The sequence below is a fragment of the Oncorhynchus gorbuscha genome, linkage group LG07, assembly GCF_021184085.1.
Source record: "Oncorhynchus gorbuscha isolate QuinsamMale2020 ecotype Even-year linkage group LG07, OgorEven_v1.0, whole genome shotgun sequence".
In the NCBI taxonomy this organism is placed as follows: domain Eukaryota; kingdom Metazoa; phylum Chordata; class Actinopteri; order Salmoniformes; family Salmonidae; genus Oncorhynchus; species Oncorhynchus gorbuscha.
Window position 1 is genome coordinate 10,731,480 of NC_060179.1, and position 62,326 is coordinate 10,793,805.

Here is a 62,326-nt window from a genome sequence, read left to right on the forward strand (position 1 = left end):
TAGGAGTGCTGATCTAGGTTCAGGTCCCTCCCGGTACATATGATTGTATTCATTGTGATCTGAAAGCCACAACTGATCCTAGATCAACACTCCTACACAGACTCCTTGTGAATACAGGCCCTGTTGGTGGTTGAGCCCTGCACCTGATGAGAGGTATATCTACCATCATTAGAGTGCGTGGCGTCTACATTTAATTGCTGCTCATCAACAGGCTTTAAGATAACATCCTATATGATATACAGGGTAAATATCTTTGAGCGTTTTTGTTGTAATGGGAATGATGGTTTGTGTTTCTTTTTTGGTTATCCTGGAAGGATTTTCGTGAAATGCTTATGAATGCATTATAAACAGATCATCGTTATGCAACTTTTGTGAATTACTTTTTATATATGGTTAGCGGCGATGGAAATGAATAATTCTACCTACATGTACATATTACCTCAATTACCTCGACACCGGTGCCCCCACACATTGACTCTGTACCATTACCCCCTGTATATAGTCTCCACATTGACTCTGTACCATTACCCCCTGTATATAGTCTCCACATTGACTCTGTACCGGTACCCCCTGTAGTATATAGTCTCCACATTGACTCTGTACCATTACCCCCTGTATATAGTCTCCACATTGACTCTGTACCGGTACCCCCTGTATACAGTCTCACTATTGACTCTGTACCATTACCCCCTGTATATAGTCTCCACATTGACTCTGTACCGGTACCCCCTGTATACAGTCTCACTATTGACTCTGTACTGGTACCCCCTGTATATAGCCTCCACATTGACTCTGTACCGGTACCCCCTGTATACAGTCTCACTATTGACTCTGTACCATTACCCCCTGTATATAGCCTCAACATTGACTCTGTACCGGTACCCCCTGTATATAGCCTCAACATTGACTCTGTACCGGTACCCCCTGTATACAGTCTCACTATTGACTCTGTACCATTACCCCCTGTATATAGCCTCCACATTGACTCTGTACCATTACCCCCTGTATATAGCCTCCACATTGACTCTGTACCGGTAACCCCCTGTATATAGCCTCCACATTGACTCTGTACCATTACCCCCTGTATATAGCCTCCACATTGACTCTGTACCATTACCCCCTGTATATAGCCTCCACATTGACTCTGTACCGGTAACCCCCTGTATATAGCCTCCACATTGACTCTGTACCATTACCCCCTGTATATAGCCTCCACATTGACTCTGTACCATTACCCCCTGTATACAGTCTCACTACTGTTATTTACTGCTGCTCTTTAATTATCTGTGATTCTTATCTCTTAATTTTGTTAGGTATTTTCTTAAAACTACATTGTTGGTTAAAGGCTTGTAAGTAAGCATTGTTACATGTTGTATTCGGCATTTCACTGTAAGGTCTACTACACCTGTTGTATTCAGCATTTCACTGTAAGGTCTACTACACCTGCTGTATTCAGCATTTCACTGTAAAGTCTACTACACCTGTTGTATTCAGCATTTCACTGTAAGGTCTACTACACCTGCTGTATTCAGCATTTCACTGTAAGGTCTACTACACCTGCTGTATTCAGCATTTCACTGTAAGGTCTACTACACCTGTTGTATTCGGCATTTCACTGTAAGGTCTACTACACCTGTTGTATTCAGCATTTCACTGTAAGGTCTACTACACCTGCTGTATTCAGCATTTCACTGTAAGGTCTACTACACCTGCTGTATTCAGCATTTCACTGTAAAGTCTACTACACCTGCTGTATTCAGCATTTCACTGTAAGGTCTACTACACCTGTTGTATTCAGCATTTCACTGTAAGGTCTACTACACCTGTTGTATTCAGCATTTCACTGTAAGGTCTACTACACCTGTTGTATTCAGCATTTCACTGTAAGGTCTACTACACCTGTTGTATTCAGCATTTCACTGTAAGGTCTACTACACCTGTTGTATTCAGCATTTCACTGTAAGGTCTACTACACCTGTTGTATTCAGCATTTCACTGTAAGGTCTACTACACCTGTTGTATTCAGCATTTCACTGTAAGGTCTACTACACCTGTTGTATTCAGCATTTCACTGTAAGGTCTACTACACCTGTTGTATTCAGCATTTCACTGTAAGGTCTACTACACCTGTTGTATTCAGCATTTCACTGTAAGGTCTACTACACCTGTTGTATTCAGCATTTCACTGTAAGGTCTACTACACCTGTTGTATTCAGCATTTCACTGTAAGGTCTACTACACCTGTTGTATTCAGCATTTCACTGTAAGGTCTACTACACCTGTTGTATTCAGCATTTCACTGTAAGGTCTACTACACCTGTTGTATTCAGCATTTCACTGTAAGGTCTACTACACCTGTTGTATTCAGCATTTCACTGTAAGGTCTACTACGCCTGTTGTATTCAGCATTTCACTGTAAGGTCTACTACACCTGTTGTATTCAGCATTTCACTGTAAGGTCTACTACACCTGTTGTATTCAGCATTTCACTGTAAGGTCTACTACACCTGTTGTATTCAGCATTTCACTGTAAGGTCTACTACACCTGTTGTATTCAGCATTTCACTGTAAGGTCTACTACACCTGTTGTATTCAGCATTTCACTGTAAGGTCTACTACACCTGTTGTATTCAGCATTTCACCTGTTGTATTCAGTATTTCACTGTTGTATTCAGCATTTCACTGTAAGGTCTACTACACCTGCTGTATTCAGCATTTCACTGTAAGGTCTACTACACCTGTTGTATTCAGCATTTCACTGTAAGGTCTACTACACCTGTTGTATTCAGCATTTCACTGTAAGGTCTACTACACCTGCTGTATTCAGCATTTCACTGTAAGGTCTACTACACCTGCTGTATTCAGCATTTCACTAGGTCTACTACACCTGTTGTATTCAGCATTTCACTGTAAGGTCTACTACACCTGTTGTATTCAGCATTTCACTGTAAGGTCTACTACACCTGCTGTATTCAGCATTTCACTGTAAGGTCTACTACACCTGCTGTATTCAGCATTTCACTGTAAGGTCTACTACACCTGTTGTATTCAGCATTTCACTGTAAGGTCTACTACACCTGTTGTATTCAGCATTTCACTGTAAGGTCTACTACACCTGTTGTATTCAGCATTTCACTGTAAGGTCTACTACACCTGTTGTATTCAGCATTTCACTGTAATTTCACTGTATCTACTACACCTGTTGTATTCAGCATTTCACTGTAAGGTCTACTACACCTGTTGTATTCAGCATTTCACTGTAAGGTCTACTACACCTGTTGTATTCAGCATTTCACTGTAAGGTCTACTACACCTGTTGTATTCAGCATTTCACTGTAAGGTCTACTACACCTGTTGTATTCAGCATTTCACTGTAAGGTCTACTACACCTGTTGTATTCAGCATTTCACTGTAAGGTCTACTACACCTGTTGTATTCAGCATTTCACTGTAAGGTCTACTACACCTGTTGTATTCAGCATTTCACTGTAAGGTCTACTACGCCTGTTGTATTCAGCATTTCACTGTAAGGTCTACTACGCCTGTTGTATTCAGCATTTCACTGTAAGGTCTACTACGCCTGTTGTATTCAGCATTTCACTGTAAGGTCTACTACGCCTGTTGTATTCAGCATTTCACTGTAAGGTCTACTACACCTGTTGTATTCAGCATTTCACTGTAAGGTCTACTACACCTGCTGTATTCAGCATTTCACTGTAATGTCTACTACACCTGTTGTATTCAGCATTTCACTGTGAGGTCTACTACACCTGCTGTATTCAGCATTTCACTGTAAGGTCTACTACACCTGCTGTATTCAGCATTTCACTGTAATGTCTACTACACCTGTTGTATTCAGCATTTCACTGTGAGGTCTACTACACCTGTTGTATTCAGCATTTCACTGTAAGGTCTACTACACCTGTTGTATTCAGCATTTCACTGTAAGGTCTACTAGACCTGTTGTATTCAGCATTTCACTGTAAGGTCTACTACACCTGCTGTATTTGGCGCATGTGACAAATAACATTTGATTTGATTTTGATGTATTTGATACCATTCCACTGATTCCGGTCCAGTTAGTACCAGGAGGCCGTTCTCCACTATTAAGGTGCCACCAACCTGTAGTACAATTCAATTATTTTGAACATTCCCAGAATATTGCCAAGAAAGTTCTGAGAATCTCGCTTAAAGTCACCATTTTTGCGAACTTAACCAGAATATAGTAAAACTGACATTAAATAGAACCACATGGGAACTTGTGTTTCTGTTCCTTAACGTTATTGGAGCCATTTGAGAACATGACTTCAGATAGAACCATGAGGGAACTAGTAGGGAACATTATGCTGAACTACTGACTATTCCCACAGAAGAAAGTAGTTTCTTAACTAAGTAAAAAATACTTTAAAGTACTTAAAGTCGTTGTTTGGGGTATCTGTACTTTACTTCACTACTTACATTTTCAATTACTTTTACTTTTACTTCACTACATTCCTAGAGAAAATAATGTACTTTTTACTCACGTACATTTCCCCAGACTCATAAAAGTACTTGTTACATTTTCAATGCTCAGGCAGGACAGCAATATAACACGTTGCCATTGCTACTGCCTCTGATCTGGTGGACTCACTGAACACCAATACTGTGCTTGTAAAATAAGTGTTGGAGTGTTCCCCTGGCTTGCTTAATATAAGGAATTTGATGTATATAATTTACTTGTACTTTTTACATTTACTCAGGTATGACAATGCACTACTTTTTCCACAACTGTACATCAAGTTGTATTTTACTGGGTGACTTTAACTTTTACTTGAGTAATTTTCTATACATAGTCATTTACTCAGTCTTTTCTTAGTCTTTACTCAGTCTCTACTCAGTCATTTACTCAGTCTTTACTGAGTCATTTACTCAGTCTTTACTGAGTCATTTACTCAATCTTTGTTCAGTCTTTACTCAGTCTGTCACTGAGTCATTTACTCAGTCTTTACTGAGTCATTTACTCAGTCTTTGTTCAGTCATTTACTCAGTCTTTACTCAGTCTTTACTCAGTCATTTACTCAGTCTTTACTCAGTCTTTACTGAGTCATTTACTCAGTCTTTGTTCAGTCTTTACTCAGTCTTTACTGAGTCATTTACTCAGTCTTTGTTCAGTCTTTACTCAGTCTGTCACGTACTTAGTCTTTACTCAGAAATTTACTTAGTCTTTACTCAGAAATTTACTCAGTCATTTACTCAGTCTTTATTCAGTCTTTATTCAGTCATTTACTCAGTCTTTACTCAGTCTTTACTCAGTCATTTACTCAGTCTTTACTCAGTCTTTACTCAGTCATTTACTCAATCTTTACTCAGTCTTTACTCAGTCTTTTTTTCAGTCATTTACTCAGTCTTTACTCAGTCATTTACTCAGTCTTTACTCAGTCTTTACGCAGTCATTTACTCAGTCTTTATTCAGTCATTTACTCAGTCTTTATTCAGTCATTTACTCAGTCTTTATTCAGTCATTTACTCAGTCTTTATTCAGTCATTTACTCAGTCTTTATTCAGTCATTTACTCAGTCTTTATTCAGTCATTTACTCAGTCTTTATTCAGTCATTTACTCTGTCTTTACTCCGTATGCATCTTTACTTTTACTCAAGTATGACAATTGATTACTGATTCCATCACTGATGGTTAGTTAAGGTATTATGTGGATTAACAATAAACCATTTTTAATTGAGTATCTATCTGCCCAATACATGATAGTTTTATCAAACTATTTTGTCCAGTAAGGTTTTCATATCAAACTATTATGTCCAACAAGATACTATATCAAACTATTATGTCCAACAAGATACTATATCAAACTATTATGTCCAACAAGATACTATATCAAACTATTATGTCCAACAAGATACTATATCAAACTATTATGTCCAACAGGATACTATATCAAACTATTATGTCCAACAATATATTTATATCAAACTATTATGTCCAAAAATATATTTATATCAAACTATTATCTATGTCCAACAAGAATGTGTGCTGTGACAGTAGTAGTTTGCTATGATTTCCCCTTGCATACCACAAGAGCAGGTGTACCAAACCACATTCCAGCTATGAGAATGGACCTAGACTAACAATATCCAACACAAAGCCTCTCCACATACTTGTTGCTTTCAATAGTGCCTTTAATGAGTGTAGGTGTGTCTATTTAACTGTATTGTACTAAAGAGGGTGTTTTTCCTATGTATTCCAGTTACATCAATGCAGTGTTATGCTGTGATGCAGCTGTTTGTCTGTGTGGTTAGGTTAGACAGATGGTAGCTGTTTGTCTGTGTGGTTAGGTTAGACAGATGGCAGCTGTTTGTCTGTGTGGTTAGGTTAGACAGATGGCAGCTGTTTGTCTGTGTGGTTAGGTTAGACAGATGGTAGAATGCAGCTGTTTGTCTGTGTGGTTAGGTTAGACAGATGGCAGCTGTTTGTCTGTGTGGTTAGGTTAGACAGATGGCAGCTGTTTGTCTGTGTGGTTAGGTTAGACAGATGGCAGCTGTTTGTCTGTGTGGTTAGGTTAGACAGATGGCAGCTGTTTGTCTGTGTGGTTAGGTTAGACAGATGGCAGCTGTTTGTCTGTGTGGTTAGGTTAGACAGATGGCAGCTGTTTGTCTGTGTGGTTAGGTTAGACAGATGGCAGCTGTTTGTCTGTGTGGTTAGGTTAGACAGATGGTAGAATGCAGCTGTTTGTCTGTGTGGTTAGGTTAGACAGATGGCAGCTGTTTGTCTGTGTGGTTAGGTTAGACAGATGGTAGAATGCAGCTGTTTGTCTGTGTGGTTAGGTTAGACAGATGGCAGCTGTTTGTCTGTGTGGTTAGGTTAGACAGATGGCAGCTGTTTGTCTGTGTGGTTAGGTTAGACAGATGGCAGCTGTTTGTCTGTGTGGTTAGGTTAGACAGATGGCAGCTGTTTGTCTGTGTGGTTAGGTTAGACAGATGGTAGAATGCAGCTGTTTGTCTGTGTGGTTAGGTTAGACAGATGGCAGCTGTTTGTCTGTGTGGTTAGGTTAGACAGATGGCAGCTGTTTGTCTGTGTGGTTAGGTTAGACAGATGGTAGAATGCAGCTGTTTGTCTGTGTGGTTAGGTTAGACAGATGGCAGCTGTTTGTCTGTGTGGTTAGGTTAGACAGATGGCAGCTGTTTGTCTGTGTGGTTAGGTTAGACAGATGGTAGAATGCAGCTGTTTGTCTGTGTGGTTAGGTTAGACAGATGGTAGAATGCAGCTGGTCACAGTTCCCTTTGGCCATTTTCTATTATGTCACTTGGGAAAGGACACACATGGCTGCACAGCCAGAGACATGTGGACAAGCTGTAATGGTTTTGTCTTGCATTAGTCATCTTGACTGCAGAACAGACGAGTCAAGACAAACCCTCAAGGTCCATATTGAAAAGGGCTTTGTGTTAAGTGTGTCTGTTCAAAGCCTGTCTGTTTGTGTCTCTTTCTATACTGTTCTGTATTGTAATAATTAATAAGTCATGCAGTGTTGTGAAAAGTATAGCTCTCAGGCGTCGTTACATAAATATTCAGTGGGTGTAGGTGCTATCAACAGTACTCATGTCCTTTCATACATGTGTCCTTTCATACATGTGCCAACTTTCGAATGGGTGTATTCTAATAGTTTTTGCATAATGACGGGTTATTAAAATGCCAATACAAATGGTAATTTATCAAATCTGATCTTGTCAGTAATAGGCTGAACATTTCGGCAGATTTTTGGACTTGAGTGCTGCCATGGTGAGGCCTTCCCTTCTCCCTTCTCCCTTCTCCCTTCTTCCTTCTCCATTCTCCATTCCGTTCTCCCTTCCCTTCTCCCTTCTCCCTTCTCCCTTCTTCCTTCTTCCTTCTCCATTCCCTTCTCCCTTCCCTTCTCCCTTCTTCCTTCTCCATTCTCCATTCCCTTCTCACTTCCCTTCTCCCTTCTTCCTTATTCCTTCTCCCTTCTCCCTTCTCCCTTCCCTTCTCCCTTCTCCCTTCCCTTCTCCCTTCCCTTCTCCCTTCTCCCTTCTCCATTCCCTTCTCCTTCCCTTCTCCCTTCCCTTCTCCCTTCTTCCTTCTTCCTTCTCCCTTCCCTTCTCCCTTCCCTTCTCCCTTCTCCATTCCCTTCTCCATTCCCTTCTCCCTTCCCTTCTCCCTTCCCTTCTCTCTTCTCCCTTCTCCCTTCCCTTCTCCCTTCCCTTCTCCATTCCCTTCTCCCTTCCCTTCTCCCTTCTCCCTTCCCTTCTCCATTCCATTCTCCCTTCCCTTCTCCCTTCTTCCTTCTCCCTTCTCCATTCCCTTCTCCCTTCTTCCTTCTCCATTCCCTTCTCCATTCCCTTCTCCCTTCCCTTCTCCCTTCTCTCTTCTCCATTCCCTATTCCCTTCTCCATTGTTTGTCCTTCTTGGTTCCCTTTCCTTCTCTTCTCCCTTCCCTTCTCCTTTCCATTGTGTGGTTCCATTCCCTTCAGATGGCCTGTTTGTCTCCTTCTCCTTCTCCCTTCTCCCTTCTCCCTTCCCTTCTCCCTTCCCTTAGAATCCATTCCCTTTTCCCTTCCTTCTCCCTTCTCCCTTCTCCTTCTCCTTGGCCTTCTCCTTCCCTTCTCCCTTCTCCATTCCCTTCTCCTTCCCTTCTCCCTTCTCCCTTCTCCATTCCCATTCTCTCCTTCCTTCTCCTTCTTCCTTCTCCCTTCTCCATTCCCTTCTCCATTCCCTTCTCCCTTTTCTCCCTTCCTTCTCCCTTCTCCCTTCCCTTCTCCTTCCCAGCTGTTTCTCCCTTCTCCTTGGTTAGGTTCCCTTCAGATTCCTTCTCCTTTGTCTCCCTTCTCCTTCCTTCTCCATTAGACAGATCCTTCTCCCTTCTCCCTGTTTCTCTGTGTGGTTAGGTTCCCTTCTCCATTGGCAGCTGTTTGTCTGTGTGGTTAGGTTAGACAGATCTCCAGCTCCTTTCCTTCTCTCCTGGTTAGGTTAGACAGATCCTTCTCCCTTCTCCTTGTCCATTCCCTTCTGTTGGTTAGGTTAGACAGATGGCAGCTCCTTCTCCTTCCCTTCTCCTTGGTTAGGTTAGACATTGGCAGCTGTTCCCTTCTGTGGTTAGGTTAGACAGATGGCAGCTGTTTGTCCTTCCTTCTGGTTAGGTTCTCCATTCCTTCTCCCTTCCTGTTTGTCTTCTCCTTCTAGGTTCCCTTCTCCATTCCCTTCTCCTTCCCTGTTTCTTCTGTGTGGTTCCATTTCCTTCTCCATTCCCAGCTGTTTGTCTTCTCCATTAGGTTCTCCATTCCCTTCTCCATTGCAGCTCCCTTCCCTTCTCCTTCTTCTTTCCATTCCCTATTCCCTTCTGTTTGTCTGTGGTTAGGTTAGACAGATCCCAGCTGTTTGTCTCCCTGGTTCCATTCCCTTCTCCATTTAGACAGATGGTAGAATTCCCTCTTTCTCCCTGTCCTGGTTCCCTTCCCTTCTCCTTCTCCAGCTTCTCCCTTCCCTTCTCCTTCTCCTTCTCCCTTCTCCTTCTCCCTTCCCTTCAGCTTTTGTCCTTCTCCTTCTCCATTCCTTAGACATTCCCTTCTCCCTTCCTTCTCCTTCTTTGTCTCCTTCTCCTTCCCTTCTCCCTTCTGTTCTGTCCTTCTCCCTTCTCCCTTCCCTTAGACTTCTCCATTGTTTCCTTCCCTTCTCCCTTCTCCTTCCCTTCTCCCTTCCTTCTCCTTCTCCATTCCCTCTTTCCCTTCTCCCTTCTCCTTCCCTTCTCCATTCCCTTCTCCCTTCCCTTTGTCTCCCTCCTTCTCCCTTTCCTTCTCCTTCCCTTTCCATTCCCTTCTCCATTCCCTTCTCCATTCCCAGATCCTTCCTTCTCCTTCTTTATTCCCTCTCCCTTCCTTCTAGACTCCTTCTCCTACTTTCCCTTCTCCTTCCCTTCTCCCTTCCCTTCTCCCTTCTCCTTCTCCTCCCTTCTCTCCCTTCCTTCTAGGTTCTCCCTTCTCCCTTCTCCCTTCCCTTCTTGTCTCTCCTTCTTCCTTCCTTCTCCTTCTCCCTTCTCCTTCTGTTTGTCCTTCTCCTTCTCCTTTCCATTTCCTTCTCTCTTCCCTTCTCTCCTTCCTTCTCATTCCCTTCTCCTTCTCCTTCTCCCTTCCTTCTACCTTCCTTCTCCTTCTCCCTTCTCCCTTCCCTTCTCCATTCTCCCTTCTCCCTTCTCCTTCTCCTTCTCCCTTCCCTTCTCCTTCTCCCTTCCCTTCTCCTTCTCACTTCCTCTTCTCCTTCCCCCTTCCCTTCTCCCTTCCCTTCTCAGACAGATCTCCCTTTCCTGTCCTTCTCCTTCTCCTTCTCCTTCTCCTTCCTTCTCCTTCCCTTCTCCCTTCCCTTCCTTTCTCCCTTCCTTCTCCCTTCCCCCTTCCCTTCTCCTTCCTTCTCCTTCCTTCTCCCTTCCCCCTTCCCTTCCCCCTTCCCTTCTGTTTCCTTCTCCCTTCTCCTTCCCTTCTCCCTTCCCTTCTCCCTTACCTTCTCCATTCCTTCTCCCTTCCTTTCCCTTCTCCATTCCCTTCTCCCTTCCTTCTCCTTCCCTTCTCCTTCTCCTTCTCCTTCTCCATTCTCCTTCTCCCTTCCTTCTCCCTTCCCTTCTCCTTATTCCTTTCTCCTTCAGCTCTTTTCCTTGTCCTTCCCTTTCCCTTCTCCATTCCCTTCTCCATTGTTTGTCTGTGTGGTTCCTTCCCTTCTCTCTTCTCCCTTCTCCTTCCTTCTCCCTTCCTTCTCCATTCCCTTCTCCTTCCCTTCTCCTTCTCTGTTTGTCTTCTCCCTTCCCTTCTCCTTCTCCTTCCCTTCTCCATTTGTCTGGTTCCCTTCCCTTAGACCTTCTCCCTTCCCTTTCTCCTTCCTTCTCCTTCCCCTTCTCCATTCCATTCTCTATTCCTTCTCCCTTCCTCTTCCTTTCCTTCCTTCTTTTCCCTTCTCCATTCCCTTTCCCTTCTCCTTCCCTTCTCCTTCTCTCTTCTCCATTCCCAGCCCTTCTCCATTCCCTTCTCCCTTCTTCTCCTTCTCCTTCCCTTCTCCCTTCCCTTCTCCCTTCTCTCTTCTCCATTCTCCTTTCCCTTCTCCATTCCCTTCTCCCTTCTTCCTTCTCCCTTCTCCCTTCTCCTTCTCTTCTCCTTCCTTCTCCTTCTCCATTCCCTTCTCCATTCCCTTCTCCTTCCTTCTCCCTTCTCCTTCTCCTTCTCCTTCTCCTTCTCCTTCCCTTCTCCTTCCCTTCTCCCTTCTCCATTTCCTTCTCCCTTCCCTTCTCCTTCTCCCTTCTCCATTCCCATTCCCTTCTCCTTCCCTTCTCCCTTCTTCCTTCTCCTTCTCCCTTCCCTTCTCCCTTCTCCATTCCCTTCTCCATTCCCTTCTCCCTTCCCTTCTCCCTTCCCTTCTCCCTTCTTCCCTTCTCCTTCTTCCTTCTCCTTCTCCTTCCCTTCTCCTTCTCCATTCCTTCTCCTTCCCTTCTCCATTCTCCTTCTCCTTCCTTCTCCCTTCTCCATTCCCTTCTCCTTCCCTTCTCCCTTCTCCTTCTCCATCCCTTCTCCTTCTTCCTTCCTTCTCCCTTCCCTTCTCCATTCCCTTCTCCTTCTCCATTCCTTCTCCCTTCTCCTTCTCCCTTTCCTTCTCCCTTCTCCCTCTCCATTCCTTCTCCATTCCTTCTTCCTTTCCTTCTCCCTTCTCCTTCTCCCTTCTCCCTTCCTTCTCCTTCCCTTCTCTCTTCTCCTTCCCTTCTCCTTCCCTTCTCCTTCCCCTTTCCCTTCTCCCTTCTCCTTCCCCTTCTCCATTCCCTTCTCCCTTCCCTTCTCCCTTCCCTTCTCCCTTCCTTCTCTCTCTCCATTCCCTTCTCCTTCCTTCTCCCTTCCCTTCTCCTTCCCTTCTCTCCCTTCTCCCTTCTCCCTTCTCCATTCCCTTCTCCATTCCTTCTCCCTTCCCTTCTCCTTCCCTTCTCCATTCCTTCTCCATTCCCTTCTCCTTCCCTTCTCCCTTCCTCTTTCCTTCTCCTTCTCCTTCTCCCTTCTCCTTCTCCCTCTCCTTTCCTTCTCCTTCCCTTCTCCCTTCTCTTCTCCTTCTCCCTTCCATTCTCCCTTCCTTCTCCCTTCTCCCTTCTCCCTTCCCTTCTCCCTTCCCTTCTCCCTTCTCCTTCCCTTCTCCCTACTCCTTCTCCCTTCCTTCTCCTTCTCCTTCTCCTTTCCCTTCTCTCTTCCCTTCTCTCTTCCCTTCTCCCTTCCCTTCTCCCTTCTCCCTTCCCTTCTACCTTCCCTTCTCCCTTCTCCATTCCCTTCTCCCTTCCCTCTCCATTCTCCTTTCCCTTCTCCTTCTCCCTTCTCCCTTCCCTTCTCCCTTCTCCCTTCCCTTCTCCCTTCTCCTCTCCTTCTTCCCTTCTCCTTCCTTCTCCTTCCCTTCTCCTTCCCCCTCCCCCCTTCCCTTCTCCCTTCTCCCTTCCCTCTCCTTCTCCTTCCCTTCTCCTTCCCTTCTCCTTCCCTTCCTTTCTACCTTCCCTTCTCCCTTCCCTTCTTCCCTTCTCCCCTTCCTTCTCCCTTCTCCTTCTCCATTCCCATTCCTTCTCCTTCCCTTCTCCCTTCTTCCTTCTCCCTTCTCCATTCCCTTCTCCATTCCCTTCTCCCTTCCCTTCTCCCTTCTCCTTCTCCCTTCTCCCTTCTCCCTTCTTCCTTCTCCCTTCTCCCTTCCCTTCTCCCTTCTCCATTCCCTTCTCCCTTCCCTTCTCCATTCCCTTCTCCCTTCCCTTCTCCCTTCTCCCTTCTCCATCCCCTTCTCCCTTCTTCCTTCTCCCTTCTCCCTTCCCTTCTCCCTTCCCTTCTCCCTTCTCCATTCCCTTCTCCCTTCTCCCTTCTCCTTCTCCCTTCCCTTCTCCCTTCTCCCTTCTCCATTCCCTTCTCCATTCCCTTCTCCCTTCCCTTCTCCCTTCTTCCTTCTCCCTTCTCCCTTCCCTTCTCCCTTCTCCCTTCTTCCTTCTCCCTTCTCCCTTCCCTTCTCTCTTCTCCATTCCCTTCTCCCTTCCCTTCTCCCTTCTCCCTTCCCTTCTCCCTTCCCTTCTCCCTTCTCCATTCCCTTCTCCCTTCCCTTCTCCCTTCTCCCTTCCCTTCTCCATTCCCTTCTCCCTTCCCTTCTCCCTTCTTCCTTCTCCTTCTCCTTCCCTTCTCCTTCCCTTCTCCATTCCCTTCTCCATTCCTTCTCCATTCCCTTCTCCCTTCCCTTCTCCTTCTCTATTCCCTTCTCCTTCCCTTCTCCCTTCTCCCTTCTCCTACCCCTTCCCTTCTCCTTCCCTTCTCCCTTCTCCTTCTCCTTCTCCTTCCATTCTCTTCCCTTCTCCCTTCTCCCTTCTCCTTCTCCCTTCCTTCTCCCTTCCCTTCTCCCTTCTCCCTTCCCTTCTCCCCTCCCTTCTCCCTTCCCTTCTCCTTCTCCTTCTCCTTTCCTTTCTCTTCCTTCTCTTCTTCCCTTCTCCTTCCTTCTCCTTCTCCCTTCCCTTCTACCTTCCTTCTCCTTCTCCATTTCCTTCTCCTTCCCTTCTCCATTCTCCTTCTCCTTCTCCTTCTCCCTTCTCCTTCCCTTCTCCTTCTCCTTCCCTTCTCCTTCTCACTTCCTTCTCCCTTCTTCCTCTCCCTTCCTTCTCCTTCCCTTCCCCTTCCCTTCTCCCTTCTCCTTCCCTTCTTCCTCCCTTCTCCTTCCCTTCCTTCCTTCTCCCTTCCCCCTTCCTTTCTCCCTTCCCTTCTCCCTTCCTTCTCCCTTCTCCCTTCCTTCTCCCTTCCTTCTCCCTTCCCCCTTCCCTTCCCCCTTCCCTTCTCTTCCTTCCCTTCTCCTTCTCCTTCCCTTCTCCCTTCCCTTCTCCCTTACCTTCTCCATTCCCTTCTCCCTTCCCTTCTCCCTTCTCCATTCCCTTCTCCCTTCCCTTCTCCCTTCCCTTCTCCCTTCTCCTTCTCCCTTCTCCATTCCCCTTCTCCTTCCCTTCTCCTTCCCTTCTCCCTTCTTCCTTCTTCCTTCTCCCTTCCCTTCTCCCTTCCCTTCTCCCTTCTCCATTCCCTTCTCCATTCCCTTCTCCCTTCCCTTCTCCCTTCCCTTCTCTCTTCTCCCTTCTCCCTTCCCTTCTCCCTTCCCTTCTCCATTCCCTTCTCCCTTCCCTTCTCCCTTCTCCATTCCCTTCTCCCTTCCCTTCTCCCTTCTCCCTTCCCTTCTCCATTCCCTTCTCCCTTCCCTTCTCCCTTCCCTTCTCCCTTCCCTTCTCCCTTCCCTTCTCCCTTCTCCCTTCTCCATTCCCTTCTCCATTCCCTTCTCCCTTCCCTTCTCCCTTCTTCCTTCTCCATTCCCTTCTCCATTCCCTTCTCCATTCCCTTCTCCCTTCCCTTCTCCCTTCTCTCTTCTCCATTCCCTATTCCCTTCTCCATTCCCTTCTCCCTTCTTCCTTCTCCCTTCTCCCTTCTCCCTTCCCTTCTCCCTTCTCTCTTCTCCATTCCCTATTCCCTTCTCCATTCCCTTCTCCCTTCTTCCTTCTCCTTCTCCTTCTCCCTTCTCTTCTCCCTTCCCTTCTCCCTTCTCCATTCCCTTCTCCATTCCCTTCTCCTCCCTTCTCCCTTCTCCCTTCTCCCTTCTCCCTTCTCCCTTCTCCCTTCTCCCTTCCCTTCTCCCTTCCCTTCTCCCTTCTCCATTCCCTTCTCCCTTCCCTTCTCCCTTCTCCCTTCTCCATTCCCATTCCCTTCTCCCTTCCCTTCTCCCTTCTTCCTTCTCCCTTCTCCCTTCCCTTCTCCCTTCTCCATTCCCTTCTCCATTCCCTTCTCCCTTCCCTTCTCCTTCCCTTCTCCTTCTCCTTCTCCTTCTTCCTTCTCCTTCTCCTTCCTTCTCCCTTCTCCATTCCCTTCTCCCTTCCCTTCTCCATTCCTTCTCCTTCCCTTCTCCCTTCTCCATTCCCTTCTCCCTTCCCTTCTCCCTTCTCCCTTCTCCATCCCCTTCTCCCTTCTTCCTTCTCCCTTCTCCCTTCCCTTCTCCCTTCCCTTCTCCCTTCTCCATTCCCTTCTCCCTTCTCCCTTCTCCCTTCCCTTCTCCCTTCTCCCTTCTCCATTCCCTTCTCCATTCCCTTCTCCCTTCCCTTCTCCCTTCTTCCTTCTCCCTTCTCCCTTCCCTTCTCCCTTCCCTTCTCTCTTCTCCATTCCCTTCTCCCTTCCCTTCTCCCTTCTCCCTTCCCTTCTCCCTTCCCTTCTCCCTTCTCCATTCCCTTCTCCATTCCCTTCTCCCTTCCCTTCTCCCTTCCCTTCTCCCTTCCCTTCTCTCTTCTCCATTCCCTTTTCCCCTCCCTTCTCCCTTCTCCCTTCCCTTCTCCCTTCCCTTCTCCCTTCCCTTCTCCTTCTCCATTCCCTTCTCCATTCCCTTCTCCCTTCCCTTCTCCATTCCCTTCTCCATTCCCTTCTCCATTCCCTTCTCCCTTCCCTTCTCCCTTCTCTATTCCCTTCTCCCTTCCCTTCTCCTTCTCCCTTCTCCCTACTCCCTTCCCTTCTCCCTTCCCTTCTCCCTTCCCTTCTCCCTTCTCCCTTCCATTCTCCTTCCCTTCTCCCTTCTCCCTTCTCCCTTCCCTTCTCCCTTCCCTTCTCCCTTCTCCCTTCCCTTCTCCCTACTCCCTTCTCCCTTCCCTTCTCCCTTCTCCCTTCTCCTTTCCCTTCTCTCTTCCCTTCTCTCTTCCCTTCTCCCTTCCCTTCTCCCTTCTCCCTTCCCTTCTACCTTCCCTTCTCCCTTCTCCATTCCCTTCTCCCTTCCCTTCTCCATTCTCCCTTCTCCCTTCTCCCTTCTCCCTTCTCCTTCCTTCTCCTTCTCCCTTCCCTTCTCCCTTCTCACTTCCCTTCTCCCTTCCCCCTTCCCTTTCTCCCTTCCCTTCTCCCTTCCCCTTCCCCCTTCCCTTCTCCTTCTCCTTCCTTCTCCCTTCTCCCTTCCCTTCTCCCTTCCCTTCTCCCTTCCCCTTCCTTTCTCCTTCCCTTCTCCCTTCCCCCTTCCCTTCTCCCTTCCCTTCTCCCTTCCCCCTTCCCTTCCCCCTTCCCTTCTCCCTTCCCTTCTCCCTTCTCCCTTCTCCCTTCCCTTCTACCTTCCCTTCTCCCTTCTCCATTCCCTTCTCCCTTCTCCCTTCCCTTCTCCCTTCCTTTCTCCCTTCTCCCTTCTCCCTTCTCCCTTCTCCCTTCTCCCTTCTCCCTTCTCCCTTCCCTTCTCCCTTCTCCCTTCTCCCTTCCCTTCCCTTCTCTCTTCTCCCTTCTCCCTTCCCCTTCCCTTCTCCCTTCCCTTCTCCCTTCTCCCTTTCCTTCTCTTCTCCCTTCTCCCTTCCCATCATCCCCTCTTCTATCCATCTACCTCACACCCAGGCAAGGTTTTTCTCTCTTTCTCTCTCTCCCTCTCTCTCTGGGTGTATGTCCAGACAGGCTGCAAATACATTTTGTACATATATGCTCAAATTGAATGTGAGGCTGAGCTGGCCCAGAAGTAGGTGGGCGTATGCATGGCCACCCCTATACCTGCACCACTGGATGAGATTGAAGCTGTCCTCAACTGGTTTGTTGCCTTTTATGCACTGCTCTGTGTAAACTAGAGTATACTGACGTACAGTATTTCCCTCTTTTTCTAGAGGGACAGTGTGTAATGTGTGATTAACTAAATTGATTTTGTAGTTGTATAGAATCTTCATTCTCCATAGAGACGCTGGATGCAGAGTTTCAGTCCCTTGCAATTCCTCACATCCTAAACGTTGCAGCAGATAGAAAAGAACATCCATAGACACAGAGCTGTTGCAGCAGATAGACCACTTCCTTCAGGTAACATCCATAGACACAGAGCTGTTGCAGCAGATAGACCACTTCCTTCAGGTAACATCCATAGACACAGAGCTGTTGCAGCAGATATATCACTTCCTACAGGTAACATCCATAGACACAGAGCTGTTGCAGCAGATAGACCACTTCCTACAGGTAACATCCATAGACACAGAGCTGTTGCAGCAGATAGACCACTTCCTACAGGTAACATCCATAGACACAGAGCTGTTGCAGCAGATATCACTTCCTTCAGGTAACATCCATAGACACAGAGGTGTTGCAGCAGATAGATCACTTCCTACAGGTAACATCCATAGACACAGAGCTGTTGCAGCAGATAGATCACTTCCTACAGGTAACATCCATAGACACAGAGCTGTTGCAGCAGATAGACCACTTCCCACAGGTAACATCCATAGACACAGAGGTGTTGCAGCAGATAGACCACTTCCCACAGGTAACATCCATAGACACAGAGCTGTTGCAGCAGATAGACCACTTCCCACAGGTAACATCCATAGACACAGAGCTGTTGCAGCAGATAGACCACTTCCTTCAGGTAACATCCATAGACACAGAGCTGCTGCAGCAGATAGACCACTTCCTATAGGTAACATACATAGACATGGAGCTGTTGCAGCAGATAGACCACTTCCCACAGGTAACATCCATAGACACAGAGCTGCTGCAGCAGATAGACCACTTCCCACAGGTAACATACATAGACACAGAGGTGTTGCAGCAGATAGACCACTTCCTATAGGTAACATCCATAGACATGGAGCAGAGATCTCATGTGTGTGTGTGTGGGGGGGGTGACAGTGCAAGGTGATGAGCTTGATGCTCATTTCCAATAAATATTAAGGGGTCTTATTCTTATTTGTTTGACAAACAAAATCAATATTGCTCTTTTGTCCATAATAATCTCATCGTGTAGGCTATACCCGCGCTATATCGACTGGCTGTTGTGTAGAGCGCACGTCGGCAAACTCCCTATAAAACACAACAACAAAAATGTTAGAAAACGAGTTGATTTTTTTTCTCTCCTTTATTTAACCAGGTAGGCAAGTTGAGAACAAGTTCTAATATACAACTGCGACCTGGCCAAAATAAAGCAAAGCAGTTCGACACATACAACAACACAGTTACACGTGGAGTAAAACAAACATACAGTCAATAATACAGTAGAAAAATGAGTATATATACAATGTGAACAAATGACGTGAGATAAGTAAGGTAAATGCAATAAAAAGGCCCCGGTAAATGGGATGGAAACTCGTGTAACTGCAAAAATGTGTATGTGCACTACATCATCACGCATATACTTTTATTCCAAACAAAATATACTTGATGGAAACACAATTGTGGTAGGAATATAGCATTTTGTTTGTATGCGCATTTTGGCATATTCGCGTGACAAGACGTCACCAATTGGATGGAAATGTAGCTCGTGACACGCGCTGCATGTTGCTTGGTAACCAAATGGCGTTTGCTCAAACAGCTGAAATCCCGAACATACAAACCCTGCGTTTAGGGCATGTTTTGCAAATATATGTAACGAAAACACATGATGACATGGATTAACTAACTTGTTATCTATATCTTTCAAAGGTTCAAGCTTTATGTTTTGAACAGACACATTTAGGGTAAGTTCTGTGCGCAATTGGGAATAGGTGGTTGGATCATCATAGTGCGACGAATGTAGACGGTTCCGTTTTCTGACGCAGATGCTGGGCGAGTCACTTGTCTGTCTGTCTTTTGCCAGTGTGTATTCGACGCGTTCCTGTGTCCTGTTTTGCTGCATTGGTTCTCTGTCCATTGTGGCCGTTGCATAACAGCAGTTCTTTAAAATGCACTTTGTAATTACCCATTTCGGTCACAGGCACAGGTCCAGTTCATAAGCATGGAGAAGAACAATTACGCAATAGAAAGGTTAGTAGAAGTTATTCCTACTCAACATTAAATGGATACGCCTCCACCACCTAACACCTAAAGTTACCATGCCTCAGTATTTTAGAGCAGGTATAAGATGATGTGCCACAACTCAAGCAGTAAAAGTGAAGGTTCTTAGTACCAGTCACACCACCCCACTTCAAACACAGATCTCAGCCCACCATAGTTACCCCTTTAATCCCCTCCCAGTGCCCCTTCGTCCCCCCCAGTGGAGGAGATGATGGAGCAGGACGGCAGGCAGCAGAGAGTCTACCACAGGGCTGCCAGGATGATACAGAGGACATGGAGGAGACATGTGGTGGGTGGAACCACAATACAACACACACTAACACGCACAGACCGTGTAACCTCTCTATATCCTATGTGTAGGATACACGCGTGTTCCAGTACTTCAAGAACCTTGTGAGGTTCCGTAACCAGGGAGACCCTCGACTCCTGCTAAAAAATGTCAACCCCAGAGAGGTACAGACACCAGATAGATATACACACACATGCAGACAGACACACACAGACAGACAGACACACACAGACAGACAGACACACACAGACAGACAGACACAGACAGACAGACAACACACAGACAGACAGACACACACAGACAGACAGACACACACAGACAGACAGACAGACACACACAGACAGACAGACAGACACACACAGACAGACAGACACACACATGCAGACAGACACACACAGACAGACAGACACACACAGACAGACACACACACACACAGACAGACAGACACACACAGACAGACACATTATGAATGTTACTATGGTTGTTGCAGGCAAATATTCTGGATGCTGCTGCAGGAGTCCACATCAGATTCAGACTGGGAGGGGTAAGTTCATTTTGTCAGTGCTAAAATGCACATTATAATCTGGGTGGTTCAAGCCCCGAATGCTGATTGGCTGACAGCTGTGTTAGATCATATGAGAAAGAAAAGGAGAGCCTCACACTCTAGGAGCTCAGATGCAATAATTTAATAACCAACGTTTGGACAGACAAGCTGTCTTCTTCAGACCCCGGTGTGACAAAACATGTATTACTGCTGTAATTATGTTGGTAACCAGTTTTCAATAGCAATAAGGCACCTCCGGGTTTGTGAAGTATATGGCCAATATACCACGGCTAAGGGCTGTATCCAGGCACTCGCGTTGCATCGGGCATAAGAATAGCCCTTAGCCGTGGTATATTGGCCATATACCACACATCTCTGTATTCAACAGCCTTATTGCTTAGATAAACACCCATCACTATTCAATACTAATACCTGAATTTATTTCAAAATCTATCTGCGATGATTTAAGCAATACAAATAGATGTGTGCATGCTAATGTGAGATGAGTTTTCTCTCTCCTCACAGACCTCCTTTCCACCGAGCATCTACTATAAGATCTACACCCATCGACCCATCGTGGACATGTGTGCTAACAGCCCCAAGGACTACACCCACCCGAGACAGAAGAGGTCCGTCCCCAGGCAGATACACAACGGGAGGACCCAGGTGCAGGACGACCATGCTGGCTGGTACCACCGCGTGGAGAACAACGGCTGGAGACTGCTCTCTGGGAAGGTGGTGCAGCAGTTCTGATTCAATGATATCACACTGTATCAGATGTGGGTTCAGTATGATATGGTTGGAACCGCCAACAGAGATACTTTGTTTGCCTTCATTGTTTTAGTGCAGTACTCAGCTACTCTGTGAAAGAAGAATCATTTGAGAAGTGCTGTGTACTCTCTCTGTATTGGTTCAGGCTGCTCTGTTAGGTGACATCATCACGTTGGAGACCAATGGCAAGAAGGTGGAGTTTCACCATTCCAAACTGCAGCGTCGTCAGGACGTGGACAGGAGGAAGAAGAGGAGGAAGATTGAATGGTTGAAGCAGATGTGAGTTAAGTGTGCATCCTTACCTGCATCAGCACTACTCACCTGTTCACTCACCTGTATTCAACAGCACTACTCACCTGTTCACTCACCTGTATTCAACAGCACTACTCACCTATTCACTCACCTGTATTCAACAGCACTACTCACCTATTCACTCACCTGTATTCAACAGCACTACTCACCTGTTCACTCACCTGTCTTCAACAGCACTACTCACCTGTTCACTCAACTGTATTCAACAGCACTACTCACCTATTCACTCACCTGTCTTCAACAGCACTACTCACCTATTCACTCACCTGTCTTCAACAGCACTACTCACCTATTCACTCACCTGTATTCAACAGCACTACTCACCTATTCACTCACCTGTATTCAACAGCACTACTCACCTATTCACTCACCTGTATTCAACAGCACTACTCACCTGTTCACTCAACTGTATTCAACAGCACTACTCACCTGTTCACTCACCTGTCTTCAACAGCACTACTCACCTATTCACTCAGCTGTATTCAACAGCACTACTCACCTATTCACTCACCTGTATTCAACAGCACTACTCACCTATTCACTCACCTGTATTCAACAGCACTACTCACCTGTTCACTCACCTGTATTCAACAGCACTACTCACCTATTCACTCACCTGTATTCAACAGCACTACTCACCTGTTCACTCACCTGTATTCAACAGCACTACTCACCTGTTCACTCACCTGTATTCAACAGCACTACTCACCTGTTCACTCACCTTTATTCAACAGCACTACTCACCTGTATTCAACAGCACTACTCACCTGTATTCACTCACCTGTCATTCAACAGCACTACTCACCTGTTCACTCACCTGTCTTCAACAGCACTACTCACCTATTCACTCACCTGTATTCAACAGCACTACTCACCTATTCACTCACCTGTATTCAACAGCACTACTCACCTGTATTCAACAGCACTACTCACCTGTATTCAACAGCACTACTCACCTGTTCACTCACCTGTATTCAACAGCACTACTCACCTGTTCACTCACCTGTATTCAACAGCACTACTCACCTATTCACTCACCTGTATTCAACAGCACTACTCACCTATTCACTCACCTGTATTCAACAGCACTACTCACCTATTCACTCACCTGTATTCAACAGCACTACTCACCTATTCACTCACCTGTATTCAACAGCACTACTCACCTATTCACTCACCTGTATTCAACAGCACTACTCACCTGTATTCAACAGCACTACTCACCTGTTCACTCACCTGTATTCAACAGCACTACTCACCTATTCACTCACCTGTATTCAACAGCACTACTCACCTGTATTCAACAGCACTACTCACCTGTATTCAACAGCAGCACTACTCACCTGTTCACTCACCTGTATTCAACAGCACTACTCACCTGTTCACACCTGTATTCAACAGCACTACTCACCTGTATTCAACAGCACTACTCACCTGTATTCAACAGCACTACTCACCTGTTCACTCACCTGTATTCAACAGCACTACTCACCTATTCACTCACCTGTATGCAACAGCACTACTCACCTGTATATTCAACAGCACTACTCACCTGTATTCAACAGCACTACTCACCTGTTCACTCACCTGTATGCAACAGCACTACTCACCTGTATTCAACAGCACTACTCACCTGTATTCAACAGCACTACTCACCTGTATTCAACAGCACTACTCATCTGTATTCAACAGCACTACTCACCTGTATTCAACAGCACTACTCACCTGTTCACTCACCTGTATTCAACAGCACTACTCACCTGTTCACTCACCTGTATTCAACAGCACTACTCACCTATTCACTCACCTGTATGCAACAGCACTACTCACCTGTATTCAACAGCACTACTCACCTGTATTCAACAGCACTACTCACCTGTTCACTCACCTGTATGCAACAGCACTACTCACCTGTATTCAACAGCACTACTCACCTGTATTCAACAGCACTACTCACCTGTATTCAACAGCACTACTCACCTGTTCACTCACCTGTATTCAACAGCACTACTCACCTGTTCACTCACCTGTATTCAACAGCACTACTCACCTGTTCACTCACCTTTATTCAACAGCACTACTCACCTGTATTCAACAGCACTACTCACCTGTTCACTCACCTGTATTCAACAGCACTACTCACCTGTTCACTCACCTGTCTTCAACAGCACTACTCACCTATTCACTCACCTGTATTCAACAGCACTACTCACCTATTCACTCACCTGTATTCAACAGCACTACTCACCTGTATTCAACAGCACTACTCACCTGTATTCAACAGCACTACTCACCTGTTCACTCACCTGTATTCAACAGCACTACTCACCTGTTCACTCACCTGTATTCAACAGCACTACTCACCTATTCACTCACCTGTATTCAACAGCACTACTCACCTATTCACTCACCTGTATTCAACAGCACTACTCACCTATTCACTCACCTGTATTCAACAGCACTACTCACCTATTCACTCACCTGTATTCAACAGCACTACTCACCTATTCACTCACCTGTATTCAACAGCACTACTCACCTGTATTCAACAGCACTACTCACCTGTTCACTCACCTGTATTCAACAGCACTACTCACCTATTCACTCACTTGTATGTATTCAACAGCACTACTCACCTGTATTCAACAGCACTACTCACCTGTATTCAACAGCACTACTCACCTGTTCACTCACCTGTATGCAACAGCACTACTCACCTGTATTCAACAGCACTACTCACCTGTATTCAACAGCACTACTCACCTGTATTCAACAGCACTACTCACCTGTTCACTCACCTGTATTCAACAGCACTACTCACCTATTCACTCACCTGTATGCAACAGCACTACTCACCTGTATTCAACAGCACTACTCACCTGTATTCAACAGCACTACTCACCTGTTCACTCACCTGTATGCAACAGCACTACTCACCTGTATTCAACAGCACTACTCACCTGTATTCAACAGCACTACTCACCTGTATTCAACAGCACTACTCATCTGTATTCAACAGCACTACTCACCTGTATTCAACAGCACTACTCACCTGTTCACTCACCTGTATTCAACAGCACTACTCACCTGTTCACTCACCTGTATTCAACAGCACTACTTACCTATTCACTCACCTGTATGCAACAGCACTACTCACCTGTATTCAACAGCACTACTCACCTGTATTCAACAGCACTACTCACCTGTTCACTCACCTGTATGCAACAGCACTACTCACCTGTATTCAACAGCACTACTCACCTGTATTCAACAGCACTACTCACCTGTATTCAACAGCACTACTCACCTGTTCACTCACCTGTATTCAACAGCACTACTCACCTATTCACTCACCTGTATGCAACAGCACTACTCACCTGTATTCAACAGCACTACTCACCTGTATTCAACAGCACTACTCACCTGTTCACTCACCTGTATGCAACAGCACTACTCACCTGTATTCAACAGCACTACTCACCTGTATTCAACAGCACTACTCACCTGTATTCAACAGCACTACTCACCTGTATTCAACAGCACTACTCACCTGTATTCAACAGCACTACTCACCTGTATTCAACAGCACTACTCACCTGTATTCAACAGCACTACTCACCTGTCTTCAACAGCACTACACACCTATTCACTCACCTGTATGCAACAGCACTACTCACCTGTATTCAACAGCACTACTCACCTGTATTCAACAGCACTACTCACCTGTATTCAACAGCACTACTCACCTGTATTCAACAGCACTACTCACCTGTCTTCAACAGCACTACTCACCTATTCACTCACCTGTATGCAACAGCACTACTCACCTGTATTCAACAGCACTACTCACCTATTCACTCACCTGTATTCAACAGCACTACTCACCTGTTCACTCACCTGTATTCAACAGCACTACTCACCTATTCACTCACCTGTATTCAACAGCAATACTCACCTATTCACTCACCTGTATTCAACAGCACTACTCACCTGTTCACTCACCTGTATTCAACAGCACTACTCACCTGTTCACTCACCTGTATTCAACAGCACTACTCACCTATTCACTCACCTGTATTCAACAGCACTACTCACCTGTTCACTCACCTGTATTCAACAGCACTACTCACCTATTCACTCACCTGTATTCAACAGCACTACTCACCTGTTCACTCACCTGTATTCAACAGCACTACTCACCTGTTCACTCACCTGTATTCAACAGCACTACTCACCTGTTCACTCACCTGTATTCAACAGCACTACTCACCTGTATTCAACAGCACTACTCACCTGTATTCAACAGCACTACTCACCTGTTCACTCACCTGTATTCAACAGCACTACTCACCTATTCACTCACCTGTATGCAACAGCACTACTCACCTGTATGCAACAGCACTACTCACCTGTATTCAACAGCACTACTCACCTGTATTCAACAGCACTACTCACCTGTATTCAACAGCACTACTCACCTGTATTCAACAGCACTACTCACCTGTATTCAACAGCACTACTCACCTGTATCAACAGCACTACTCACCTGTATTCAACAGCACTACTCACCTGTATTCAACAGCACTACTCACCTGTATGCTCAAACTGCATAATTATTGCTTATTTGTAACAGCAATGCTAACCTGTAATAGCCTCAGCTGTCCCTCTACCTGTCCCCATCAAACCTACCTGTCCCTCTCAACCCTACCTGTCTCCCTCAGCCTACCTGTCACTCTACCTGTCCCCCTCACCCACACCTGTCCCTCTACCTGTTCCCCTCACCCACACCTGTCCCTCTACCTGTTCCCCTCAGCCTCACCTGTCCCTCTACCTGTCCCCCTCAGCCTCACCTGTCCTTCTACCTGTTACCCTCAGCTGTCCCTCTACCTGTTCCCCTCACCTGTCCCTCTACCTGTTCCCCTTACCTGTCCCTCTACCTGTTCCCCCACCTGTCCCTCTACCTGTCTCCCTCAACCCTACCTGTCTTTCTCACCTGTCCCTGTTCCCCTCACCTGTCCCTCTACCTGTCTCCCTCAACCCTACCTGTCTTTCTACCTGTCCCCCTCAACCCTACCTGTCCCTTTACCTGTTCCCCTCAGCCTCACCTGTCCCTCTACCTGTCCCCCTCAACCCTACCTGTCCCCCTCAACCCTACCTGTCCCTCTACCTGTTCCCCTCAGCCACACCTGTCCCTCTACCTGTTCCCTCAGCCTCACCTGTCCCTCTACCTGTCCCCCTCAACCCTACCTGTCCCCCTCAACCCTACCTGTCCCTCTACCTGTTCCCCTCAGCCACACCTGTCCCTCTACCTGTTCCCCTCAGCCTCACCTGTCCCTCTACCTGTCCCCCTCAATCCTACCTGTCACTTTACCTGTTCCCCTCAGCCTCACCTGTCCCTCTACCTGTCCCCCTCAACCCTACCTGTCCCCCTCAACCCTACCTGTCCCTCTACCTGTTCCCCTCAGCCACACCTGTCCCTCTACCTGTTCCCCTCAGCCTCACCTGTCCCTCTACCTGTCCCCCTCAACCCTACCTGTCACTTTACCTGTTCCCCTCAGCCTCACCTGTCCCTCTACCTGTCTCCCTCAGCCTCACTTGTCCCTCTACCTGTCTCCCTCAGCCTCACTTGTCCCTCTACCTGTTCCCCTCACCCTACCTGTCCTTCTACCTGTTTCCCTCAACCCTACCTGTCCCTCTACCTGTCTCCCTCAGCCTTACCTGTCCCTCTACCTGTCTCCCTCAGCCTCACCTGTCCCTCTACCTGTCTCCCTCAACCCTACCTGTCTTTCTACCTGTTCCCCTCACCTGTCCCTCTACCTGTCTCCCTCAACCCTACCTGTCTTTCTACCTGTCTCCCTCAACCCTACCTGTCTTTCTACCTGTCCCCCTCAACCCTACCTGTCCCTCTACCTGTCTCCCTCAGCCTCACTTGTCCCTCTACCTGTTCCCTCACCTGTCCCTCTACCTGTCCAGCCTCACTTGTTCTACCTGTTCCCCTCACCCTACCTGTCCTTCTACCAGTTTCCCTCAACCCTACCTGTCCTTCTACCTGTTACCTTCACCTGTCCTTCTACCTGTCTCTATACCTGTCTCCCTCAGCCTCACCTGTCCTTCTACCTGCTCCCCTCACCATACCTTTCCCTCTACCTGTTACCCTCACCTGTCCCTCTACCTGTTCCCCTCACCCCACCTGTCTTTTTACCTGTTCCCTCCACCTGTCCTTCTACCTGTTACCCTCACGTGTCCTTCTACCTGTCCCCCTCAGCCTCACCTGTCTCTCTACTTGTCACCCTCACCTGTCCTTCTACCTGTTACCGCACATGTCCCTCTACCTGTTTCCCTCTACCTGTTCCACTCACCTGTCCCTCTACCTGTTCCCCTCACCTGTCCCTCTACCTGTTACCCTCACCTGTCCTTCTACCTGATCCCCTCACCTGTCCCTCTACCTGTTACCCTCACCTGCCATTTTACCTGTTCCCCTCACATGTCCCTCTACCTGTTCCACTCACCTGTCCCTCTACCTGTTACCCTCACCTGTCCCTCTACCTGTTACCCTCACCTGCCATTTTACCTGTTACCCTCACCTGTCCCTCTACCTGTTACCCCCACCTGCCATTTTACCTGTTCCCCTCACATGTCCCTCTACCTGTTACCCTCACCTGCCATTTTACCTGTTCCCCTCCATGTCCCTCTACCTGTTCCCTCACCTGTCCCTCTACCTGTTACCCTCACCTGCCATTTTACCTGTTCCCCCACCTGTCCCTCTACCTGTCCCTCTACCTCTCACCTGTCCCTCTACCTGTCCCTCACCTGTTCCTCTACCTGTTCTACCTGTCCCTCTACCTGTTACCCTCACCTGTCCCTCTACCTGTCCCATTTTACCTGTTCCCCTCACCTGTCCCTCTACCTGTTACCCTCACCTGTCCCTCTACCTGTTACCCTCACCTGCCATTTTACCTGTTCCCCTCACATGTCCCTCTACCTGTTCCACTCACCTGTCCCTCTACCTGTTACCCTCACCTGTCCCTCTACCTGTTACCCTCACCTGCCATTTTACCTGTTCCCCTCACATGTCCCTCTACCTGTTCCACTCACCTGTCCCTCTACCTGTTACCCTCACCTGCCATTTTACCTGTTCCACTCACCTGTCCCTCTACCTGTTACCCTCACCTGTCCCTCTACCTGTTCCTCTACCTGTTCCCCTCACATGTCCCTCTACCTGTTACCCTCACCTGTCCCTCTACCTGTTCCTCTACCTGTTCCCCTCACATGTCCCTCTACCTGTTACACTCACCTGTCCCTCTACCTGTTCCTCTACCTGTTCCCCTCTACCTGTTCCACTCACCTGTCCCTCTACCTGTTCACCTCTACCTGTTCCCCTTACATGTCCCTCTACCTGTCCCCCTCAACCCTACCTGTCCCTCTACCTGTCTCCCTCAGCCTCACTTGTCCCTCTACCTGTTCCCCTCACCCTACCTGTCCTTCTACCGGTTTCCCTCAACCCTACCTGTCCTTCTACATTTACATTTACATTTAAGTCATTTAGCAGACGCTCTTATCCAGAGCGACTTACAAATTGTTACCTTCACCTGTCCTTCTACCTGTCTCTATACCTGTCTCCCTCAGCCCTCACCTGTCCTTCTACCTGCTCCCCTCACCATACCCGTCCCTCTACCTGTTACCCTCACCTGTCCCTCTACCTGTTCCCCTCACCCCACCTGTCTTTTTACCTGTTCCCTCCACCTGTCCTTCTACCTGTTACCCTCAGCCTCACCTGTCTCTCTACTTGTCACCCTAACCTGTCCTTCTACATGTTACCCTCACATGTCCCTCTACCTGTTACCCTCACCTGTCCCTCTACCTGTTCCTCTACCTGTTCCACTCACCTGTCCCTCTACCTGTTCACCTCTACCTGTTCCCCTTACATGTCCCTCTACCTGTTACCCCCACCTGTCCCTTTACCTGTTCCTCTACCTGTTCCCCTCTACCTGTCCCCTACTCACCTGTTCCTCTACCTGTTCCCATCACCTGTCCTTCTACCTGTTACCCTCACATGTCCCCTACCTGTTACCCTCAGCTGTCCTTCTACCCTCGCCTGTCCCTTTACCTGTTCCCCTCTACCTGTTCCACCTGTTCCTAATGTCCCTCTTCCTCTTTTTCCCATTACCTGTTCCTTCTACCTGTTTCACCTATCCCCTCACCTGTCCCTCTACCTGTTCCCCTCACATGTCCCTCTACCTGTTACCCTCACCTGTCCTTCTACCTGATCCCCTCGCCTGTCCCTTTACCTGTTCCTCTACCTGTTCCCCTCTACCTGTTCCCCTAACCTGTCCCTCTACCTGTTCCACTCACCTGTCCCTCTACCTGTTCCCCTCACCTGTCCCTCTACCTGTTCCCCTCACCTGTCCCTCTACCTGTTCCCCTCACCTATCCCACTCACCTGTCCCTCTACCTGTTCCCCTAACCTGTCCCTCTACCTGTTCCCCTCACATGTCCCTCTACCTGTTCCCCTCAGCCTCACCTGTCCCCCTCAATCTCACCTGTCCGCAGGTATGACCGTGGCTGTCTGCATGCACGTACAGAGCATAGTGAGACAGCCATGCTGGTGGAGCGGTCAGCCCAGGGCATGATGGACGCCGTGGAGCAGCTGGGACCCAACCACATCGTAGAGTGGGAAGTTGATGAACTACTGGAGTGGACCAACGCTCTCAACTTTGACGAGTAAATAACCTCCATATGTACCTTTTTTTATCATCCTTCATTATAACAGGTGATCCCATTGAGACAGTTGCAATACAGTGTTACCCAAAGCAACATATTTTTCACATTTCTACAGGTATATTAATGACTGGGGGGTTGTGGGTACCAGTAATTCCTCTGAGTCCTGGAAAGGTACACATTTTTTATTCCTTGACCTGAGGCACATAATAACGACACCAACAATTTACATGGGATTATAGCACCCCCCTCTGGTCAAAGGGAGTAAAAATGTTATTTTGCTCTCTTTCTGTTTCTCTTTCTCCCAAGACAAGAGGCTGGTTCCTTCCAACCTGGAGCCTTGTGTTGAGTTCTCAGGGCTGGGGCAGGAGGACAGCCAGGTGGATACCTACAGCAGTGTCCTCCACCCCCTGGTCTCCAGCCTCATCAAATCAGAACACTCCAAGGCCAATCTCTTTGACTGACTGACTGGCTGGCTGGCATTGTATTGCTGACCAGACCAGTAAATTGCAATTATCAACCATCAGACACTACTACTATGACACTATACAGTGAGATTAAATTAAATGTGATGAGATGTAAAGCAAAGTGTTGAATGTAACTATGATAATACATTATAGGTTGTTGTTGCTAAGGGTAACCGTGTTTGTTTTTCTACTCCACTGTTCTTGAACCTGTAATGGACATACTTACACCAGATGTAGGCTGGTACAATGTGCTTCTAAAGATTATACTTACTGAGGTTCAAGTATGAGCAAAAGTATCAAACAAAATGAGGGGGCACCCGGATTTGAACCGGGGACCTCTTGATCTGCAGTCAAATGCTCTACCACTGAGCTATACCCCCGTACTCATAACAAGTGGAAAACAATTTTGATATAAATCTTAATCCATTTGTGGATGTTGTACATATAACATATAATATCAGTATGATAAACCATATATAGATACACATAAACAACACGGTAGTTCCAAAAGCAGCATTCATCCTACTTTCCTTTTTATTTACGTCTATCTGCCCGCTTGTATTTCTATCATCTGATTGGGAAGTGTGGTCAAACGGTGGATGAGGGTCAGAGGTCGGTGGGTAGGGCGGACGTAATGGAGAAGTTGGTGAAGAAACCGCTGTGCTGGAATGCGAACAATATTGGTGTCCGTTCTGATTGTATGCAGCGGGAGGATGAGGGTCAAAGGTCGGCAGTGGGAAGAGATAGGAACAAAATAAATGACGATGCAGAAAGCAGTGGGGCGTCTAGTAAATAAAGCCACCCGATTGGGTGCACTGCACCCCGGAAGCATAAATATGGCCAAAGTAGCAAGAAAGAGTGGTGATGTGTTGTAGTGGAAAGTGGTAATAGTGTTCGATGACAACACAGGGCCTCACTTACGACTAACTAATGCCGTAGAGAAAGAGGTAGGTGAAGTGAAATTACTTTGTTTCATTGGACGTGGTAGATTGTTAATATTGGGTGGTAGCCAGGCTCAGCAAGAGAATATTCTGAAAATGGAAACCGCCTAATGCGAAGAAGATTAAAACCATGTCCCTGGTGCATATGATAGATTGAGGGGAGTCATAGGGTCCCAAATATATATCCACAGATTATAATAAAGACAATGTGACGGGAGGCCAATAGGTTGTTCAGTAGGAAAGAGGGTCAAAGTGAAAGTCTATCAGTGATGCTGAGGTTTTGAGAAAGTCATGCTGGGAAAAGTACAGATAGGATTCCTCAGTTACAATGTTAGAGAATTTTCCCCATATGCACTGCAGTGTAGCAAATGCCAAAGAATGGGACATGGAGCCAAGGTGGCTCTGGACACCCCTGACATCTGATTGGCCGCCCCAGGTGCCACCCCAAAATGTTATTCGCTACTGTCAGTTTGATGCTGATTGGCATCTCATTTCACCTCTTGTTGAAAGAATAATTTATTTTCAACAGCAGTGCATTTTTCAAATCAGACTTCTGTTCCTTAAGGACCCAATGGTAGGCCAGGCCTATACTTTAAACGAATATTGTGGATCCCTGAATTATACATTTTCATAGAGATATGACACATTATTTAACGTGCATTTCAGACATTTCAAGATCAGAGAAGAGGGTCCTGTACAGCCGCGTTTCCCAGAACTCAGCATGGTACCAGGAACAAGGCTTTCAACAGCTCCTGGTATAAGGACAATTCATGGCTTGAATATTCTGTAAGTCAAGATTCAACTTATTGTTTCACCTGTATTCATGTTTCTCTGCCTAATACACCTGAATCTGCCTTCACATCACAGTCATGTTTCTCTGCCCAGTACACCTGAATCTGCCTTCACATCACAGTCATGTTTCTCTGCCTAATACACCTGAATCTGCCTTCACATCACAGTCATGTTTCTCTGCCTAATACACCTTAATCTGCCTTCACATCACAGTCATGTTTCTCTGCCTAATACACCTGAATCTGCCTTCACATCACAGTCATGTTTCTCTGCCCAGTACACCTGAATCTGCCTTCACATCACAGTCATGTTTCTCTGCCCAGTACACCTGAATCTGCCTTCACATCACAGTCATGTTTCTCTGCCTAATACACCTGAATCTGCCTTCACATCACAGTCATGTTTCTCTGCCCAGTACACCTGAATCTGCCTTCACATCACAGTCATGTTTCTCTGCCCAATACACCTTAATCTGCCTTCACATCACAGTCATGTTTCTCTGCCCAGTACACCTGAATCTGCCTTCACATCACAGTCAGGGTTTTGGAACTGGAAAAGGGCACGGTTTAAAGATTCTGGGTTTAAGCTCCATTCAAAGGCAGAGCATCATATCAATGCTATGTATGCTTGGAATCAGCATTAAAGGGCTGTTGACAGCAACTCATCAATGTTAGATGTCAGAAATGGCGAGCGGAAAAAGAAAGTGGAGAAAAACTGTACTTACATTATAACAGTTGCAGATGTTCTCCTATTAACTGCCACTCAAAATATAGTGCAGAGAGGTCATCGGGAGTCTGATGAGCAGAGAGGTCATCGGGAGTCTGATGAGCAGAGAGGTCATCGGGAGTCTGATGAGCAGAGAGGTCATCGGGAGTCTGATGAGCAGAGAGGTCATCGGGAGTCTGATGAGCAGAGAGAGGTCATCGGGAGTCTGATTAGCAGAGAGGTCATCGGGAGTCTGATGAGCAGAGAGGTCATCGGGAGTCTGATGAGCAGAGAGGTCATCGGGAGTCTGATGAGCAGAGAGGTCATCGGGAGTCTGATGAGCAGAGAGGTCATCGAGAGTCTGATGAGCAGAGAGAGGTCATCGGGAGTCTGATGAGCAGAGAGGTCATCGGGAGTCTGATGAGCAGAGAGGTCATCGGGAGTCTGATGAGCAGAGAGGTCATCGGGAGTCTGATGAGCAGAGAGGTCATCGGGAGTCTGATGAGCAGAGAGGTCATCGGGAGTCTGATGAGCAGAGAGGTCATCGGGAGTCTGATGAGCAGAGAGGTCAGAAAGTAAAAGAAAGGGAAGTTTTTAGTCTAATTGAGATGAAACCAAAGATTTAAAGAAAAAATAACAAATGTCTTTTAGTTGAGGTACTATTACAACGAGGCCATCCACTAAATGTTTTTTACACTTTCAGTCAGCTGAAAGCTTAGATGCAGAAATAATCTTGTGCGGCAAGGCTATGACACTGCATCCGTCATGAGCAGAAAACATTCTGGTGTGTCTGCACGGATTAAAAACAGTGCAAGATGTGCATTTTATGTGCACTGTAATGCACATTGTTTGAATTTTGTTTTTGTCGATGCTGTAAAATCAGTGCCTGAGGCAGTTCACTTTTTCTGCTCTCCTGCAGAAGCTTTATAACTCTGTATCTGACTCGTACGTTCATCTCAAGTGACTTGCAGTTCAGAAAGAGCTGAATCCACAGCAGCAGCCCAGGGAAGTACGGAGACTTACGGTGGGCAGGCAGATACATGGCATGCCGTAATCTGAGGGACAGGCTACCAGCAGTTCTGAGAGTGCTACTACAGGATATCACACTTGAAAATAGTGGTGATAGATCAGTGGAGGCAAGGGACCTTCTTTCTCAGATTTACATTTCATAGGGCTTTTGGTTACCTTTTGTAAAGTGCTTGGTGATGCCAAATGTCTCTCTGACATGCTCCAATCAAGCTCTCTTGACCTAGCAAGGGCTGTGGCTCTAGTAGGTGCCCTTACAGACACATTACAGGACTACAGAAGTGAGGGTTACTATGGAAAGAGGTTGAAGAGATGGCAGAGCTCTGTGAAATAAGTGTACAAACAGTGTGTAAAAGACAGCCTAAAACAAGCTTTATTTAAAACAAGATTTCACAACACATTGATGATGAGCACTGGAGGACAGAAAAATAGTGACCAACGGGATGGTGAGAGCTTCCAAAGAGCTATCTTTTATCGGGTGCTTGACGGTCTCACAGCTGAGCTGCTGAGGCCTTTTTCAAAGAATAAATGCGAGATAAGGGGTCCAGTCTCTCAACCCAAACAGTACAACATTCCTTAATGAGGAGCCTCTGTTTGCCTTCGCTCAGACCTTTGAGTCAGATTTAGAGGACCTCAAACATGAGGTTCATCAAACCAGGCGGCTTCTTGATAGGAGAGAGAAAAGTGGAAGGGACAGACCGTCTATTCTCCTTGACTTTGTTGTGTTTCTAGAACCTTCTAAAGAGGTCTTCCATGAGCTATTTCCACTTTGTAAGATTTCTGTTGTTACACCAATCAGCAGTGCTTCTTGTGGGAGGAGCTTATCAGCCTTAAAACGGATTAAAACCCACCTGAGGACAACCATGGTTGACGACAGGTTAAGTCACCTCTGAATCCTCAGTGTTGAGTGAAGGAGGACAGACTCCCTCAACATGGATGAGGTTGTGAAACATTTAGTTCTCACCAGAACTGCAGAATATTGCTGTTTTTAAATCTATCTAGGTTAATTTGGTGCTTAGATGATCCCTCTGGTCATGATTCAAACCTGCACTGTGTACTACCTAGTACACTGACAGTCTAAAATGATCAATCTAAAAGGGTATCATGTCAAACAGGTTTAATGTGGTCTTGATGAGGCCAATTCCAAAACTTTTCTTTTCTATTTTTTTTTTTGTTTCTTTTTTTTCCACCTTTTATTTAACCAGGTAGGCTCGTTGAGAACACCTTTATTTAACCAGGTAGGCTCGTTGAGAACACCTTTATTTAACCAGGTAGGCTCGTTGAGAACACCTTTATTTAACCAGGTAGGCTCGTTGAGAACACCTTTATTTTAACCAGGTAGGCTCGTTGAGAACACCTTTATTTAACCAGGTAGGCTCGTTGAGAACACCTTTATTAACCAGGTAGGCTCGTTGAGAACACCTTTATTTAACCAGGTAGGCTCGTTGAGAACACCTTGAGAACACCTTTATTTAACCAGGTTCGTTGAGAACACCTTTATTTAACCAGGTAGGCTTTATTTAACCGTTGAGAACACCTTTTATTTAACCAGGTAGGCTAGTTGAGAACACCTTTTATTTAACCAGGTAGGCTAGTTGAGAACACCTTTTATTTAACCAGGTAGGTAGAGAACACCTTTTATTTAACCAGGTAGGCTAGTTGAGAACACCTTTATTTAACCAGGTAGGCTAGTTGAGAACACCTTTTATTTAACCAGGTAGGCTAACCAGGTAGGTTGAGAACACCTTTATTTAACCAGGTAGGCTCGTTGAGAACACCTTTATTTAACCAGGTAGGCTCGTTGAGAACACTGAGAACACTTTTATTTAACCAGGTAGGCTCGTTGAGAACACCTTTATTTAACCAGGTTGAGAACACCTTTATTTTTAACCAGAACACCTTTATTTAACCAGGTAGGCTCGTTGAGAACACCTTTATTTAACCAGGTAGGCTCGTTGAGAACACCTTTATTTAACCAGGTAGGCTCGTTGAGAGAACACCTTTATTTAACCCAGGTAGGCTCGTTGAGAACACCTTTATTTAACCAGGTAGGCTCTAGTTGAGAACACCTTTTATTTGAGGAACACCTTTATTTAACCAGGTAGGCTAGTTGAGAACACCTTTTATTTAACCAGGAACACCTTTTATTTAACCAGGTAGGCTCGTTGAGAACACCTTTATTTAACCAGGTAGGAACACCTTTTATTTAACCGTTGAGAACACCTTTATTTAACCAGGTAGGCTCGTTGAGAACACCTTGAGAACACCTTTTTTAACCAGGTAGGCTTTTATTTAACCAGGTAGGTTGAGAACACCTTTATTTAACCAGGTAGGCTCGTTGAGAACACCTTTATTTAACCGTTGAGAACACCTTTATTTAACCAGGTAGGCTCGTTGAGAACACCTTTATTTAACCAGGTAGGCTCGTTGAGAACACCTAGTTGAGAACACCTTTATTTAACCAGGTTAGTTGAGAACACTTTATTTAACCCTTTATTTAACCAGGTAGGCTAGTTGAGAACAGGTTCTCATTTGCAACTGCGACCTGGCCAAGATAAAGCATAGCAGTGTGAACAGACAACACAGAGTTACACATGGAGTAAACAATTAACAAGTCAATAACACAGTAGAAAAAAAGGGGAGTCTATATACATTGTGTGCAAAAGGCATGAGGAGGTAGGCGAATAATTACAATTTTGCAGATTAACACTGGAGTGATACATGATCAGATGGTCATGTACAGGTAGAGATATTGGTGTGCAAAAGAGAAGAAAAGTAAATAAATGAAAACAGTATGGGGATGAGGTAGGTAAAAATGGGTGGCTATTTACCGATAGACTATTTACAGCTGCAGCGATCGGTTAGCTGCTCAGATAGCAGATGTTTGAAGTTGGTGAGGGAGATAAAAGTCTCCATTAATTAACATAATATATATGAGCATAAATATGATACTGTAAATGTGTAATATTGATGGGCATCAAAATAATTTTTCTCTTTCAAGTCCATTTCTGCTTGATACCTGGTATGTCAAATTGCAGTGTGTTTTTTTTGTACATTTACTTTTTTTTGTAAATAAACTATGCAATTTTTGTAACACACAAATGTTGTCTTATCTCCTTGGTGCTTGAGCTTTATTTTCTGAAACTATTTTGGATGTTCAACACTTATGGACCCAGATTTTATATTAATGAAAACAGAGTGACCCAAGTTTCTGCAGTGTGTGTGTGTGTGTGTGTGTGTGTGTGTGTGTGTGTGTGTGTGTGTGTGTGTGTGTGTGTGTGTGTGTGTGTGTGTGTGTGTGTGTGTGTGTGTGTGTGTGTGTGTGTGTGTGTGTGTGTGTGTGTGTGTGTGTGTGTGTGTGTGTGTGTGTGTGTGTGTGTGAGAGAGAGAGAGAGAAATCGGGCTGCAGTTCCAAGGTAGAGACACTGACTATTCCTAGTACGTTAAAGAGTTCTAGTGAACTAACCCTTCTGGACCTCACTATCTGCTACATTGAGTTCTCTCACAATCTGCTACATTGAGTTCTAATGAACTAACTCTTATGGACCTCACAATCTGCTACATTGAGTTCTAGTGAACTAACCCTTATGGACCTCACAATCTACTACATTGAGTTCTAGTGAACTAACCCTTCTGGACCTCACAATCTGCTACATTGAGTTCTAGTGAACTAACCCTTATGGACCTCACAATCTGCTACATTGAGTTCTAGTGAACTAACCCTTCTGGACCTCACAATCTGCTACATTGAGTTCTAGTGAACTAACCCTTCTGGACCTCACAATCTGCTACATTGAGTTCTAGTGAACTAACCCTTATGGACCTCACTCTCTGCCACATTGAGTTCTAGTGAACTAACCCTTATGGACCTCACTATCTGCTACATTGAGTTCTAGTGAACTAACCGTTCTGGACCTCACTATCTGTCACATTGAGTTCTAGTGAACTACCTCACTATCTGCTACATTGAGTTCTAGTGAACTAACCCTTATGGACCTCACTATCTGCTACATTCAGTTCTAGTGAACTAACCCTTATGGACCTCACTATCTGCCACATTGAGTTCTAGTGAACTAACCCTTATGGAACTATTGAGTTCTAGTGAACCTTATGGACCTCACTATCTGCCACATTGAGTTCTAGTGAACTAACCCTTATGGACCTCACTATCTGCCACATTGAGTTCTAGTGAACTAACCCATTGAGTTTACCCTTATGGACCTGGACCTCACTATCTGCCACATTGAGTTCTAGTGAACTAACCCTTATGGACCTCACTATCTGCCACATTGAGTTCTAGTGAACTAACCCTTATGGACCTCACTATCTGCCACATTGAGTTCTAGTGAACTAACCCTTATGGACCTCACTATCTGCCACATTGAGTTCTAGTGAACTAACCCTTATGGACTATCTGCCTCACTATCTGCCACATTGAGTTCTAGTGAACTACCTCACTATCTGCCACATTGAGTTCTAGTGAACTAACCCTTATGGACCTCACTATCTGTCACATTGAAGAACTCCGGGTTCAGTGAATTATCACCTCTACCTCTAATCAGCAATCATAGGATTCATTCATGCTCCTTAGATGCCAGGTTAGGGTTACACACTACTGTTCTGTCATGGTCTATGGACCCCCTGAAGTATCCTTGGCCACCCCCTGGTCACCCTGTGTATAAAACTCTGCGTGTAGCTGCTCAGTGTAAAGGGAAAAAAAGATGTGCCAAGTGTAGAGGGGCACATGATTACGGTGAAGGTGGAAGCAATGTGAAGAGGCTGTGCAGCATTTGGTATAGAGAGAGGCTCAGAGATATAGGATCAGTCATGATGTATCATATGCAGAGGCCGTAAAATAGGTTAGTAGAACTACAGTGTGGACTGATGGAGCTTACATGGACATACCTGTAGTAAGTGGACCTACTGTCGGCTGGTGCTACTGATGGCCGAGGCCTGTTCAGAAATCTTGTGCTCATAAATGTGCAGTGCCAAAGGACACCTCGACAGTCAATAAAGTTGACTTTACAGCTTTTATTTGTAAGGTTATCAGTACGACAGTACGGGTTGTGGAAAGCAGAAATGCCAGGTTGAAGGTTATTGTGGAGAAGAGATATTGGGGTTAACAGATGTTACTGTTGAAATGGTTATTGACATGTTGAACAATCCTACGGCTGGATTGTTTCAGCATGATATAGATCAAGTTTAATGGGGTTGGGGAGGATGTGGTAGAAGTTAGGAATTTATTTGGTTTTGAATTGTATTTTCATGGTAGTACATAATAGGACAGATCATGGTTGATCGTAAATTCCAGCACAGTAGGTGGCGGCATGCACTTTTAACGTGTGTTTGCGGACCGCCATGACATCATAGAAGAAGAAAAATAAGTGACGTCATACTAACGCGACCCTGAACGGAAGTTTTGTACTAAAAGTGGAAACAGCCGCATCACAGGGACAATGGTAGCTATCAAATTACCAACATTTGTTGTTTAATTCATACATTAAATGTGTAAAATGTATAGTTGATAGATAGCAATGTTGTCTATACGAAATACCAATGAATCGTGGGGTTGTATTAATGTATTGCTTGCTGTATTTGTAGAGACGTTTGGATTTTGATTAGTCACTCATGCCGGTGAACTAGCTAAAGTTAGCGCGTTATTAGCAGCGATGATGTCCAACGTTAGCTCTAGCTAGCTATTTGTGTTTGTTTGTGTCAGTTTTTGTTGGGTTAATTCATCTAAACTAGCGCTAACAATCTTGCCTATCCTTTGCTTCGTGCCAGCTAGGTAGTTAAGTAGCAGTTCTCAGCTGTTTGGGATGCACTAAAGTGTTAGCTAGTAGGTAACGTTAGTCATCATGCCTCTACTATAATGCTAACTGGGTTGTAATTTTGTTCGTCTCCAGAATACTCGTGGACTACGATCACAGCTTAAGGACAGTGTCCCGGTGACGGGCATGGGTCAACAGGTTGGGGCTTATGGCGTCCAGGACACACTCAGGATCGGGTGAGAGAACTGTCTCTGCTGGACACTCAACTCAAAGTATGTAACGTTAACTATATAACAGTTTGTGAGACATAACTGATAGTTGAACTCTCTCTCAGGTTCAGCAGTGTGAAAAATGAGCTGCTCCCCAGCCACGCGCTGGAGCTGTCAGAAAAGAATGTGAGTGACCCAATACCCTGTTGTTCTGAGCTAAAGGCTAGGTATATGTTCTGGGAGTTAATACAAGTCTTCAGGTCTCATACAACTTTTCTTGAATAAAACACTAATGCTCCTTTAGCTCCAACATCGACTTTTGTACTCTCCCTTGCAGTTTCAGCTGAACCAGGACAAAATGAACTTCTCCAACCTCAGAAACATCCAGGGCCTCCACGCTCCCCTGAAACTGCAGATGGAGTACAGGGCAGCCAGACAGGTAGACACACACATGTCTCTGATCTTCATTGAAAACAAAGAATAGTGATGGTGAAAATGCAATAAGCAACTTTCCCACTTATCCCTTACCACTTTCTCTGTCCCTTCTCTCTCTCCGTTCTCAGATCCAGCGCCTTCCGTTCCTGCAAAGCTCGCACCTGGCCCTGGACACTCTCAAAGGGAACGATGAGAGCATCAGCTTTGAGGACATCCTCAACGGTAAGAGACACTGTATACAGACGAGACAACAGCAGGAAGAAGTTAAACTAATGTGAACTTAGCACTATTTTGTGTCCATCTCCCTGCAGACCCATCCCAAAGTGAGATGGTGGGTGAGCCCCACATCATGATGGAGTATAAGCTGGGCCTGATGTGAGAGGTGTCAGACCCCCGGATGTTTGTGTTTACCCTCTGTTCACTTCCTCATATGAAACAGCACTCAAGACTTTCGTATCGTTGGATTCCTTTGTTTCCAATAAATCCTAAAATGTTGTTGATCTATTACAGGTGTGTGCTAGTGTTTTTGGTGTATGCTTGCCTGTTCACTGAATTTATAGAAATACACACTTAAGCATAAGATGCATTGCAGCTTTTAAGAAAACTCTTATGAATCTTATCCATCATGACAATACACGTCTGTCAGATGCCCCTGACTGTTGGTCCCCCCTTGTGGTACAAAAAAACACTGCACCAGGTCCTCGTGCTTCAGCACACACGCCACTTGCGCTCACGTCCAATCTACCACCCTCACCTCGTCCCCAACGACTGCCAGCATCCGGCCTGACGGGGCAGAAAGCCATCCAGTTGCTAGGCTGCGTCCCAGTCTCCATGATGAACAGGTCTGCTGACATCCCACAGCATGACAGGGTCATGGGCATTGCAGTACGCGATCACGAGGTCACCAGTGGGGCTGAGTGAGATGTGGTTGATGGAGCTGCGGAAGCCGTAGAATGTCTAGGCGCGTGGTGGTCCGGGTGTCCCACAAGGACAGTCTTCAGCCGAGGAGGTGGACAGGCTAGGGGAGGAACTACACTGTTGATAGAACCAGTGTGGCTGTGTAGCAGCACCTCTCACTCTGCAGGTCCCACACCTTTATAATATGGATAATCATGTCTACACATATGATGGCACACATTACCTCAACACAGTCAGCATGTGTGTGCCAAGTTTGGTAGAAGAACAGGAAATATTTATTTCCTAACAAACCTTAACTGTGTCATTAAGGGAGCAGGAGGCCACAGTCTCCTCCGGAATGGAAGGAGCAGCCCCAAGTGGCTCTCTGGGGTCAGCACACAGCGGCCCTCAGAAAGGTCCCATATCTGGAACCTGGAGTCCCACCAGTGGCCCCTAGCTTAGCCCCGTCAGGGTGGAAGTTAGCCCCAGAGAGCCGTCGCTGTGCCCTGGCCTGTTGAAATCAGCTCTCCTTCAGGAAGCCTCCAGAGCTGGTCGTCACCAGCCCGAGGCAACCACTAGTTTGCTTGGGTGTAGAGCCAGGTAGCTGACAAGCAGGTTGTGGGCCAAGAGATTTTTTATTGTGAAAAAGTAAACAGTAACTTTATCATACATTTAGTAGTTTGAGTTACTATTAGGGATATAAAATGCCTTGATACATAAAGGGTGAGCAGGGTATTCATCACATCTTACCTTGTGTCTTCAGCTTTCTAATATCTTCAGTCTTTTCTTCTCCTGGCCCACTCACCTGTACTGGAGACGGTGGAAATCTCTGGCTTTTTGGAGCTTGTCCCGCTGCTGAGGCTGTTTGTCTGTATTCTCCCTCTGTGTTTTTCATCTCGCTGTAATAAAATGGTTTTGAGTGTACACATCTGGAACTAGCCCCACATCCTCTGCGTTAAACAGACATTTGTGCACCATCTCATTCCACTCTGTTTGAAAGCAGTTCATCGTTTTGGACATGCCCATGCTGATAAGGAAGTTGGGTGGAAGGTCATTGACCACTTTGGGTGGGACTTACCTGTTTTGCATGTTATTTTGGTATTAATACATGTCACAAATCAATTTGCAAACAATGTAAAAAAAATCATAATAGTAATTGAGTTACTAAAGCCACATACAAACATGGTCTCTTTTTGCTTTCTTGAGTAAGGCAGCTCCAAAATGCAGGTGTTTCAGCCTGGCTTGTTATGTTCTATCTACAGTAGCTTTGATTGGACTGATCAAGTCAACATCATACTTTCAAAATCTTAGCTAGGAGTCATTACCATGAATCAAGTAGACAATCTACTGGCAAATCCTTTTTAATCCTTGTCATATGAAGATAAATAATGAAGAGAAATTATAGATACAATGTATCGGTGCTCATTGGCCATTGGACATAAACATTACACAACAAGTTGCAAATTCAACAATGAGTGGTTTGGAAGGAATCGATGACAAGTGGCTAACTACAAGCATTGTAAATAAATCACTAGCCTGCTATTCAGTGGAGGGGCTGTGTGGTCCAAAATCTGGGATTAAGTGTCTCTTTAACAAGTTTAAAATGGTAAATATTCAACATTGGCCATGCTGTCAATGAAACATGATTTGTGCCACACTCAAAACAATTGCTAACTCGTAACTGCGAAAACTTGACTTCAGTGAGTTCAAGACAACTGGCAATTCTGGAAAAATGAGCTCCAACTGGGAAATGTGTTTTGAACGGTCATCCATCTCGGAATTGTAAGTCGGGAACTTGGGCCTCTTTATTTGAGATTCGGCCTGATGATCAATGACGTCAATATGATTCAACCTGGTTTTTTATCCCCAAGTTCACAGTTGTCTAGAAAGCACCAGAAATCCAGAGAATGACAAACTTTGATGACAAAATTTGCCCACAAAGGACTGCCAAGCCACCTTCCTGTTCAAGTGAGCACAGCACAACAAGGTGAGTCCAAAAATGACTTGTATGCTGCTGCATAAATGATGTAATATGCCAGGGATATATTTATACATGTAGCCTATGACCTGTTTTAGAGAAATGTAATCATCACATTTTGTAAGAGCTTTCATTGTCCACTTATATGCACCCTTTATTTATCCTACAGTTCTGACTTGGTGTACAGGGAGAACACTAAGAACGGCACATGTTTGAATTCTGCTGCTGTACATTTCAAAAGTGCTAAACAAATAGTTATATTGACTATGTCCGTCCTAGCTCGCTCATGAATGTCTTCATCGAAGTTACTGATTGTCTTATCTGCTTGTCATCCCCTTATGCCATAGTTTGTACATCTCAATTGTCAATAGAAACCACATTTATTTAAGCAAGTCAGCCATATCAGCTATGTTGTATTTTTTAAGGCATTAAATTGGGCTGCATGAATTGTTTCGCTGCCAGACAAGGCTCCACCGACGGAGGAAAACTCTGCTGCTGGAAGAGAACGCGATACTTTGTGGTTATCTAATCTCGTTGTCTGTCTCTACGGTCATTGGTCTCTACTCACAAACATGGCGGATTACCGCGAAGCGCCCTTGGCCACTCGGCCAAAAACGTTGGACCCAGCTGAATATTTCAACCTTTCGCTGGACCAGAGACGTGCCGAGGAAGAGAGGGCTGGTTTAAGGGCCCAGCTGAAGAGACAATATCAGATGCAACTAAACAACCCGCACAGAAAAGAGCTTATTGTAAGTAGAGTGAGCTAACATGCTAACGCTAGCTAGCTTGCGAATGTCAGACCCACAGTTCACCCAGGGGTAATGCTATTGATGGTGTTTGCTAATTAATGTTACTTTTGTTGATGTGACCTTGATGTTACTATTTCGGAATAAGTTTGCTATTTAAACTCATTTGTGATGCATTGTTGTATTCAGTTAATTGTATTCTGGGGGAACATGACTGTTTCTGAATTCAACCGTTTTTGCCACGATAGTAATTGACTGCATTAAGACTGGCACCCACTCTCAGAGAATGGCCATCATTATTGACATGCTGTTTTTTGTGCTTACAGGAAGACCCTGCCTTGACACGCTGGGTGTATGCACGCACCAACCCCTACAACCACTTCAGAGCCACCAAGAAGACGTCGCTGCTAGGTGGGCTCTTTGGAGTGGTTCCCCTCTTCGTCCTGTACTACGTTCTGAAGACGGACAGGGTATGGATGAGATGACACCAATCCTTATCCTACGTGTTCCCTGACATTAGGAGTCTGTTTCAAATCCACCCTAGCCTTTATACCAGTGGTCAACAACCTTTTCTGAGTCCAGATCACTTTGAGTCAAAATACAAAACGAAATCTACCACTCAGGTTTTTATTTTATTTTTAAACATGACTTTAAACGTAAGCAACTCAATATTAGGAAAGTGTTCCTACCTATGTTATGAAGGCAAACTTGTACAGGGCCACCAGACTGCCCACTAAGGTCATCCATTGAACAGACACATTTGCTGTCTAATGCTGAAGTGATTGGAATATGAGCCCTCAGACAGAGCCAGTAAATTCATCTTAGCTCATCGACATGGTGAAATCATTTTTGCATTATTGGAAGCAAATACACTTTGAAGCTTTGTCTGACTCCATAATAGTTTCAAGATTTCTGCCAAATATTTAAGTCCGGGAGAAGCCTAGCATGTGTTCTAAGTTCATCTTCTACTCCCCATTCTTTGTGACAGTCTACATGGTGTAACAGTATAACTTTAGACCGTCCCCTCGCCCATACCCGGGCGCGAACCAGGGACCCTCTGCACACAACAACGGTCACCCACGAAGCATCGTTACCCATCGCTCCACAAAAGCCACGGCTCTTGCAGAGCAAGGGGAACTACTACTTCAAGGTCTCAGAGCAAGTGACGTCACCGATTGAACCGCTATTTAGCGCGCACCGCTAACTGTTTCACATCCGTTACAATGGCACCACCATTGTTATTAAGAGCCTCTCTCTGAATCAGAGAGCTGTCACAGACCTGGGTACTGAGGCTCACACTGTGCTGTAATTTCTCTGCTATTTCTCCACTGCGAGGAAGAAAAACAACCCTGTATTTATTCACGAGTCATTAGTTCATATTATAAACACGCCACCAAGAGGTTGCTTAGAGCAGGGCTTCCCAAACGCAGTCTTTTTGGTTTTAGCTAAGCACGACACAGCTAAGTCTAATAAATGATCAAGCTTTGATTATTTAAAAAAGCTGTGTAGTGCTAGGGGCAGAAATTAGTCTGGGAAACCCTGGCTTAGGTGACAATGCTTTCTCTCGGTTGCCATCGTAACCTCATTTACCCCCTCCCTCGTCTGCAGGACAAGAAGGAGGAGCAGATCAAAGCTGGGACCTACGACCGCAAGTTCAAGCTCGCCTACTGAGTTTGCTCATTGCAGACCTCCATTGTAAAGTATTGTAGATTTAATGTCAGTGTGTATCTGTTGACTGAATAAAATGTCCTTTTGTTGAAAAAGCAAATCACTGCCTGTCATTAAACATACATGGGCTGAGAATGACATGAGCAGCAGAGTGGTGATCACATGATAATACATCTTCCAGGGAATTTTTATTCATTCACTTTTGTCCAATAACTTTTTATCAATGAACTGGTCAGTCAAACAAGCATACACCAATTACCCAAACACTATTAGGCTGTGATTGATAGAATGAATTGAGCCACGGTATAGTGGTATGAAGCTAAAGAGGACCAGGATGTTGACTTTATGGGCCTTTGCGCCATGCCTTAAGTCATCTAGGGGAAGCAATGACTGTTCTGCTTCTCTACTCTACTGTTTGCTTGGTCTCCAGTTGGGGTCGAAGTGTTTGCGTAGCGGCTCCCAGCACTGGTAGTAACTCTTGTCCAGCCTCTGACACGTCTCCAGACCCCACTTAGTAACCGCCATGCTGAACGACGACTCAAACATGAAGGCCTGAGAGAGAGAGAGAGAGAGAGGGATGTTACTTGATGGCTCACTGATATTTACAGTTTTATAATTTCATCACGTGTGTGTTACCATGGTCCCATCGGCCACCCTCTCTGGTTTGAGGAGAGCGGTGCTGCTCTTCTCGAAGCAGTCTCTGTCAGGGCCATGAGGGGTCATCGTGCTGTGGAGGGTGCCCCCTCCTGGCTGGAAGCCCTCCTCCTTGGCCTCATAGTGGCCCTTGATCAGCCCCATGAACTCACTCATACAGTTCCCTGGAACACAGACAGGGGGCGCTCTAACACAGGCACACACTACTACAAAATGCATTACAAAGAGACCAGGGACAGGTTGGGGTAGTCCCTAGATGGCTATGCTAGAAAAGGACAAAGTTCTCGGTAACATCAGAACTGAAGACGAGCGAGTGCTTGAGTTATTTGTTCTTAAAGTGTGTGTGTGTGTGTGTGTGTGTGGTCGTACTGTGGTAGTACGGGGGTCTGAAGGTGTGGTCGGCCACTCCCCAGCGTGGGGGGAAGATGACAAAGTCAGCCATGGCAACTCCTGGACGAGAGGACTTGGCCGTCAACACTGTGAAGATGGAAGGATCCTGGTGCACAGATGGAGGAGAGGAAGGGTTAGGGGTGTGTGTCTATGCATGCTTATGTGTGTGTGTGTGTGTGTGTGAGGTTCTCACCGCATGATCGAAGGCCACACAGTTGATGACCATGAAGTTGTCCAGGTTGTATTTGTATGGAGTGTAGTTTCCATGCCACGCTACCACATTGAAGGGAGAGAAACTCTGGAATCACACAAGAAGGAATAGAATAATCAAATGTACAGTAGGGGTGAGGCAGGCGTCAGCATCCCTACCGCACCTTAGACCTGGTTATAGCCATACCTCAAGTCCATTTTCATTTCTGGACAGAGGGACCTTGATATTCAGAATTGAAAACCAGAAGTAGACCAGCATAAGGGAGAAACAGAAGTAGACCAGCATAAGGGAGAAACAGAAGTAGACCAGCATAAGGGAGAAACAGAAGTAGACCAGCATAAGGGAGAAACAGAAGTAGACCAGCATAAGGGAGAAACAGAAGTAGACCAGCATAAGGGAGAAACAGAAGTAGACCAGCATAAGGGAGGAGAAACAGAAGTAGACCAGCATAAGGGAGAAACAGAAGTAGACCAGCATAAGGGAGAAACAGAAGTAGACCAGCATAAGGGAGAAACAGAAGTAGACCAGCATAAGGGAGAAACAGAAGTAGACCAGCATAAGGGAGAAACAGAAGTAGACCAGCATAAGGGAGAAACAGAAGTAGACCATAAGGGAGCATAGACCAGCATAAGGGAGAAACAGAAGTAGACCATAAGGGAGCAGAAGTAGACCAGCAAGGGAGAAACAGAAGTAGACCAGCATAAGGGAGAAACAGAAGTAGACCAGCATAAGGGAAAAACAGAAGTAGACCAGCATAAGGGAAAAACAGAAGTAGACCAGCATAAGGGAGAAACAGAAGTAGACCAGCATAAGGGAGAAACAGAAGTAGACCAGCATAAGGGAGAAACAGAAGCTGAGGATAAGGGCTGATTTGGAACGGTGGGCCTCCTCTCCTTCTCTACTATTCTTTTCATTCTCCCCATTCGCTGTGATCTTCAGCTCCAGGTATTTATGCAGTAATTGGTTTCGCAATCAAACTTTCCCAAACTTTCAGGGCCCTCGGCTCGGAGAGAGATGGGGTGGAGAGAGAGACACGAAGACGGTGTAGAGATATTTCTTCATCTTGATTGTTAAAACCACAGCAATTTTATATAGCAGTTTTGATAATGTCACTGTGAAAGAGACATTCAATGGTAGTTCTAAAATCAATATTATTCATTACAGCTCAAGCCGTCTTTAGGACTGACCCATGTACCCTCTCAAACGTGCGCAAGCACACACGCACTCTCCCACAGACATACACCATAAATTAACTGCTAACACACTCGTATGCAGTACAAACACACACAGTCACCATGCACCCAGGGGGTCGGAGTACCCCAAGGCAGGTCATCTCTTGGGCATTACAGTTCCTGTGATAACTCTGCAAGACTCCATTAAAAACGGAGTGAGAGAAAAAAAAACACACACAACACAAACATATTGGCCCAGTCAAGCAAATAATAAGTTAATTTGGGCAATTTGATCTCTCTGCAGGGGGACCAAACAGCAGGACGAGACAGGGACGGAACCTGCCCCCCACTTCCACACACACACACACACACACACACACACACACACACACACACACACACACACACACACACACACACACACACACACACACACACACACACACACACACACACACACACACACACACACACACACACACACGTTAGGTGGGGGAGAGAGAAAGTGCAAGCCCCAAAACCCAGTCCGAACCCAGAGATGACTAAGAGAAAGAGAGGTGGATACAGAGGTAGATGGAGAGAGAGAGAGAGGTAGAGAGGTGGATGGAGAGAGGTAGAGAGGTGGATGGAGAGTGGTAGAGAGGTGGATGGAGAGAGGTAGAGAGGTGGATGGAGAGAGGTGGATGGAGAGAGGTGGATGGAGAGAGGTGGATGGAGAGAGGTGGATGGAGAGAGGTGGATGGAGAGAGGGAGAGAGGTGGATGGAGAGAGGTGGATGGAGAGAGGTAGAGAGGTGGATGGAGAGAGGTGGATGGAGAGAGGTAGAGGTGGATGGAGAGAGGTAGAGAGGTGGATGGAGAGAGGTGGATGGAGAGAGGTAGAGAGGTGGATGGAGAGAGGTGGATGGAGAGAGGTGGATGGAGAGAGGTAGAGAGAGGTGGATGGAGAGAGGTGGATGGAGAGAGGTGGATGGAGAGAGGTGGATGGAGAGAGGTAGATGGAGAGAGGTAGATGGAGAGAGGTGGATGGAGAGAGGTGGATGGAGAGAGGTGGATGGAGAAGGTAGATGGAGAGAGGTGGATGGGAGAGAGGTGGAGAGAGGTGGATGGAGAGAGGTAGAGAAGGAGGAGAGAGATGGATGGAGAGATGGATGGAGAGAGGTGGATGGAGAGAGGTGGATGAGATGGAGGAGAGAGATGGATGGAGAGAGGTGGATGGAGAGAGGTAGATGGACAGAGGTAGAGAGGTGGATGGAGAGAGGTAGATGGAGAGAGGTAGAGAGGTGGATGGAGAGAGGTAGATGGAGAGAGGTAGAGAGGTGGATGGAGAGAGGTGGATGGAGAGAGGTAGAAAGGTGGATGGAGAGAGGTAGAGAGGTGGATGGAGAGAGGTAGAGAGGTGGATGGAGAGAGGTAGAGAGAGGTGGATGGAGAGAGGTAGATGGAGAGAGGTGGATGGAGAGAGGTAGATGTAGAGAGGTGGATGGAGAGAGGTAGATGGAGAGAGGTGGATGGAGAGAGGTAGATGGAGAGAGGTGGATGGAGAGAGGTAGATGGAGAGAGGTGGATGGAGAGAGGTAGATGGAGAGAGGTGGATGGAGAGTTGTAAGTAGCTCTGGATAAGAGCGTCTGCTAAATGACTTAAATGTAAATGTAATGTAAGGTAGATGGAGAGAGGTGGATGGAGAGAGGTAGAGAGAGGTGGATGGAGAGAGGTAGAGAGAGGTGGATGGAGAGAGGTAGAGAGAGGTGGATGGAGAGAGTTAGAGAGAGGTGGATGGAGAGAGGTAGAGAGAGGTGGATGGAGAGAGGTAGAGAGAGGTGGATGGAGAGAGGTGGATGGAGAGGGGTAGAGAGGTAGATGGAGAGAGGTGGATGGAGAGAGGTAGATGGAGAGAGGTGGATGGAGAGAGGTAGATGGAGAGAGGTAGAGAGAGGTGGATGGAGAGAGGTAGAGAGAGGTGGATGGAGAGAGGTAGAGAGAGGTGGATGGAGAGAGGTAGAGAGAGGTGGATGGAGAGAGGTAGAGAGAGGTGGATGGAGAGAGGTAGAGAGAGGTGGATGGAGAGAGGTAGAGAGAGGTGGATGGAGAGAGGTGGATGGAGAGAGGTAGATGGAGAGAGGTGGATGGAGAGAGGTAGATGGAGAGAGGTAGAGAGAGGTGGATGGAGAGAGGTAGAGAGAGGTGGATGGAGAGAGGTAGAGAGAGGTGGATGGAGAGAGGTAGAGAGAGGTGGATGGAGAGAGGTAGAGAGAGGTGGATGGAGAGAGGTAGAGAGAGGTGGATGGAGAGAGGTGGATGGAGAGAGAGGTAGATGGAGAGAGGTGGATGGAGAGAGGTAGATGGAGAGAGGTGGATGGAGAGAGGTGGATGGAGAGAGGTAGGTAGAGAGAGGTAGAGAGAGGTAGATGGAGAGAGGTGGATGGAGAGAGGTGGATGGAGAGAGGTAGAGAGAGGTAGATGGAGAGAGGTAGAGAGGTGGATGGAGAGAGGTGGATGGAGAGAGGTGGATGGAGAGAGGTGGATGGAGAGAGATGGATGGAGAGAGGTAGAGAGAGAGAGGTGGATAGAGAGAGGTGGATGGAGAGAGATAGAGAGAGGTGGATGGAGAGAGATAGAGAGAGGTGGATGGAGAGAGGTAGAGAGGTGGATGGAGAGAGGTAGAGAGGTGGATGGAGAGAGGTGGATGGAGAGAGGTGGATGGAGAGAGGTGGATGGAGAGACGTGCATGGAGAGAGGTGGATGGAGAGAGGTAGAGAGGTGGATGGAGAGAGGTAGAGAGGTGGATGGAGAGAGGTGGATGGAGAGAGGTGGATGGAGAGAGGTAGAGAGGTGGATGGAGAGAGGTAGGTGGAGAGAGGTAGAGAGGTGGATGGAGAGAGGTAGAGAGGTGGATGGAGAGAGGTAGGTGGAGAGAGGTGGATGGAGAGAGGTGGATGGAGAGAGGTGGATGGAGAGAGGTGGATGGAGAGAGGTAGAGATAGGTGGATGGAGAGAGGTGGATGGAGAGAGGTGGATGGAGAGAGATAGAGAGAGGTGGATGGAGAGAGGTAGAGAGGTGGATGGAGAGAGGTGGATGGAGAGAGGTGGATGGAGAGAGGTGGATGGAGAGAGGTGGATGGAGAGAGGTGGATGGAGAGAGGTGGATGGAGAGAGGTAGAGAGGTGGATGGAGAGAGGTGGATGGAGAGAGGTGGATGGAGGAGGAGAGAGGTGGATGGAGAGAGGTGGATGGAGAGAGGTGGATGGAGAGAGATAGAGAGGTGGATGGAGAGAGGTAGAGAGGTGGATGGAGAGAGGTAGAGAGGTGGATGGAGAGAGGTAGAGAGAAGGATGGAGAGAGGTAGAGAGAAGGATGGAGAGAGGTAGAGAGAGGTGGATGGAGAGAGAGAGATGGAGAGAGGTGGATGGAGAGAGGTGGATGGAGAGAGGTGGATGGAGAGAGGTGGATGGAGAGAGTTGGATGGAGAGAGTTGGATGGAGAGAGTTGGATGGAGAGAGATGGATGGAGAGAGGTGGATGGAGAGAGGTAGAGAGAGGTGGATGGAGAGAGGTAGAGAGAGGTGGATGGAGAGAGGTAGAGAGAGGTGGGTGGAGAGAGGTAGAGAGAGGTGGATGGAGAGAGGTAGAGAGAGGTGGATGGAGAGAGGTAGAGAGAGGTGGATGGAGAGAGGTGGAGAGAGAGGTGGATGGAGAGAGGTGGATGGAGAGAGGTAGAGAGAGGTGGATGGAGAGAGGTAGAGAGAGGTGGATGGAGAGAGGTAGAGAGAGGTGGATGGAGAGAGGTAGAGAGGTGGATGGAGAGAGGTAGAGAGGTGGATGGAGAGAGGTAGAGAGGTGGATGGAGAGAGGTGGATGGAGAGAGGTGGATGGAGAGAGGTGGATGGAGAGAGGTGGGTAGAGAGAGGTGGATGGAGAGAGGTAGAGAGAGGTGGATGGAGAGAGGTAGAGAGAGGTGGGTGGAGAGAGGTAGAGAGAGGTGGATGGAGAGAGGTAGAGAGAGGTGGATGGAGAGAGGTAGAGAGAGGTGGATGGGAGGTGGATGGAGAGAGGTAGAGAGAGGTGGATGGAGAGAGGTAGAGAGAGGTGGATGGAGAGAGGTAGAGAGGTGGATGGAGAGAGGTAGAGAGGTGGATGGAGAGAGGTGGATGGAGAGAGGTAGAGAGGTGGATGGAGAGAGGTGGATGGAGAGAGGTGGATGGAGAGAGGTAGAGAGGTGGATGGAGAGAGGTAGAGAGGTGGATGGAGAGAGGTAGAGAGAGAGATGGAGAGAGGTAGAGAGAGGTGGATGGAGAGAGAGAGATGGAGAGAGGTAGAGAGAGGTGGATGGAGAGAGGTGGATGGAGAGAGATAGATGGAGAGAGGTAGAGAGAGGTGGATGGAGAGAGGTAGAGAGAGGTGGATGGAGAGAGGTGGATGGAGAGAGGTGGATGGAGAGAGGTAGAGAGAGGTGGATGGAGAGAGGTAGAGAGGTGGATGGAGAGAGGTGGATGGAGAGAGGTGGATGGAGAGAGGTGGATGGAGAGAGGTGGATGGAGAGAGGTAGAGAGGTGGATGGAGAGAGTTAGAGAGGTGGATGGAGAGAGGTAGAGAGGTGGATGGAGAGAGGTAGAGAGGTGGATGGAGAGAGAAGGATGGAGAGAGGTGGATGGAGAGAGGTGGATGGAGAGAGGTAGAGAGAGGTGGATGGAGAGAGGTGGATGGAGAGAGGTAGAGAGAGGTGGATGGAGAGAGGTAGATGGAGAGAGGTGGATGGAGAGAGGTAGATGGAGAGAGGTAGAGAGAGATGGATGGAGAGAGGTAGAGAGAGGTGGATGGAGAGAGGTAGAGAGAGGTGGATGGAGAGAGGTGGAGAGGTAGATGGAGAGAGGTATAGAGGTAGAGGGAGAGAGGTAGAGAGGTGGATGGAGAGAGGTATAGAGGTAGAGGGAGAGAGGTATAGAGGTGGATGGAGAGAGGTAGAGGGAGAGAGGTATAGAGGTGGATGGAGAGAGATAGAGAGGTGGATAGAGAGAGGTAGAGAGGTGGATGGAGAGAGGTAGAGAGGTGGATGGAGAGAGGTAGAGAGGTGGATGGAGAGAGGTAGAGAGGTGGATGGAGAGAGGTAGAGAGGTGGATGGAGAGAGGTAGAGAGGTGGATGGAGAGAGGTAGAGAGGTGGATGGAGAGAGGTAGAGAGGTAGATGGAGAGAGGTGGATGGAGAGAGGTAGAGAGGTAGATGGAGAGGTAGAGAGGTAGATGGAGAGAGGTATAGAGGTGGATGGAGAGAGGTAGAGAGGTGGATGGAGAGAGGTAGAGGGAGAGAGGTAGAGAGGTAGATGGAGAGAGGTAGAGAGGTAGAGGTAGAGAGGTGGATGGAGAGAGGTAGAGGGAGAGAGGTAGAGAGGTAGAGAGGTAGAGGTAGAGAGGTGGATGGAGAGAGGTAGATGGAGAGAGGTAGATGGAGAGAGGTAGAGGGAGAGAGGTAGAGGGAGAGAGGTAGAGAGGTAGAGAGGTGGATGGAGAGAGGTAGATGGAGAGAGGTAGATGGAGAGAGGTAGAGAGGTAGAGGTAGAGAGGTAGAGAGGTGGATGGAGAGAGGTAGAGGGAGAGAGATAGAGAGGTGGATGGAGAGAGGTAGAGGGAGAGAGGTAGAGAGGTGGATGGAGAGAGGTATAGAGGTAGATGGAGGTAGAGAGGTGGATGGAGAGAGGTAGAGGGAGAGAGGTAGAGAGGTAGATGGAGAGAGGTAGAGAGGTAGAGGTAGAGAGGTGGATGGAGAGAGGTAGAGGGAGAGAGGTAGAGAGGTAGATGGAGAGAGGTAGAGAGGTAGAGGTAGAGAGGTGGATGGAGAGAGGTAGAGGGAGAGAGGTAGAGAGGTAGAGAGGTAGAGGTAGAGAGGTGGATGGAGAGAGGTAGATGGAGAGAGGTAGATGGAGAGAGGTAGAGGGAGAGAGGTAGAGGGAGAGAGGTAGAGAGGTAGAGAGGTGGATGGAGAGAGGTAGATGGAGAGAGGTAGATGGAGAGAGGTAGATGGAGAGAGGTAGAGAGGTAGAGAGGTGGATGGAGAGAGGTAGAGGGAGAGAGATAGAGAGGTGGATGGAGAGAGGTAGAGGGAGAGAGGTAGAGAGGTGGATGGAGAGAGGTATAGAGGTAGATGGAGGTAGAGAGGTGGATGGAGAGAGGTATAGAGGTAGATGAAGAGAGGTAGAGAGGTGGATGGAGAGAGGTGGAGAGGTGGATGGAGAGAGGTGGAGAGAGGTTAATGAAAGGAAGAGGGGACCGGTGTATATCCCATGCATCCACATGGCATTCGGAAAGTATTCAGATCATCACTTTTTACACATTTTGTTATTGTTACAGCCTTGTTCTAAAATTGATAAAAATGTATGTTTTTCCTCATCAATCTACACATAATACCCCATAATGACAAAGCAAAAACTGTTTTTAGAAATATTTGCAAATGTATTAAAAATAAAATAAACACCTCATTTACATAAGAATTCAGACCCTTTTCCTAGAGACTCGAAATTGAACTCGGGTGCATCCCGTTTACACTGATCATCATTGAGATGTTTCTACAACTTGACTGGAGTCCACCTGTGAAACAGCATGCTTGGAGTTTGCCAAAAGGCACCTAAAGGACTCGCAGATCATGAGAAACAAGATTCTCTGATCTGATGAAACCAAGATTGAACTCTTTGGCCGTCTGCAGGAAGCCTGCCACCATCCCTACGGTGAAGCATGGTGGTGGCAGCATCATGCTGTGGGGATGATTTTCAGCGGTAGGGACTGGGAGACTAGTCAGGATCGAGGGAAATATCAACAGAGCAAAGTACAGAGAAATCATTGATGAAAACCTACTCCAGAGCACTCTGGACCTCAGATTGGGGTGAAGGTTCACCTTCCAACAGGACAAATGACCTTAAGCACACAGCCAAGACAACGTAGGAGTGGCTTCGGGACAAGTCTCTGAATGTCCTTGAGTGGCCCAGCCAGAGCCAGGACGAACATCTCTGGAGAGACCTGAAAGTAGCTGTGCAGCGACTCTCCCCATCCAACCTGACAGACCTTGAGAGAATCTGCAGAGAAGAATGGGAGAAAATACCCAAATAAAGGTGTGCAAAGCTTGTAGCATCATACCCAAGAAGACTTGAGGATGTGATCGCTGCCAAAGATGCTTCAATAAAGTAGGGTCTGAATATTTATGTAAATTAGATTTGTTTTTTTATTTATAATACATATGCAAAAACCTGTTTTCGCTTTGTCATTATGGGGTATTGTGATGTCATTATGGGGTATTGTGATGTCATTATGGGGTATTGTGATGTCATTATGGGGTATTGTGTGTACATTGATAAAAATCATTTTAAAAATCCATTAGAATAAGGCTGTAAGTTAACAAAATGTGGAAAAAGTGAAAGGGTCTGAATACTTCCTGAATACACTGTATCCCCACTTACACAGGTGTTTCCACAGTTACCTCCCTCCCTAACACACACAAACACACTCACACACGCAGACACACCCTCCGTCCTCCCCTTCCCAGTCTTTAAAATCCCCTCCTGTCAGACAAAATGAGTCGATCCAATTACCTGCTCGACAGGATGCTTTCAGAGCGGGGTGGGAAATCATTCCACTGTAAAATATGCTGAAATTAATTGTTAACTCGAGCAAGGTTTTCTCCCCTTCTGAAAAGACAGGTAGGTATCTGGCGGGAACTCCAGGACGAGTTAATCAGAATTGGTTAAGGCTGGTAAGTGAGCCGAGACGGGAGTCTGCTGATCAGAACTGTCATAATTGGTTAAGGCTGGTAAGTGAGCCGAGACGGGAGCCTGCTGATCAGAACTGTCAGGCATTTTACATTAAATAAATTGGAGAGGGCAGTTCAATGTTAACGTGCAGCTATTCTCGGAGTTGGGACGGCTAGATAGCTAATCGCCAACATTAGTGGTGTCCCATGTATATTTTACAAGCTACTATTATGAATTATAGTGCTGTGTATTGTAATGTCTGTGACAGAACATGTACATATGAACCCAAAGACACACGTGTACTCATGTCACGCACAGGTACACACCTGTTGGCTGGAGAACAGTTTGCCCTGATACTTGTTGATGACGGTGTAGCCTGTGGCCACCTCACGGTCCTCATACCACGCTACCGGAGTCAGGAAGTCCCTGGGATTGGCCAGTCCATTGGCCCCTAGGAAGATGATAGGTTCACAAATGTTATAGCGTTGAAAGGTGGGAGGGTCAAGGTGTCACGATGAGGAGGAATGGTGTCACACGCACCTATGGGTCCCAGGTCGGGAAGCTCAAAGTGGGCTCCGTACACCTCCAACACGTATCCTCTGGTCTCCCCGAACACATTCACACTGAAACGCATTCCTTGCTGCAGCACACAAGGGACATACAGATATATGCGAGGGGACAGGTGAAGGTTGACAGTTACAGGTTGAAAGTTACAGGTTGCAGGTGAAGGTTGACAGTTGCAGGTTGAAAGTTCAGGTGAAGGTTGAAAGTTGCAGGTTGACAGTTACAGGTGAGGGTTGGCAGTTACAGGTGAAGGTTGCAGGTGAAGGTTGACAGTTGTAGGTTGACAGTTGCAGGTGAGGGTTGGCAGTTACAGGTGAGGGTTGGCAGTTACAGGTGAGGGTTGCAGGTGAAGGTTGACAGTTGTAGGGTGAGGGTTGCAGGTGAAGGTTGACAATTGTAGGTTGACAGTTGCAGGTGAGGGTTGGCAGTTACAGGTGAAGGCTGCAGGTGAAGGTTGACAGTTGTAGGTTGACAGTTGTAGGTGAGGGTTGGCAGTTACAGGTGAGGGTTGGCAGTTACAGGTGAAGGTTGCAGGTGAAGGTTGACCGTTGTAGGTTGACAGTTACAGGTGAGGGTTGACAGTTACAGGTGAAGATTGAAAGTTACAGGTGAAGATTGAAAGTTACAGGTGAAGATTGAAAGTTACAGGTTGACAGTTCAGGTGAAGTTTGACAGTGGCAGGTTGAAAGTTGCAAGTTGACAGTTACAGGTTGACAGTTACAGGTGAGGCTTGACAGTTACAGGTTGACAGTTACAGGTGAGGCTTGACAGTTACAGGTTGACAGTTACAGGTTGACAGTTACAGGTGAGGCTTGACAGTTACAGGTTGACAATTACAGGTGAGGCTTGACAGTTACAGGTTGACAGTTACAGGTGAAGGTTGGCAGTTACAGGTGACCGTGATTATCACAGGGTGAAGGTTGACAGTGAGCGGGATTCATGTGAAGCATGGTTTTGTTGTTGAGAGCTGTCAAGATCGACAGGCTTAAGTTCTCTGGTGCTGCAGTCTCACCTGGATGACACAGATCTCATTGGGTTCCACCATCAACTTCCCAAACTCTGTAGTGATCAGAATCTCCCCCTGCTGGGGCACTGAGAGAGAGAATGGGGGTACTTACTTATTGCTCATTAACTTAACATGTGTACCTTTACTAAAAAAACAGCATATTTGACTGACCAATGAGGAAATCGCCATCTGAATTGTTGAAACACCTGAAAAGCAGAGACGACATAAAATTGTTGACATGGGGCTCAGAGTTGTAAAGCTCAATTATGGGAGAGATGATCACCACACACACCACACACACACACACACCACACACCTGTCAACCATGGAGGTGTTGCAGGTGAACATGTGGATGCCGATCCCATTGCGGGACTTGGTGTCTCCTGCTCCACATAGGGTGTGCAGACCCTATGATTGACAGATGGGAGAACCAATCAGACCCAGGACAGATTGCAAGCTATTCAGCAGAAACAGCTATTTTCTACCAAGTAAAACCAGAGGACTGAATGAAGGAGGGATTATGTTTTACCGTCACAAAGTCCACTTTCTTCTCGGAGGATTTGGGGATGGTGAACGGCATCCATCGGAGCTACGAAAAGGAAATATTTTAAAATATTGAGACTTAATTTCCCTGTTTATCTTCTCTCGCTCGCTTTCTCTCTGTACCTGGTTAGGGTCAGGTTCCACTTCGTTCCAGTTCTCTGTTAGGTTCCCACAGTGCATTGCGGTGTACGGCTTGTGGCGCACGGACGGCAGGATACGGTACAACCAGCTGTAGAATCGAGGAAAGAAAGTTAGCAAAGACAGTGTGTTCGTCTGTGTGCATGTCTATGAATAAGTGCATAAAATGTATTTGCTGTACACATCATCTGAGGACCATTGAAAGGAGGATACATTCCTGCCAATCACTATTAAATGACTGGATACCTCCTCTTATTGGTTGGCCGTGGGCAGGTGAAGGCGGAGCCAGAGAGTTGTTCAGCATAGAGGCCATAGGGACACACCTGAGGGTTGTTCTGGAGAGACAGCAGAGCTGGGTTCAACATTCCATAGGGGTAACGGAGGTGTGAGGGGTGTTTGCAGGGGCTACAGAACCTACAATGTAGGCTATACAGGTGTGTTTTAAGGGGGGGTGTTGTATAACAGGTGAGGTGTAGTGTGGAATGTTACCTGTCCCTCAGGTAAGGACCCTGGGCAGCGAGGGTCTTCAGAGGAGAACTCATTCCCAAACCCACTCAGGTACTGGAGGAGATTGAGAGAGAGATGCTACAGTTGACAGTGACACTTCACATCTGCCTTCAGTATTACATTATGACATCATCATGTCTATGTTGTTGAGTCCTTATACACTGTACAAAAAATGTAAATGAAACCATTTAAAAGATTTTACTGAGTTACAGTTCATATAAGGAAATCAGTCCATTGAAATAAAATAATTAGGCTCTAATCTATGGATCGCACATCTGGGAATACAGATATGCATCTGTTGTTCACAGATACCTTAAAAAAAAAAAAGTAGGGGAGTGGCTCAGAAAACCATTCAGTATCTAGTGTGACCATTTGCCTCATGGAGCACGACACATCTCCTTCACAGTGAGAGTTGATCAGGCTGTTGATTGTGGCCTGTTGAATGTTGTCCCACTCTTCAATGGCTGTGTGAAGTTCCTGGATATTGGCAGGAACTGGAGCACGCGGTCATACCGGTCGATCCAGAGCATCCCAAACATGCTCAATGGGTGACATGTCTGGTGAGTATGCAGGCCATGGAAGAACTGGGACATTTTCAGCTTCCAGGAATTGTGTACAGATCCTAGCGACATGGGGCCGTGCATTATCATGCTGAAACATGATGTGATGGCGGTGAATTAATGGCTCGACAATGGGCCTCGTCACGGTATTTCATCATGGTATCTGTGCATTCAAATGGATCAAATGCAATTGTGTTTGTTTTCTGTAGCTAATGCCTGCCCACATTATAACCACACCGCCACCATGAGGCAATCTGTTCACAAAATTGACATAAGCAAACCGCTCGTCCACACGAAGCCATACACGCCGTCGACCAGCTGCCTGGTACATTTGAAACCAGGATTAATCCATGAACTGCAGTCAGGTCAAGACCCTGGCGAGGACGACGAGCACGCAGATGAGCTTCCCTGAGACGGTTTCTGACAGTTTGGGCAGAAATTCTTCGGTTGTGCAAACCCACAGTCTCATCAGCTGTCTGGGTAGCTGGTCTCAGATGATCCCGCAAGTAAAAAAGATAGATGGATGGGAGGTCTTGGGCCGGCGTGGTTACACGTAGTCTGCGGATGTGAGGCCGGTTGGACGTACTGACAAATTCTCTAAAACGATGTTGGAGGTGGCTTATGGTCGAGAAATTAACATGACATTCTCTGGCAACTGCTCTGGTGGACATTCCTGCAGTCAGCATGCCAACTGTACGCTCCCTCAAAACATGAGACATCTGTGGCATTGTGTTGTGACAAAACTGCACATTATAGAGTGGCCTTTAATTGTCCCCAGCACAAAGTGCACCTGTGTAATGGTCCTGCTGTTTAATCATCATATTGATATGCCACACCTGTCAGGTGAATGGATTATCTTGGCGAATGAGAAATGCTCACTAACAGATCCAAACAAATTTGTGCACAGAATTTGAGAGAAATAAGCTTTTTGTACTTATGGAAATTATATAGGATCTTGAATTTCAGCTCATGAAACATGGGACCAATATTTTACCTAACATGTAGCTTTTATGCTCAGAGTAGTTGTGTCATCTGTTTGCATATGTAACGGGTGTGAAATGGCTAGCGAGTTAGCGGTGTTCGCGCTAAATAACGTTTCAATCGGTGACGTCACTTTCTCTGAGACCTTGAAGTAGTTGTTCCCCTTGCTCTGCACGGCCTGCGGCTTTTGTGGAGCGATGGGTAACGATGCTTCGAGGGGTGACTGTTGTTGATGTGTGCAGATGGTCCCTGGTTTGCGCCAGGGTATGGGCGAGGGGACGGTATAAATGTATACTGGTACACATACTTGGCACACTACGTGACTTTTCTGATGTAGCCACAGCAGCACGACCCCGTTTTCTCTCTTTCTCCTCTCACAGTAGCCTACGCTTGGAACTTGGCGCACGCACAAAAAAATTGTGCTGAGTCATCGCGGGTCTGCAAAAGCGCAAGCGTCTTGTTGCAGTTATGCGCGCGCTCACGTGATTACATTCCTTGCATTGTAGTTTACTTGGTGTGGAATAATGATGCTCAAATTCTCAATAAATGACAGTGGCTGAATGAAACATGAGTTGCACAATGGTGGCACAACCTCAGAACTCTGCGTTCCACAAGCCGCTAGGGAGCATCTGGGCAGCTGCTAAACGCCGCGCGCTGATTGGACATAAGGGAACGCCCCTTCAGCGCACCGCTTGACCGTGGCAGTATGCTCCAGATTTATAAAACACTTTTTACTTATGCAAAACACAGTTTAGTCTTGCATTGCATATCACATTTGTTGATGCGATTGAAAGCTAAAAAAAAAACGATATATATGCTTATCGTTCCCATATGTCAGCATTTCTTATTTTAAATTAAGAACAATTTATGAGAAATAACAGCCCTCTGCAAAAAAATAACCTGAACTTAGGTTCATCATAAATGGAGGTAATATTTACGGAAGTTGTTCCTCCTTTAGTCCTTACCTTAAGCCCAGACATTGCGCTTCCTAATGAAACTGTCCTGAAGAAAATACGTGTTTAAAGTTCAACACGCTGGTTAAAACGTAACTATTTCTCTCCAGTACCTCAGTCTACGATACCTAACCAATACGCCACACAACCCCCACGTCCCGAGATGGAGAGTGAAAATAAAAGGAGAGCAGGGCTGGATTTATGCTTTTTCTCAATATGGCTTTAATTAAGAGCAGAACGTTCCGTGACGCACGGGGAGTTCTCTCTGGTAGAAAGGGGTGGATATGCATAGAAAAACAAAGACAGGGGTGGCGAGGCTGAGCAAACAAGGACCAAAGTCACAGGGAAAGCAAATACAACCCCAAACCACCTTTTAGATCCAACATGGGTCCAATGGCCATGAGACGTGTAGTTTTACGTTCCATCCACATCCGGAGTATGGATGCACTGACTGCGCTGATGGTGATGCATGTAGAAATATAATGAATATAATTAATTATATGGTGATGCACAACAGTGCACGGAAATGATAGAGATCTTATTCAATTACCATTCTACTTTCTAATGCTATGACTAAAACCAACGAGATGATGACTCCATTTCCATGTTGGAAAGGACAACAGTGGCAATATAGTCAGGCCTGCTGAGCATGTGGTATGTTTAAGCATTTAAGGCCCAAGGGGGTGTGGTATATGGCCAATATACCATGGCTAAGGGCAGTTAGTATGCATGATGCAATGCAGAGTGCCTGGATACAGCCCTTAGGTCATGGTATATTTGCCATATACCACACACCCTTCTGCCTTATTGATAATTATAAACTGGTTACCAATGTAAGTTTAGCATAGGACCTAATTGAAGAATCAGAGGTATAGGCCTGTATCATTATCAATAGAATCAAAAGGGACAAGCAATCTGTGGGATATAGAATAACAAATTATTGATAATTTTTTATCTGCTTTAAACCACATCTATTTCTTTTTAATTCAGAATCATTTAAATGAATAATACATTAATATTAAACAATCGAATTTTCATCTGAACAACAGGACGAAAAATATCTACATTATAGGCCAAATTTATTCAGTTCATTTTGTCAAAAGGAGAGGACCAAACTGGTCGCAGCTAAAGTCCCAGCAGTATCAAAGATAATGAATTTTCCTTTTTCATTCTTCATCCCAATCCCGTCTCTTGTGTATTTATTTTATTTTAGGGAGGGTTCGGGCAAAGGTAAATGATGGCAATTCTCATAGCGAGGCGCAAGTAAACTCGACGCGACAGAAGTAACTGTTCTCCAGCGAGGCGTGCAGTTGCCGCGGGTGCCCCGCCGTGTGCCGCGTCGCATACGAGAAAGCACAACGGCGGAAAATATCGCGACCAGGTCTACGGAAATTGATCTGCTCCTTGGATTGAGAAAGAAATGAGAGATTCGAATATGACCTTCGAGTTTAATGATAGAATTCTGCAGAAATGTGTCTCATCTCCGGGTAGTGTTCTGTGAGGGGCTGAAAGACTGAAGATTGGAGGAAAGTAGCCTATTGCATCCGCAGTTGTATCTATGCATGAGTAAGTGGGCAGTAAATGGACTGTTATTAGGGGCCTACTGGACTCAATGGCCTAATGGGAAATGGCATGCATATCTTAACTCACCTGCTACAAACCCCAATGCACCCACCCAACACACACCCAGTGTCAGCTTGTCTGGACATGTCTGCGTTTTAACCTGAACGGTTGAAACATTGAAAATATGAAACACATTTCCTTGTTGTCCCGTCACCTTTATATGGCCGAAGTTGCTCTTGATAAGTGTATGCTAGATTACTCAAATGTAACTGAAACTGTAAATGTAAATTACAAAGTCAAATATAAAATG

General features: G+C 46.4%; 4 protein-coding genes and 1 non-coding gene across 8 annotated transcripts in view; 3 read left to right on the forward strand and 2 right to left on the reverse strand.

Moving 5' to 3' along the window:
• LOC124039472 (probable serine/threonine-protein kinase DDB_G0282963) overlaps positions 1-361 on the forward strand; it is an 11,715-nt gene extending 11,354 nt beyond the window's left edge. Inside the window, exon 4 of the mRNA XM_046355472.1 lies at positions 1-361. This exon is cut by the window's left edge and continues 5,139 nt beyond it. The gene's annotated coding sequence lies outside the window, so the exon portion shown is untranslated.
• Positions 362-18,061: 17,700 nt separating this feature from the next.
• On the forward strand, positions 18,062-40,260 carry LOC124039473 (proteasome maturation protein-like). Of its 4 annotated transcripts, XM_046355475.1 has the most exons (11): positions 18,062-18,457; positions 18,694-18,743; positions 18,954-19,062; positions 19,134-19,226; positions 19,553-19,606; positions 20,132-20,341; positions 20,523-20,656; positions 29,240-29,410; positions 29,526-29,581; positions 29,717-29,958; positions 31,482-31,588. In XM_046355475.1, the coding sequence occupies exons 2-10, from the start codon at positions 18,715-18,717 to the stop codon at positions 29,869-29,871; spliced, it is 1,011 nt and encodes a 336-aa protein (XP_046211431.1). In that variant the 5' UTR covers positions 18,062-18,457; positions 18,694-18,714; the 3' UTR covers positions 29,872-29,958; positions 31,482-31,588. The 4 variants fall into 4 exon arrangements, with proteins under 4 accessions (XP_046211431.1, XP_046211429.1, XP_046211432.1 ...); XM_046355473.1 differs by having other exon boundaries at positions 18,063-18,743; XM_046355476.1 differs by lacking the exons at positions 18,062-18,457; positions 18,694-18,743; positions 18,954-19,062; ... (5 more) ...; positions 29,526-29,581; positions 29,717-29,958 and adding exons at positions 31,372-31,389; positions 39,245-39,345; positions 39,444-39,504; ... (1 more) ...; positions 39,882-39,975; positions 40,065-40,260 and having other exon boundaries at positions 31,482-31,601.
• Positions 30,183-30,254, reverse strand: trnac-gca. The gene has a single exon. It is a non-coding gene; the product is annotated as a tRNA-Cys (tRNA).
• Positions 40,261-43,155: 2,895 nt separating the features above from the next.
• On the forward strand, positions 43,156-45,137 carry LOC124039476 (NADH dehydrogenase [ubiquinone] 1 beta subcomplex subunit 4-like). Its single transcript, XM_046355480.1, has 3 exons — positions 43,156-43,377; positions 43,701-43,844; positions 44,983-45,137. Exons 1-3 carry the CDS (start codon positions 43,201-43,203, stop codon positions 45,043-45,045), a joined length of 384 nt encoding a protein of 127 aa, XP_046211436.1. The 5' UTR covers positions 43,156-43,200; the 3' UTR covers positions 45,046-45,137.
• Positions 45,138-45,200: 63 nt separating this feature from the next.
• On the reverse strand, positions 45,201-60,727 carry hgd (homogentisate 1,2-dioxygenase). Its single transcript, XM_046355478.1, has 14 exons — positions 60,466-60,727; positions 57,942-58,013; positions 57,699-57,787; positions 57,438-57,543; positions 57,301-57,360; positions 57,088-57,179; positions 56,943-56,977; positions 56,778-56,857; positions 55,742-55,841; positions 55,528-55,652; positions 46,280-46,384; positions 46,066-46,192; positions 45,679-45,860; positions 45,201-45,594 (listed from the first exon to the last, which is right to left on the reverse strand). Exons 1-14 carry the CDS (start codon positions 60,478-60,480, stop codon positions 45,451-45,453), a joined length of 1,332 nt encoding a protein of 443 aa, XP_046211434.1. The 5' UTR covers positions 60,481-60,727; the 3' UTR covers positions 45,201-45,450.
• Positions 60,728-62,326: the final 1,599 nt, after the last annotated feature.

Bases quoted from the DNA above. Each gene is read 5' to 3' on its own strand.
- LOC124039473 (XM_046355475.1), top strand. From the start codon at position 18,715: ATGGAGAAGAACAATTACGCAATAGAAAG. The intron at 29,411-29,525 runs GTAAATAACCTC...ACATTTCTACAG, and splicing joins AACGCTCTCAACTTTGACGA to GTATATTAATGACTGGGGGG. The intron at 29,582-29,716 runs GTACACATTTTT...CTTTCTCCCAAG, and splicing joins TTCCTCTGAGTCCTGGAAAG to ACAAGAGGCTGGTTCCTTCC.
- LOC124039476 (XM_046355480.1), top strand. From the start codon at position 43,201: ATGGCGGATTACCGCGAAGCGCCCTTGGCCACTCGGCCAAAAACGTTG. The intron at 43,378-43,700 runs GTAAGTAGAGTG...TTGTGCTTACAG, and splicing joins CGCACAGAAAAGAGCTTATT to GAAGACCCTGCCTTGACACG. The intron at 43,845-44,982 runs GTATGGATGAGA...CCTCGTCTGCAG, and splicing joins ACGTTCTGAAGACGGACAGG to GACAAGAAGGAGGAGCAGAT.
- hgd (XM_046355478.1), bottom strand. The intron at 56,978-57,087 runs GTGTGTGGTGTG...TCTGCTTTTCAG, and splicing joins AACACCTCCATGGTTGACAG to GTGTTTCAACAATTCAGATG. The intron at 46,385-55,527 runs GTGTGTACCTGT...GTGTGATTCCAG, and splicing joins AACTGTTCTCCAGCCAACAG to AGTTTCTCTCCCTTCAATGT.